General features: G+C 38.6%; 3 protein-coding genes across 5 annotated transcripts; 2 read left to right on the top strand and 1 right to left on the bottom strand.

Moving 5' to 3' along the window:
• The first annotated feature begins 23,118 nt into the window (after positions 1 to 23,118).
• LOC107789478 (serine/threonine-protein phosphatase BSL3-like) lies at positions 23,119 to 47,092 on the top strand. Of its 3 annotated transcripts, none has more exons than XR_012705023.1 (22): positions 23,119 to 24,202; positions 24,431 to 24,491; positions 24,585 to 24,663; positions 24,750 to 24,829; positions 24,944 to 25,038; positions 25,117 to 25,216; positions 30,517 to 30,586; positions 38,044 to 38,145; positions 38,228 to 38,309; positions 38,407 to 38,586; positions 39,591 to 39,846; positions 39,946 to 40,186; positions 40,266 to 40,436; positions 43,670 to 43,908; positions 44,803 to 44,887; positions 45,054 to 45,100; positions 45,173 to 45,372; positions 45,451 to 45,526; positions 46,047 to 46,182; positions 46,284 to 46,420; positions 46,503 to 46,566; positions 46,646 to 47,092. XR_012705023.1 is itself a non-coding variant. In XM_075244112.1 (22 exons), exons 1-22 carry the CDS (start codon positions 23,800 to 23,802, stop codon positions 46,657 to 46,659), a joined length of 2,970 nt encoding a protein of 989 aa, XP_075100213.1. In that variant the 5' UTR covers positions 23,119 to 23,799; the 3' UTR covers positions 46,660 to 47,092. The 3 variants fall into 3 exon arrangements, 2 of the variants coding, with proteins under 2 accessions (XP_075100213.1, XP_075100212.1); XM_075244112.1 differs by having other exon boundaries at positions 45,002 to 45,100; XM_075244111.1 differs by having other exon boundaries at positions 45,002 to 45,100; positions 46,503 to 46,719.
• A 9,022-nt stretch (positions 47,093 to 56,114) lies between these two features.
• LOC107782751 (glycosyltransferase BC10) lies at positions 56,115 to 58,895 on the top strand. Its single transcript, XM_016603687.2, has 2 exons — positions 56,115 to 57,464; positions 58,383 to 58,895. Exon 1 carries the CDS (start codon positions 56,375 to 56,377, stop codon positions 57,446 to 57,448), a length of 1,074 nt encoding a protein of 357 aa, XP_016459173.1. The 5' UTR covers positions 56,115 to 56,374; the 3' UTR covers positions 57,449 to 57,464; positions 58,383 to 58,895.
• Positions 58,896 to 59,982: 1,087 nt separating this feature from the next.
• LOC107782750 (uncharacterized) lies at positions 59,983 to 63,938 on the bottom strand. Its single transcript, XM_016603686.2, has 3 exons — positions 63,589 to 63,938; positions 60,878 to 62,096; positions 59,983 to 60,789 (listed from the first exon to the last, which is right to left on the bottom strand). Exons 1-2 carry the CDS (start codon positions 63,859 to 63,861, stop codon positions 60,903 to 60,905), a joined length of 1,467 nt encoding a protein of 488 aa, XP_016459172.1. The 5' UTR covers positions 63,862 to 63,938; the 3' UTR covers positions 59,983 to 60,789; positions 60,878 to 60,902.
• Positions 63,939 to 72,089: the final 8,151 nt, after the last annotated feature.

Here is a 72,089-nt window from a genome sequence, read left to right as displayed (position 1 = left end):
CTTCAGAAGGCGCATTGTATTTTGACTTACAGATGTTTAATTAGTATTGTGGTACTCACATGGTTGATAGATTGTTGATATTCAAATTATTGCTATGTGGCACGGAATAATTATGAAATATTTCCTTGTGGGATGATTGTGCATGAAGGATGTGTTAGTCATTCTAGTGATGGAGTTGGGATCAATTACGGTGATTCATGTACTCGATGAATTTGGAGAGTGGGAGTTCTCAGAAGCATATTGTTTCGGGTTGCGGCCTATTTGAGGTGAGTATTTTATTTAAACTCAGTGGAGGGGCTAGTTACGTTAATTATTTGTGATAGCTACGCGCTATAAGTGTGCATATATGTGAGGCTTGAGCCAATGTGCGGGCATCGGGGCAAGTATTTATACTCGAAAGAATGCTTAGGCTATGATATGCCTAGAGTTGATTGTTAAGCGTAAAGTTATAACATTTATCGTGTACTTAACTTTGTTAAGAACTATTTGGGCTACACTTGAGGTTACAAAGAGGCTAATTCCCTGAATAAACGGGGTAATTACTATTTCTGCATTAAATTGCCGATTTGAAGTGTGATAGTAGACTTTGCACATTCTTATACTATGGCGTGTTATTTATACCAGTCCATGAGCATGAGAATATTATTTCATTATTATATACAAGTGTACCTGTTTAATTACTCCTGTATGATATGCTGGGACTGGAGGCCTGTGACCATACCAGGTGATTCATATTATTGGCACGTGAGTTGTCTGTGTCGTGTGTGGAAATTTTATTTCTATGATAATTTATCTGATTCATTAATTTCCTTCCTCTACAATAGTGCACATGCGCCTACGGTTATCCTCTTCACGAAATTTGAGGAGTTGGTTGTAACATTGTGGTTGTGGTGGTTCTTGTTGAACTTGCAATATGTTTCACTTCCTTGAGACTTCTCCCATATTTGGGTACATTAATTGCACAGATGTTACTGGAGTTATATTGATGTGGAGTGTCTGTGGGATAGTTGCATTTAATAATGTAAGGTCATTGGACCTAGAATGGGTACTATCATGTTTGATTACAGTATATTTGGAAGGATAATATTGAAAGTCAGCTTAGCAAGTGATTATGGTTCTGGTTGGGGATAGAGAGCTCCATGACTTGTTGATCTGATAAGGGGTTATGAGATTCTGCATGTTTCTTTTATTATCTACAGTGTACGAAGGTGCTGGGATAAGGTTTTGTTCGATATGGGATTTAATGCTAGTACTTGGTTGGTTTGGAGTAGTTACTGTGATCCAGAATGGTGCTACGAGCGGGCGAGTTTGTAATATGCTGGGTGATTATATCCGTGATTATAGTTATAGCTCGATGCAATTTGTTCAGACTTATACAATATGTAAATGTAAGATTCGTGTCTTGAAAATAAATTCTGAAGGTTGGGAACATAATTCCAAGGTTTTTGGGCTAAGGTTAAATTAAGGATTTTCAGTTGTAATGTGTTATCAGGCCTATGTGGAATAGGGTGAAGTGGGATCACCCTGGGTACGTGCGTGGTAAGATGGAATAGTGATTTGATGGCTTGGAAACAACTCTTGGCACGTTCGAGGACGAACGTGTGTTTAAGTGGGGGAGAATATAACGACCCGACCGATCGTTTTGAGTATTACAATCCTGTTCCCCCATTTAATACTCAATTTATACCTTACAGTTGATTTATAACTTATCGGTTTAGTTGGTTCGGGTCCGGAAGGATTTCAGAGTAAAATGAGACACTTAGTCTTAAAATTAAAAACTTAAGTTGGAAAAATTGACTGGATTTTCAATTATATGTAAACGACCTCGGAATTAAATTATGATGATTCCAATATCTCAGTATGGTGATTTTGGACTTAGGAGCGTGTCCGAAAAATTATTTGGAGATCCGTAGTGGAATTAGCCTTGAAATGACGAAAGTCGAATTTTTGAAAAGTTTGACCGGGGGTGGACTTTTTGATATCGGGGTCGGAATTCTATTCTGAAAATTAGAATACCTATGTTATGTTATTTATCACTTTTGTGCAAAATTTGAGGTCAATCGGACGTGATTTGATAGGTTTCAACGTCATTTGTAGAGATTTGAAATTTCAAAGTTAATTAGGCTTGTATTGGGGTATGATTCATGGTTTTCACATTGTTCGGGGTAATTTGAAGGTTCGACTAAGTTCGTATGATATTTTGAGACTTGATGGTATGTTTGGTTGAGGTCCCGGGGGCCTCGGGTGAGTTTCGGGATGGTTTCAGATCATTTTTCCTTGTTTTGCAACTGCTGGATCTGGTGTTTGGTGTTGTTCTTCGCAAACGCGAAGGGTCTCACGCATTCGCGAAGAAGGATTTTGGACTGCTGGGATTTTCTCATCGCGAACACGATGAAGGAGACACGAACGCGAAGAAGGGGATGGGGAAGCCTACGCGAACGCGAGTGGGCAGACGCGAATGCGAACGCGAGCGGGCGGACGTGAATGCGAAGAGGAAAGGGAGTTGGGGGCCTGCCTGGCGTTAAGCCTCCGCGAACGCAACTCGTGTCTCGCGAACGCAAAGGGTGGAGGTCAGAAGGCATCGCGAACGCGATGAGAATATCGCGAATGCGAAGAAGGAATCTCGCGAAGAAGGAATCTTAGCAGTACATTTTTGTGCTTCACGAACGCGAAGCTATGGTCGCGAACGCGATGAAGGCATTTCTGGCAGAATTAAAAGTTTCAAAACGGGGGTTTTGAGTTCATAACACAAAAATTAAATTAGGAGCGCGGTAGAAGGCGATTTTTGGAGAGATTCTTGCATGGGTATTTGAGGTAAGTGATTCTTATCTAGTTTTGATTAATTTTCATGATTATGCCTTTGAATCCATCATTTAATGGGTGAATTAAGTTGAAACTTTTAGAAAAACCCTCTTAGTTTAATTTGAAGATTTGAGGGTCGAGTTAATATCGGAATTTGGTAAAATTAGTATGGCTAGACTCGTGGTTGAATGGGCTTTCGGATTTTGTAACTTTTGTCGGGTTCTGAGACGTGGGTCCCATGGGTGATTTTTGGGGTGTAATTTCGGATTTTGTGGAAAATATTAGTATTTTGATATGGAATTAATTCCTATAATTTTGTGGATTGAATCAAATTAATTATGGCAAGATTCGAGCCATTCGGAAGTTGATTCGCGCAGAATAGAATTTCTGGAACATTATTTAGCTTGCTCGACATTGAATTCGTCTTGTTCGAGGTAAGTAACTCTTCTAATCTTGGAGCTGAGGTATGAACCCTGGATATATGTATTATGTGAATTGTTGGGAGGTGACGCACATACTAGGTGACGGGCGTGTGGGCGTGCACCATAGAAATTATGACATAATTGGTTCTGTGAAATTTTGTAGTCAAATAATCTTGGCATTTTCTATGTAGTTTTATGTGTTAAAGAAATTGAGCTGAGAATCATATTAAAAATCATGTTGAGGCTATGTGCTAGTATTATTGGGGCCCACAGAGGTCATATTATTGTGAATTATTTGTTTAAATTGAAGATTTATATTTAGTCATATTCGTTTTATTACATATCATAGCTTAGTATCTGTTGCTATTTATTGATTCATCATATCATCATTTTGGGCTAGTTTCATGACATTCTAAGCCCGAGAGACTGGAGATATTGATGACTGAATGAGGCCGAGGGCCTGATTGTGAGGATAATTATGGGATCGGGCTCCACACCGCAGCATGACATATTGGCTTTATATACTTTATTATAGCACGTGAGTTGTCCGTGCGGATACAGATATTGATACTATAGCACGCGAGTTGTCCGTGCAGCACGTGAGTTGTCCATGCAGATTATAACGCTTGGGCTGAAGGAGCCCCTTCGGAGTCTGTACACACCCCAGTGACCACATGTACCTACTGAGTGTGAGTGCTGAGTGATTGGGAGGACTGAGTGACTATGAGGACTCAGTGACTGTGAGGATTGAGTGACTGGGATAACTGAGTAAAATGATACTCTGAGAGTATGCATATGACTTTATCACTTAGTTGCATCGCATTGACATGCACATTTGATATACAGGCATAAAGATGCATTTTTCTCATGTTGTACGGTATCACATTATTCATGACTTCTCACACATACTGGCCTATGGGCATAATGATGCATTTTTCACTAGCTATCTGGAAAGAAAATGAAACATCGTATTTACTGTGGCAAGGAGTTTTGCAAAAATTACTATTTTTAAACTTACTCATATTTTTGGTAAACGATTTGGATTTTCACTGATACACTGGAAAGGCAGAATTGTTTTCAGAAATCATGATGTAGCTGAGCATTTATTCTTTGAGTTACTTTTTTATTACTCGCTTTATGTTGTTATAAACTATTGTTGGTTATTGGAGTTGGACCCTAACCTTGGTAAAAGCTCGTCACTACTTTCAACCTAAGGTTAGGTTTGTTACTTATTGAGTACATGGGGTCGGTTGTACTCATACTACACTTCTGCACCCTGTGTGCAGATATTGGTTGTTGATGTTGATGTGTTCGTTGGGAGCTGGATCTGAAAATGTACCTGCATTCCGGTTGTAGCGGCCTCTTGTTCATGGTAGCCTTAGATTTATAACAATCTGTTCATGTACATTTCGAATAGATAATGTATTATTTCATATCAGTTTTGTAAATTATATTCGTAGAAGCTCATAATTTGTACTAGCAGTTCTTGGGGAATGTATAAGATTAAGATTTTTCTTTACTTAAGTTGCTTTAATAGTTGATAATTGGCTTATCTAACGGGTTGGGTTAGGTGCCATCACGGCTAGTTGGATTTTGGATCGTGACACATGCCAACAGATCCACTAATGCAAGATCAATGGAGGTGGTGCAATGACATGGTCATTGCTTGGTTGCTTAACTCTCTCAGCAAGGACATTGCAGAGAGTGTTATTTACTCCCAGACGGCTGAAGAGTCGTGGAATGAGCTAGAGCAGCGTTATGGACAAGCTGACGGGACTAAGTTGTTCCAGTTACAAAGAGAGCTAAACAACATCAACCAAGGAACTAATGATGTGGCAGGGTGTTTCACTAAGCTGAAGAGAATCTGGGATCAAATGAAGGTCCTAAATACTTTTATGACTTGCAACTGTGATTGAAAATGTGGTGCAAAGTCACACAACGACAAGATGAATGAGGACCAAAAGCTAATACAATTTCTGATGGGGTTGAATGATGTTTACAGTGGAGTAAGAAGTAATATCTTGATGATGAAACCACTCCCCACAACTGCACAAGCTTACTCAATCATCTTGCATGAGGAAACTCAAAGGGAGATACACTCGGGTAATCATGTCTCCACTGAATCTGATGCTTTATATTGAGTGGACAGAGATGAAATGGACAAAGGAGTAACATAGAGAACAAAGGAGGAAATCAGCTTTCTAACTCTGATCTGAGGAAAAATGAGTTGTACTGCAGATATTGCAAAAGACAGGACATATTAAAGAAAAATGCTACAAGTTGGTTGGTTATCCGGAACATTTCAAGATAAGCAAACAAAGGAAAGAGGGCTATGGAAACCATCAAGCTAATGCAGTAAATGCCGAAGAAGGAGATAGTGTAGGTACTGGAGAAAATGCAGTGCTAACTTGAGTCAAGGGTTTACCAAAGAACAATGTGAGAAATTAATCCAAATGTTCCGGACAGTGCAAGGATCCAGTGGATCAACCTCAAATTCTGAGCCTGGTGTTAGTGCTAACCTTGCTGGTACAGATTTTGTTCTACACATTTTTACCTCTTTATTTTCCAACCTTTTTCATAATACTTGAATTATTGACTCAGATGCAACACAACACATGGCATATGATAGGAACCTGCTTCATAACATAAAGAAACTTTCAAATCCCATCTTTGTTAATTTACCTAATTCATACAAAGTAAAGGTTACCATAGTAGGAAGTTTGTTCTTAAACTAAGATCTTGAGATCCATAATGTGCTTGTTGTCCCTATATTCAAACATAATTTATTGTCAGTATATTAACTATGCAAGCAAGTTAATTGTATTCTGATATTTATTAAGCATGGGTGTTTTATACATGTCCCTTCAATGAAGAGGCATCAGCTTTTTGGTGAAGCAACAACAGGTCTTTATATGCTGAAATATAACACTTCCCAAGCCCTTTCCAAGCTTCATGTTCAAGTTTCTCCAATTTCCAGTCAATTACCTAAGTGTAATGCCACAGAGTCTTGTCCTTTTTTGTTCAAGTCTGCTTGTTCTAAATCTTTAAGTCATGTTTGGAGTCTTTAAGTCCTGTTTGTCATGAAAATTTGAATGAAAGAACCAATGAAATTATTCCTATTTGCAATGTTTCTACTCTTGAAAGACTTTGGCACAATAGATTGGGACATCTACCTTATCATGCAATGAATAACATTACTGGAATTCTTATTACTTTCAGAGAACTTACAGATTTTCCTTGTGAAATTTTCCCCATGGCAAGACAATCTAAACTACCTTTTTCAACCAACACTATTAAATCCAAGAAGTGTTTTGACTTGATTCACATTGATACATGTGGACCTTACAATACTCCAACATATAAAAGAGAAAAGTATTTTCTTACTATAGTGGATGATCTTTCTAGAAGTACTTGGACTTATCTCCTTTACACAAAATCAAATGCCTTTCCTATTTTGAAGTCCTTTCTTGCCCTTATTGAAAGATAATTTTCAGCCAAAGTGAAAGTAATAAGATCAGATAATGCTCATGAATTAGGAACATGGAACATTCCTAAAGATTATTTTTGTTCTCAAAGAATAATTCATCAAACCACTTGCATTGCAACTCCACAACAGAATGGAGTGGTTGAATGCAAACATAGACACTTGCTTGAAACTTGTAGAGCTTTATTATTTTAGTCACATATCCCAAAGAAATTCTGGGGTGATTGTCTTCTTACTACAACACATTTGATTAATAGGTTTCCTTCTAAAGTTCTTCAAAACAGGTCTCCTTATCAAGTAGTCTTTGGAAAACAACCAAATTATTCTTATTTGAAGCCTTTTGGATATTTGTGTTTTATATCTACACTTTCTAGAAATAGGGATAAGCTAGATCCTAGGGCTTTACCAGGTGTATTTTTAGGTTATCCCTATGGTAAGAAGGGATACAAAGTTCATAGTTTGTAATCAAATCAAATATTCATTTTAAGAGATGTGAAATTCATTGAAAATATCTTCCCTTTTTCATATTCAAAACCTATATCACATTTGTTTCCTGCCTGTTTTCCTTCATCTACTGATTTAGCAGATCAGCCTCTGATAATTCAAGGAAAATCTACTTCACCTGAACCCTCATCACTCAACGACATTACATCTTAGTCACATGAACTACCAACCACTTTAAATCAATCCCCTGAAGTTTCTTATGATGTAAGTTTTAGTCCAAATCATTACTCCAGGTCTCCTGAACTTTTCCCTAGTCTTGATTACGTGTTATCTACAGCAGAAGAACCGGTTTTGCGCAGATCTGATAGAATACATAATGCACCTAAGTATTTATCAGATTACATATGTTACTCTGCTTACTCTGTGATTTTTCATAACCCCCATTTTTTTCCTATTCACTCATTTTCTTCTTTCTCTATTTTAACACAACAAAACAAAGATATAGTTAATTCTATATGTCAGATTATAGAGCCTACTTCTTACCAACGAGCAATGAAGCATCCGGGTTGGCAGGATGCCATGGAAAAAGAATTTGCAGCACTTGATTCCAATCACACCTGGGATGTGGTAAAGCTATCCCAAGAAAGAAAAGCGTTGATCTGCAAATGGGTGTACAAAGTTAAGTTAAAGTCATATGGATCCTTGGAAAGATGAAAAGGCTTGATTAGTTATAAGAGGAGATATACAACGAGAAAGAATTGATTATACCGAGACCTTTTCTCTAGTGGTAAAGATGACCACAATTCGATGTCTTTTAAGCATAGCAGTTAAGAGGAATTGGATTTTACACCAACTCGACGTCAATAATGCCTTTCTACATGGCGATCTGGACGAAGAGGTTTACATGAAATTTTCTCCTGGTCTGGCAGCTCCCCTTTCACACGTGTGTCGACTTCGGAAATCACTATATGGACTTAAACAGGCATCACGCCAATGGTATGCTAAGTTATATTCTGCTTTAGGGACTAGAGGATACACTTCATCTTTGAATGATTACTCTTTCTTTTTTAAGACTTCTGGGAATCTCATCACTATTTTGGCCATCTATGTCGACGACATCTTAATAACTGGGAACAATCAAGAAGATATTGATGAAACCAAATATTTTCTTGATACCGAATTTAGAATAAAAGACTTGGGAGAAGCTCACTACTTCTTGGGTTTGGAGCTTCTTCGAGAATCTGGAGGATTAATCATCACTCAACGAAAATTTGCTCTAGAACTTTTCGCTGAGTTCGATTGTTTAGAAGAACGACCAGCCTCAAGCACGTTGGATCCAACTATCAAAATTTCAGCTAATTGCGGCACTCCTTTGAAAGATCCTACAATATATCGGCGGCTCTTAGGAAAGTTGAATTTTTTGATGAATACCATACCAGATATCTCATTTGATGTTCAAACTCTAAGTCAACATATGCAATCCCCTTGCACTGGGCATTTTCAGGAAGCTCTATATACTCTAAGATATCTATGTGGAGACCCAGGACTTGGATTATTCATATCTCTGGATCCCTTTTTTCAGCTCTTGGCCTATTGCGATTCCGATAGGGCATCTTGGTCCGATATACAACGATCTGTAAGTGGATTTTTTATAAGTCTTGGAGGTTGTCCGGTGTCATGAAAATCAAAGAAACAACCGATAGTCGCCCTTTCTTCGGCAGAAGCATAATACTGTTCTATGTGTCGGCTTGTTGCGGAAATTAGTTGGATTGTCCGCCTTCTACAAGATCTTTCAACTCCTCCCTCCTTACCTGTGTCGCTTCACTGTGATAATCAATCCGCTATACATATAGCTAAAAATAATGTCTTTAATGAACTAACCAAGCATGTAGAGCTTGATTGCAACTTCGTTCGTGAGAAATTGCTAGATGGGTTGATTTCGCTATCCTTCGTTCCTTCTTCTTCTCAAATTGCAGATGTATTCACCAAAGCCCTATCTAGGCCTCTTCCTGATCAATTATAAGCAAGTTGGGAGTCCGATCTACTGGATCCCACTTGAGGGGGGTGTTGCCGGAAAGAAAATCGACGCAATAATTTCACGGTCTTTGGACAAAGTTGTTGGGAAATGTTAGTGCTATTTGTTCGAATGATGTGAAAAATATTTCACGGTCTTTGGATAAAGTTATTGGGAACTGTTAGTGCTATTTGTTCGAATAATGTGAAAAAGAAAGGTGCCTAAGTCTAAAGGTATCTTGGACATAAGTGAGACAGAGTGAACATCTTCTCTTTCATAACTAGAAATATTCTTTCTAATTCCTTGTATATAAATAGGTCATTGTACACAAACTATAAGATCAAGAAATCAATATACAAGATTTTGGAGATTCTCCATAATTTTTCTCACTGATCGACGGGATATAATGTTTGATATACTTATATTATTTCAGAAGTGTCTAACTATAGGACAATCCAGGAAAGTATGCTCATCCGAATTTTTACACATAGGGCAAGTAGCATCAATATTGATACCAATATATAGCTAAGATATGAAAATACACGAAGTCTTTACTAGCCATTTGTCTTCTTTTTTTAAAATGTTTTTCTTTCCCTTTTTCTTTTTCTTTTTGACTCTCTTCAGACAAAAGTGACTCTTACATTACCTTCGTCATCTGGATACATTTAAATAACGTCGAATTCTTGTTGCACATTGATATATCTTGTCTTGGTGCCTCCTTCCCTCTCACTGTTGTATTTTTATGCTATTTTTGTATTGGGAAAATATATTTTGTTCTCATTTTTACCTAAACACTTAAAATCATGATCTTATGACCTTTGAACTATTCTGAAGTAGAGTTATTATACTTTTATTGGCTAACATGACAAAGAAAGTATATACACTTAACTAAAGAGTGTAAAAAGATTAAATTGCATTTTGAATAGAAAATAATGTGAAAAAGGCGCATTGTGCACTTAAATTTGGATTTGTGGTCTCTTAAAATGATAATAATTCTATTTTACCCAAAGAATGATACGCTTATTGCAAAGTTAAAATGTATAATTAAAAAGGAGACAAGTTAGAAGAGTATTTATGTATTATTTATTTTTTAAAATTTATATGTACATACTTTGATTATTTCACCAAATGTTTTTTTTTTAAAAACTAAAATTTATCTTATAAGCTTAGAGAATGATTGGATAAACTTATAAATAAAAGATGCTCATAAGCTAACCGTGATTTCCAGCATTTGATACTTCATATACCACGTATGAGAACAATAGCATATGCTTGATTTTATGTAAGCGATGTCGCATTTAAAACGTTAATTACTATAACTAATAGTAGTAGATGTATAAAGAAAAATACAACATGATATGTGGCCGCTTAAAGGAAGGACACGTGAAACATAAGATGGAGATGGCCACCGAACATAGCTATTCCGCTTGTCACAGGAAGGAATAATGATCATAAAATGAGTATTAAATGCTTTGCGTCTGGTAACATTTAATATGAAATATTTCGCAGCATTAAGGATGATGGTCCATTACAAGGAATTTGGCATTTATGTCTAACGTTACATCTGCATCAATGGCCCTCATAATTGACATTAAAGAAGAGCATAATCCTAGAACTTCCTTCCCTAGACATAGCTATAAATAGAGAGCTCAGTGATCATTGTAAGGGGGAGTAATTTCCTAGCTAACTTATGTTACACTTTATACAACATTTTAATACAATTTGATCCTCTCGTTTTTGATCTTATCATTGTTGTGCCCGAAAACCTTGTTTCCGGACTCGATAGCTCTGCTGTTTCTTCTATATTCTAAGGCTAAGTATTTCATATTTCACGAGTTATTTCATTACTTTTTGGATCGAATTAATTCACTTATCTAGAAACCACGAACAAATTCAACTGTACCATTTTTCGGGTAAACAGTTTGGCGCCCACCGTGGGGCCTAGACAGTCATACAATTAAATTGATCCTTGCCTTTTTTACTAATAAGTTTGATTATTGTTGTCTTAGCAAAAATCACAAGCCGAGTGCGGCCCCGGAACTAATCCCGAAGCGGTTCAAAATGCCCGAAGTGCCGAAGTATGATGGAACTTCATAATCGCAGGAGCACATTACCACTTATACAAAAGCAATGAAAGGAAATGATTTGGCTCCTCACGAAATTGAGTACGTGTTGCTGAAGAAATTTGGTGAGACTCTCACGATGGGAGCTTTAACGTGGTATTCACTATTGCTAGAGCATTCCACAGATTCCTTGGAGGTGCTCGCGGATTCTTTCATCAAGGCTCATGCCGGTGCCTAAAGGTGCAGGCCCGAAAGACCGACATATTCAGGATCGCGCACGGAGAGTCCGAGTTATTATGGGAGTACGTCACCCGGTTCTAGAAGGAAAAGATGTTACTACCGGCGGTCCCGAATGAATGGGCAGCTGAAGCATTCACTAAAGGTTTAAATTTGAGAAGTTCGGACGCTTCCCGAAAGTTGAAGGAAAGTCTTTTCGAGTTCCAAGCGATGACTTGGGCGGATGTCCGCAACCGGTACGAGTCGCAACTAAGGACCAAAGATAATCAGGTTGGATTCCCATCATCGACCAAAGGACGAGAGAAGAACAGAGAAAAAATGAAAGATGATATTGACACAGATAGACGAACTTCGAGGGGCCGGTTTTTGCCCTACGAGCGGACAGAAGGCCGCGACAGGAGTTTTAGTACAATAAACAAGTTCACCGTTGATAGAAGGACAGATCGTGGCCGGAACAACAGATCACTGCAGGATAAAGAATCTGGAGGACGCGAGATCCTTCTTACCCAAAGTTATCATAATATAACTTCAATATCAGTGTAGTAGAGTTGGTGTCGGCCATGAGGAATATCAAAGAGGCATGATTCCCAAGACCTATGAAATCCAATCCTAGCTAGAGGGATCCCAATTTATGGTGTGAATACCATGGCACTAACGGCCACCGGACTGGGGACTGCCGACACCTCCGGGAAGAAGTGGCAACACTGTTAAAGAATGATCATCTCAGATAATTCTTGAGCGACCGAGCTAAAAATAATTATGGTCGGAGCAGAGGCGGTGGTGAAACCTCGAAAACATGAGAAGAACCTCCACGCCAATTGATCAACATGATCTTCAGAGGGAATGAAATTGACGGGGTGACCTTTTTGGCAGCAAAGAAGACAAAAGTATCGACAACTCATAGTAAAAGGCTCCGGGAAGACGATATCGCATTCACGGATGAAGATGCAGATGGATTACTGCTGCCGCACAATGACGCACTGGTAATTTCTTTAAATGTATTGGATTTTAAAATTAAACGTGTTTTAGTGGATCCAGGAAGTTTCGCTAATATTATGCAATGGAGAGTACTGGAGCAAGCTAAACTCACCGGAAGCATTATCCTGGTAACGAAACTCCTTGCTGGATTCAACCTCACAAGCATGACAACTCGAGGAGAAATTTTACTGCTCACAAACGTTGAGGTAGTAATGAAGACAACTCTCTTTGAAGTGGTAGATGGAGACATGAAATATAATATCATCTTGGGAAGACCATGGCTGCACGAGATGAAAGTTGTGCCTTCAACATATCACCAACTGTTAAAGTTTCTGACACCCGAGGGGATCAAAGAGATAAGGGGTGATCAACCGACAGCAAGGGGGATGAATGCAATTTCGGTTTCTAGTAGCAAAGGAAAGGAACATGCATCATACCAATTACCGAAACCGGCACCTGCCCCCGAGCCAGAGGAAGATAATCCGCGGACAAAAGAATCGGAACAACATCAGGTACCAAGGTATTTTTAAGTATCGGAAGAGACGGACGCGACGAAGTTCACGGCAGAAGAACTGGAGCATGTTGCATTGTTCAAAGAATTCCTAGAAAGGAAATTCCATTTGGGAATAGGACTGCACCCGGAGCACAAGTCTACTTTTATTGAATTCCTTAAAATTAGCGCCGATTGTTTCGCATGGTCGCACGAAGATATGACAGGCATCCCAACGAAGATAGTTGTACACAAGTTAAGCTTGGATCCCAACATACCTCCGGTAAGGCAAAAGAAACGCCCTATTGCTGAAGCAAAGAATAAATTCATCGAAGAAAAGGTAACTCGTTTACTTAATATTGGTTCAATCCGAGAGGTAAGATATCTGGACTGGCTAGCCAATGTAGTAGTAGTACCTAAGAAAAATAATAAATTTTGCATGTGCGTAGATTATAAGGATCTTAATCAGGCGTGCCCGAAAGACTCATTCCCATTACCAAATATCGATCAGATGATTGATGCTACGGTCGAGCACGAGTTAATGAGTTTCCTCGATGCTTATTCTGGGTACAATCAAATCAAGATGAACCCGGGAGATTAGGAAAAGACTTCGTTTATAACGAGTTTTGGTATATATTGTTACAATGTGATGCCTTCGAGATAAAAACGCCGGAGCCACTTATCAACGGCTCGTGAATAAGATATTTGAAAAACAAATAGTAAAGGCTATGGAAGTATACATAGATGATTTGCTCGTTAAGTCTTTGAATGCAGGTGACCACTTGAAGCATTTGCAAGAAACATTTGACATCCTGAGGGAGCATAATATGAAACTTAATCCCGAGAAGTGTGCGTTCGGGGTAAGTTCGGGTAAGTTCCTAGGATTCCTAGTATCACAAAGGGGAATTTAGGAAAATCCTGACAAAATCAAGGCCATAGAGGACATCCCGGATCAATTGTCTAATGTAAAAGAAGTCCAACGGCTCACATGGAGATTGGCAGCTTTGAGCAGGTTCATTTCCCGTTCATCGGAAAAATGCCATCGCTTCTTTGCACTATTCAAAAAGAAAAACAATTTTGAGTGGACATCGGAGTGTCATCAAGCCTTGAGGGAGTTGAAGAAATATTTGTCAAGCTCTCCGTTGCTCTCAAAACCAAAGGAAGGTGAAATGTTGCTACTCTACCTCGCGGTTTCAGAAGTTACGGTGAGTGCAGTTTTAGTCTGAGAGGACGAAGGTACGCAATCTCCTATTTATTATGTTAGCAAGATTATAATGGGAGCAGAAACTCGCTACCCACATCTGGAAAAGCTGGCCTTAGCTCTTGTAGTCGCCTCTCGGAATCTGAAGCCCAACTTCCAATACCACCCGAGCTGTGGTAACTACTTTCCCTTTGAGGAATTCCTCCATAAACCCGAGCTCTCGGGTAGATTGGCCAAATGGGTCGTCGAAATGAGCGAATTTGATATAGAGCATAAACCGAGGAAAACAATTAAGTCGCAAGTCTTGGCTGACTTCGTGGCCGACTTCAGTCCGGGACTATTGTCTCTGGAAGCTAAGAGGGCAATAATAGTGTCAGAATCAACATCGAAAGTTTGGACCTTATTTACGGACGGAGCTTCAAACGTAAAAGGGTCCGAGCTCAAAATAGTTTTAATCACGCCTTCTTGGGAAACCTTAAGGCAAGACATCAGAACGATTTCTTTTACTAATAATGAAGCAAAGTACAAAGCTTTGATTGCAGAGCTCGAATTGGACCGAGGACTTGACTCCAAAGTCATCGAAATCAAATGTGATTCGCAGTTAGTGGTAAATCAGGTATACAGAATTTTTGACACCAAAGATGAACATATGCAACAATACACAGTAAAGGTTCAGGCTCTATTGGCACGATTATGGGAGTGGTCAATAACTCATATCCCGGGGGAAGATAATGCAGAGGCAGATGCATTGGCAAAGTTGGGCTCATCAATAGAAATCCAAGGATCAGAATTAGGGACGGTAGTACAACTAATGAACTCAGCCTTGGACACAGATAGTTACTATGAGGTGAATTCGACTAGTTTGTTCTGGGAATGGAGAAACTAAATAATCGATTATCTCGAGCATGGAAAGTTGCCCGAAGACCCCAAAGCATCAAGAGCGTTGCGCGCCAAAGCTGCACGTTATAGCTTCAAGAAAGGCCAATTGTATAGAAAATCCTTTCAAGGCCTGTTGGCCCGGTGCTTAGGAGTATCAGAATCTAACTATGTCATGAGAGAAGTCCATGAAGGGATATGCGGCAACCACTCGGGTGCAGATTCTTTGGTGGTGAAATTAGTTCGGCCAAGATATTACTGGCCCCGTATGGAACAAGATGCCAAAGACTTCGTACGAAAATATGATAAGTGCCAACGCTACGCACCACTAGTACATCAACTGGCAGAACCCCTACATTCGGTTCTGTCCCAGTGGCCATTCATGAAATGGGGGATGGACATCGTCGGACCACTACTACCGGCTCCAGGAAAGGTCAGGTTTCTTTTAATTTTGACTAACTATTTTTCTAAATGGGTGGAAGCAGGTCCTTATCAGAGATTGTAAAACGCGAAGTGGTCGACTTCCTGTGAAAAAATATAATTTGCAGGTTTAGAATACCAAAAGAGATTGCATGCGACAATGGCTCGCAGTTTATCGGCGCAAAAGTTACAAAGTTCCTTGAAGGCTTGAAGATAAAGAAGATTACCTCTTCACCCTATCATCTGAGTGCAAATGGTCAAGCGGAGTCAATAAACAAAGTGATTATTCAAAACCTCAAGAAAAGGTTGGAAACGGCAAAAGGCAACTGGCCCGAAGAATTACCTAGGGTTCTATGGGCCTACCGAATAACGGCCAAGTCAAGCACGGGAGAGACTCTTTTTTCCCTTGTATACGGTGCAAAAGATTTGATACCGGTGGAAGTGGGGGAACCAACCTTAAGGTGTTTCGAGGCGAGTGAAGGATCGAACAACGAAGCAATGCTAATCAACTTGGAGCTGCTTGAGGAACGCAGGGACTTGGCGCACGTTTCAAAGTAGGAGACTTGGTCTTGAGGAAAGTTTCCACTCGGGGACGATTAGATAATCTTTGCTTCGATAGCTAATTCCCACCGGGAAGTTAAGTTTGCTACCGAAAATAGGTTACCCGATCGTTCACGAGCACAAACTACTAGAGGGCTGTTAGGTATTCTTTCGCTCAATAGCATGGGTTCCTAAGGGGAAACAAGATATGTTGCCGAGTGAAGGATTACCTAGCAATTCATTGGTGGAATCTTCGAAGATACAAGACTTTCAGTGTTCCAATTCACATTTTTCGCATTCGAACACTAGGGGGGGAATGATATGAGAATACGGCAACACTGAATGCCACGTCAACTAGGGAACAAAAATCCGGAAACAGAATACATCATCGGGATCGGGGACTGTGCAGTGCGCAATCAGCCCCGTAGAAACAAGTTGTACAAGATAAGCCACAAGTCATGGCAATTTCTTTATAGCCACAAGTCATGACAATTTCTTTTCTGCATAGCAAAATGCTTGTGTGCTTTTGAAAATAGAAGGAATTAAATGAAATGAAATCATTTTATTTTTTTCTTGTTTCTTGTCTGAACGATGATTAATTTTACCATTTGAAAGTTAAACAAGTACTTCAAATGTTTGTGCCGTAATGAACATGAGACGTCCTCTTCAAGAGCACCGTAAACATAAGAGGCCCCTCTCTTATAAAAACCCTCACGTTAGAGGGTTGGTTCCGGAAGAATCAATGCACGGAATCCATAATGCCATCGGGGGAAAATACACCCAAACCTGAATACAAAAAAGACGCAGAAAGCAAACTTGCGCGAATACTTATTGAAACCCTCATGTAAAAGGGATAATTCTCGGAACCAAAATGCTTCGAAGATACTTGAGCATAATAAAGCACGAACAAAACAACATGCACAGAAAATATGTGCATTTGAGATTACACATAATAAAGCGCGAACAAAACAATATGTGCAGAATACTTAAGCAAGTACGAAAGTTAAAGATTTGCATGAATATCCAAAAAGCAAAATAGGACTCAAATGATACTTGAGCAAAAAATATGTTTTTATTTACAAGGGCACGTCTGAGTGATAAAGGTACAAAATAGAAAAACAAAGAAAAAGCTAAGTTGCAGCGTCTCCGGAATCAGAAGGAAGAGAAGTATCTGCATCCCCGGGAGTTGGTTCCACCGATGGCTCAACATTTTTCCCAGCTTGGTCTTCGGCATCATCACCTTTCGATCCCTCTTCAGTTTCTGAAAACTCGAAACCGGAATCAGAAGAACCTGGAGCGTCAGACTGCACCAGGAGTCCCTTTTTTTGTAGCCAACTCAAGCTATCGGGCCTTAACAATTTTGGAATCAATGTCAATGATACCAGTCTGGGCCTCTTCTAAGGTTTTTCTCCTCATGCTATACATGGAAGAAGTTTTTTCAACAATGAGGGAAGCTGCTCGGCGCTTGAGTTCTTCTTTGAGTTGAGAAATTTCGGCTGAAAGGTTTTCCCAGGCGGACCTAGCACATTTGAGACTGACATCGAGCTCACAAACAGTTGAACTATAGAGCCTATTATGCTCGATAGTTTTCCTGTACTTCTCCTCCAACTGGGAATGTTTCGCTACCATAACAGCAAACTCTTCACTTTTATTATTTAAGGCTACCTCTAAGTTAATCACTCTTTCAGCAGAGGCAACCTCACGATCATTTGTAGCAAGAACGACGTTCTGGACTTCTGCCCATTTAGCCTTGGCTCCATCAAATCTAACCCTCAGCGGCCCAATTTCTTGGCTAAGGGCCACCATTTCTTGCCTGCAAATGGGCCTTAAAAATAACGACCTCGGTAGCCTTGGTTTCCAGTTCCGAGAGGCGGAGAACAGTCTGGTCCCGTTCAGCCAAAAGCTGATCCCATTCAAAAGTAAGTTCCTCCTTCTCACGAATCAGCCTTTGGAGGCCCTCGGAAGCAAGAAATTTGGCCTACAAAACAGGAAGAGGTAAAACTTAGAGTACATTTGTTCAAAAGTAGAAGAAATATCAGAAGAAGAAAGGAACGTACTGTTGCGGCATTATGCATAACATTGTTCAACAAACATTCTCCCAAGAATGTATGAATCTTCTCCCAGTCTTTTTCTGAAGCCAAAGGCTTCAGATAGTTAGCAAGCTCCACCGGCCTCGAAAGCAAGTTGCACCCGGTGGAGACCGAAAGGGTAATACTCCTCCTCCTTTGTGGATCTTCAGAAGGGGCAGCATAATTTTGCCCCAAATTCCCATGAATTGGGACTGGGGAGAAGGGTTACCTTCTTCATGGTTAGGTGCATCCGATGGAGATGATGTAGCAACTGCTGTTGGAAGAGTGGATGAAGATGGGAATGATATAGCAGTTGTTGATGATGGTGAATGTGGAGATAAAGCTGATGGAGTGGAAGAGTGAGAAACAACTACATCAAATGCACTGCTGGTTGTTTGATGCTCGCCAACCAAAGACAGCACGGACCCGGTACTCTGTCTTGCAGTACCGAGCACAATAATTGGGGCCCGAGAACGGGAGTTGGCATTATCTACCAAATCAAATTCTCCTCAAAGTGCCGAGACATCATCCTCGGTTGGTATGACAGTGTCAACAGGTTAAGCATCTTGTTGAGATGATGAGGATCAACGCCTTCTATGTAAAGAAGCTCCCTCATCATTAGCTTTTTCATCACCATCGATCATCACGATGTCTAGGGCTGTTCATTTTGAACAGATATCCAAAATTCGAATCGATCCGCACAATTTCGGATTTTGGATTTCGGATATTTGGATTGGATTTCGGATTGTGTTTATTAAAATTTCGGATATTCGGATCGGATTCGGATTGGTATAATTGTAATCCGATCCGATCCGAAATCCGAAATTATTAGGGCATGTATAAATATTAAACTTTAATTTCGGATAGTCAGTATTTTATTTACATCTTCCTCCAAGTTATTACCTTTACAATTGCTGGATTTGGCTATATTGGCACCATACTACTCTCATAATTGCATAAACATAAATTTTTCTTATTGTATTGCCTCTTTTACAAAGAAAATATACATATGAGTTTGCAACTTTGAGGCATAATAATCCGATCCGAAATCCGAAAATTTGATCCGATCCAAACTTTAAAATTCGATCCGATATTAATTCGGATCGGATTCGGATTGCATTTTGTAGAATCCAAAATCTGAAATCTGAATCTAAAATGTGTTAAATCCGATCCGATCTGATCCATGCACAACCCTAACAGTGTCTATGACCGGCCCGGAAGGAGGACCGGTCATCATCGCCACCAGAGATGACTCGGGGGCATCAACCTTAGCTTTGCCCTCTTATTCTTTTCCCCGGCCACAAAGGAACGTCTTCGTTTTGGTTGCTTGTTCTCTGGCCGGGGACTCCGTAAAGAAATATTTGCGCCCGAAGCAGGCCCGAAGACGCATGTTCGAGTAAGTGCCTCTTGAAGCAGCCTCGCCGCATTAGCAGGGTCATCTAAAATATCCTCCTTAGGGACATCAACTGAACCCACATGTAGACCTAATTTCGTGAGCAGGTCAGAAGGGTTCGACCAAGTTCTTCATATACAAAAAGTAGAAATGAGGTAAATTAAAGTTACCGTAATTTTTGACCTTCCACCCGTATTTAATGGACAGTTCTTTCCACAAATGGGTTTTGGGCATTGTGATGTCCAAGATCTTCTGAACCTACCAGTGGGATCCATCGAGTCGCTGTAACAAGCGAAGATTGAAGGATAAATACAAGCATGGAAGAATATTCAGTAAGAAAAGATGTATTAAAGAGAACTTACAGGAGCGGTTCCAAGCAACCGGAAAGGATGATGCTGTTGTTGGAATAATGTCACTGGTGGCAATTGCAACGAACCGTTCAATTCACCCACAGTCGTTGTCGTCATCCATGCTAGACAACAAAGCATGGCGGCCATACTTGCATAGGTTTATTATTCCCCCCCGGAAGATTTTTGGGGAATAGAGATTCATCATATGAGCTAGGGTTAGCTCCTCTCCAGTTTCTAGGCACACGCGTCGAAGGCAGGCAACCGCCCTCCATACTAAAGGACTTACCTGTGCCAAACACACTTGGTAGAGAAGGCAAAACTCCGTAATTACGAAATCAAGCTCTCCACTCAAAGAAAACGCACCCAAAGTAAAGGGATACGTGAAAAAATATGTAAACCCTTCCCTGAGAAGGGTCACTCGCTCCGATAGGTCAGGGGCAATGATGTCCAACTCATGACAGCGGCAGTCCTCCTTCACAGCATGAATACTGGAAGGGCGAATATAAGAAGGGTACTTACTAACAGCCCATGTGCGAGAGTTAGTAGTAGGAAGTTTTTCTTCAAAATCCTTCGAAGAACTAAGCCTTCTTGGGATGATGGAACCCACCGTTGGAAGAACGGAATCCTCAGTTTTGTTCTTTCCCTTTGAAGAACTAGCACGTTTTGAAGAGGAAGCCATTGGAATAAAAGGAAGAAAAATTTCTGGTTCAAATAAGATCAACGAAAAGTTGGGAAATAAAGGTGCAAATTAGAAGTTTGAGAGATTATGAAGTACATAAGAGAAGAGTGATGCGTATAACTAAAATTTTGGTGGCTAAATTCATGGCCATGATTACCTCGATAATCGGCAAAAGGCGTGCTAAATCATAGGAAGACACGTGTTCGGGGCATTAAATACGGAGAGACATGCGTCTAGTCAACCGTCAGTGGCCTTCAAAATGAATTATAGTAATTTCTGCCAAAAGAGTATTTCTACCAACTTTCCGGTAATACAAAGTTATGTCACCGGAAAGTAGGGGGACTATATGTATAGAAAAAAATACGACATGACACGTGACCACTTAAAGGAATGACACGTGAAATATAAGATGGAGATGGCCACAGAACGTAGCTATTCCGCTTGTCACCGGAAGGAATAATGATCATAAAAGAAGTATTAAATGCTTTGTGCCCGGTAACATTTAATATAGAATATTTTGCAGTATTAATGATGATGACCCGTTACAAGAAATTTGGCATTTTATGCCTAACGTTGCATCTTCATCAATGGCCCTCATAACTGACATTAAATAAGGGTATGATCCTAGGACTTCCTTCCCTAGACATAGCTATAAAATAGAGAGCTTAGTGATCATTGTAAGGGAGAGAAATTTTCTTGTTCCCAGACTCATTAACTCTGCTATTTTATCTACATTCTAAGGCTAAGTATTTTATATTTCATAAGTTATTTCATTACTTTTTAGATCAAATTAATTCACTTGTCTAGAAACCACGAACAAATTCAACTGTGCTATTTTTCGGGTAAACAGTACTAAGCCTTCTTGTGATGATGGAACCCACCGTTGGAGGAACGGAATCCTCGGTTTTGTTCTTGCCCTTTGAAGAACTAGCACGTTTTGAAGAGGAAGCCATTGGAATATAAGGAAGGAAAATTTTTGGTTCGAAGAAGATCAGAGAAAAATTGGGAAATAAATGTGCAAATTAGAAGTTTGAGAGATTATGAAGTACATAAGAAAATGGTGATGCGTATAACTAAAATTTTGGCGGCTAAATTCATGGCCATGATTACTTCGATAATCGGTAAAAGGCAAGCTAAATCATAGGAAGACGCGTGTTTGGAGCATTAAATACGGAGAGACATGCGTCTAATCAACCGCCAGTGGCCTTCAAAAGGAATTATAGTAATTCCCGCTAAAAGAGTATTTCTACCAACTTTCCGATAACACAAAGTTATGTCACAATAAAGTATGAGGACTATCTGTATAGGAAAAAATACGATATGACACGTGGCCGCTTTAAGGAATGACACGTGGAACACAAGATGGAGATGGCCACCGAACATAGCTATTCCGCTTGTCACCGGAAGGAATAATAATCATAAAGGGAGTATTAAATGCTTTGCGCTCGGTAACATTTAATATGGAATATTTCGCAACATTAAGGATGATGGCCCGTTACAAGGAATTTGACATTTATGTCTAACGTTACATCTGCATCATTGACCCTCATAATTGACATTAAAGAAGGCATTATACTAGGACTTACTTCCCTAGACATAACTATAAATAGAGAGCCCAGTGATCATTGTAAGGGGAGTAATTTTCTGGCTAACTTATGTTACACTCTATACATCATTTTAATACAATTTGATTCTCTCGCTTTTGATCTTATCATTGTTGTGCCAGAAAACCTTGTTCCCGGACTCATTAGCTCTATTGTTTCATCTACATTCTAAAACTAAGTATTTCATATTTCATGAGTTATTTAATTACTTTTTGGATCAAATTAATTCACTTGTCAAGAAACCACGAACAAATTCAACTGTACCGTTTTTCGGGTAAACAGTGGCGTACGCAAAATGTTATGTAAGCCGTGTTATATTTATAGAGTTGATACTATATCGAAGATCATCCGTAAGCTGACTCAGATCTCCTCCGTGTTATATATATATATATATATATATATATATATATATATATATATATATCTATCTCTCTCTCTCTCTCTCTCTATATATATATATATATATATTGAACCTATAATTTTAAAAGTATAATGTCTTAGTATTAATAACTTTAAATGAGAAGAGTAAAACTATCAAACTTACATCCAAAAGTTGCAAATTACAAAACAAAAGAGCAATATTTTTGAGAATTATGATTCGATCTGTTTATGTTATATTAGAATAATTACATATCAAGAGTGTGATCGCATTAGCTATGATTAAACAATATTTGCTTACTGTTTATTTAATTTTAAGCATATACGGGTTCGATTCCCACAAGTCACACCACAGTCTCTTACTTTAAAAAAAAAAAAAAAAAAAAGGCTTCAAAGATGCATAAAACGCTTAGGTGGTTTCGAACCAGCTTTGTCAAGCGGTGTCACTTGAATTGTATTTATTTGATTAAAATATTATTTTCATGTTAATTTAATAAAATTTGCATCCGCCCCGCCCCTATGTGAGAATTATTAAACGAATAAAAAGCAGAATAAAGCGATGAAAAAGAAGGAAAAAAAAGAATAATAATAAGAAAAATAAAACTCAATAATTTAATAATGACTCTTAACCAATCATGAACATTATCTTTAGCCAAAGCCCCCTCTCATCCCATATGTATTTGTCAGGTTGAATCACTTTCATACATCTCCACACGCGCCGATCCTGCGCGTCTCATAAAATCCTTCTTGTTCACGAGGGAATCCCTCCCGTTGAAATCGGAACCGGTTATCACCGTTAAAGCTGTTGTACCACATGATGTAATATCTTGTACGATCTGCAAAAAAAAAGTGTAAATCTCGCATCAGGACTTGTACCCTGAGAGGTAAAAATAAAGTCCACTGTAGTCAGATTTCTTCATAGCCATTTGACAGATGAGAGAGACAGAGGTACTTTATGTGCAGAAAAATACGTATAAATTTATAGATACAGATAGATATATCTAAATGTGCGCCTGTACATACATTTAAATATTCGTAGAGAGAGAGAGAGAGAACGAGTGATCGAGGATTGGACAGAGAAGAGAGTTTTAGTGTGAAAAACTGTTCGGATTGGTATTCCTCGACCGCCTTGAAGTTTCTTCAGAAAGAAGAAGAGAGAAGAAAAACCTAGAATTTCCTCTCTTTTGGTCTGTAATTTTCTCGTAAATTTTGGATGTGTTTGAATCAGAGGATTTGAAATTGTGATTTTCGACATTTGGGGTTTGAATTGGATTGGATATGTTGATCCAAAATGCGCATGGTTGAGAATTTGAGCTCCGATAAGCTTAAGAATCTAGGGTTTGGAGGTGGGGGATATGGATGTGGATTCAACGATGTCGCCGGAATCCGATCACGATCAGAATAACGGCGCGTCGTCGGAGCAGCTAAACGGCCAGTCATCGACTGGAGGATCTCCGCCGGAGACTCCTCAGGATCAGCAGCATCCGGCAAATTCTCAGCAGCAGCAGCAGGACAGTACTCCGGTGGCGGGGCCGAGGTGTGCTCCAGCGTACTCGGTGGTGCACGCTGTTCTAGAGAAGAAGGAGGATGGTCCAGGGCCGAGGTGTGGGCATACCTTAACGGCTGTACCGGCGGTTGGAGAGGAGGGTAGCGCCAATTACATTGGTCCTAGGCTTATTCTCTTTGGTGGTGCAACTGCGCTTGAAGGGAATTCTGCTGCTTCAGGGACTCCTTCTTCTGCTGGAAGTGCTGGAATTCGTATGTTTCCTTGAAGTCTCCAAATTATCCGACTTGTACCCTTTTTGTCTGAGCAATTTTTGGACTTGACTAGGATATGATCTTTCCAGTTATGTAGACTAAATGAAACGAGTAAAGTGACTTTTACTGGTCTCAGAAAACCTCTGAATACAATGTTTATGCGTTAAAAAAAAAACAGAATTTGATTTTTGTAGAATAATCAATTGATAGAAGAGATCTTAATTGCAGGTTTAGCAGGTGCTACAGCTGATGTGCACTGCTATGATGTTTTGACAAATAAATGGTCTAGGTAAGTGCCTATTGGTGTCACTGATAAGCTACTTTCAGTTTTGTGGTTTACTGAGATTGGATAAAGTATGTCTCTGTTTCTTAATAATCACAGGATGACTCCTATAGGAGAGCCACCCACGCCAAGGGCTGCTCATGTTGCTACAGCCGTTGGAACCATGGTTGTTATTCAGGTTGGTATAAACTTATAGTACTTTGTCTGAATCGTGCATGATCATCTACTTCAGCTAGTTAAGATGCTCTATCTTATCCATCCCAGGGTGGAATTGGTCCAGCTGGTTTGTCAGCTGAGGATCTTCATGTTCTGGACCTTACACAACAGCGCCCGCGATGGCACAGGTTAGCATTTAGCAGTTCAAGTAATGACTTAGTTTCAATGAACGTGGTGCATGCTGGTGAGGTGTGAAATTTGGAAGTGCTGATCAACTACTGAAATAATTCTGACATTTTCAGGGTTGTGGTCCAAGGACCTGGTCCAGGGCCACGTTATGGCCACGTCATGGCTTTGGTAGGGCAAAGATATCTCATGGCTATTGGTGGAAATGATGGTCAGTCTCGTTAAAAGGCCCTCCCCATCTTTTAAGCATATAAAGTTTAAGAAATAAAAAGTTGATCCATTATTTCAGGAAAACGACCTCTAGCGGATGTTTGGGCCTTGGATACAGCTGCCAAGCCATATGAATGGCGCAAATTGGAACCTGAGGGTGAAGGTCCACCTCCTTGCATGTAAATTTCATGATCTCTTTCTTGAAGATGTGTATTTTAGTTCCTAAATGTACATGACTTTCATATTTTCTTGTTACTTTTGACTGTATTCAATTTGCTTTTCTGAACTTTATGTTCTTTATTACATGGTGAAGAACCTAAAGTTTTGTTTGTACATATCAATCAAAGAAGTAGCATGTGGTAAACAGTGGCAGTCTTCAGTGACTGTTTGGTTATGATTTATTGCTTAGAAGAATGAACCTGATCCCTTGACAAGGGAGGGATGGCCAACAGGTAACTCTCTCCTCCAACCACAAGGTTGGAATTTCAAGTCACCAAGGAATCAAAGTGGGAAAGAGTTATTGTTAGGCTCCTACAGGGTTTGGTTGTGGGGTTATCCATATAAGAAAATGCACCTGATCTTTTGTACGCTATTCATAAAAGAAAATGCCTCATGGTCATTTCTGACTTACTTACGTGGTGATGATTTTGTTATCTATTCCCAAGTTCCAAGTCCAATAATCCAGCTTCTTTTTTTGTCTTAAGGGAGGGGGTGTCTTCATTTCTTTGGCTTATAAAAGTATGTGTTTACTTATTAGAATTATGATGGATTATTGACATCTAAAAAGCTGGCCAGTTTCCGAGTGGTGTGTGCATTTGACGGCAGATAATTTAAGGAAATGAAATTGCATCATAGTTCGTTGGTTTTGCTTGTGTATAAAGTAGGCATGAAGTGAACCATTTTCTGGTGCACTTTTGCGATAGAGTTATTAGCTTTGTTCCTTTTCATTTTCAACAATATGTGAACGCTACCTGAAACAGTTGCAAAGTCCTCGAGTGGTTGGAGGATGAAGAAGCTGGATACCAGAAATAAAGAGCTGTTGAAGGTCACTCCTCATTTTCTTTTCTTGTTAATTTGAACGGAAAGAAAAACGATACTTAAGTGTGTAGAAAATCCTTTGAGGAGAGCTAAGAGCTCCCTTTTGCTTAATATATGCTTTTGGTGTTATAAGATATTCCATAATGTATTTGATATAAACCATACTTATCAAATACTGGAGGAAAAGAAACAACAGATGTTTTGAAGTTACTAGCAGCTCCATTCAAGTAGTTAAAATGAGTTGTATTTTAGATCTGCACTTTTGGTGTAAAGAGTCTTCTGTAGTAGATGCTGAATCTATATTTTTGGAAGCCTTGTAAAATACACAAGGGCTGTAGCTTGTAAATTCTGTTGCCAGTACATTTTGTACTGACGAATACAATGTTATCATTCTAAAAAAAAAAAAAAAAAAAAAATCTTTGTGTGGGACATGCTATTGGGAAATTGCTTAGATCTTTTTACTTTTAAAAAGAAGTATTGAGCTTGTTATAGTTGCAAGTGCAATATTAGAGAAGATCATTTGAGATGGTTTGGTCATGTCCTACGTCGACCTTTAGATGCACATGAAGAAAGTTGTTTCAAAGACGTAGAATCTCTTGAATTTGTGCAGACTTGGAGAAAAATAGGTTATAATGAAAGAAAATGATCCATATATGTGATAACAAATTTTTGTTGGGATTGAGGCTCAGTCATATTGGTAAACTCACTTTAGGTTCAATATTATTTTGGACTCTTTTAATAATGTTGGAAATTTGTTACCTGTAGAAATTTAGAGCTTTCTAGTGTTAGAGAGCATAATTTTTTTTATAATTTGAATAGAACGAGTCGAAATGAAGAGATTTGGATAGTAATAATTCATATAGCGAGCTCAACTAGCTTCATTGTGAGACTGAGTTGCTATATTGGTTAATTATTCCAACTGTTAATTTACTCGGAAGTATTTTCCATGAAATTTAAATTTAGCTTTTAACGTAGCATGTGATGTGTGGATTAGGCGCATGTCACGGGTTCAAGCCCTGGCGCAGACAAAAGCGAGGTATTTAAATGGAGAATGTTAGGGGCCATTATCCACCGAGTCTCAAATTGTGTGCCACTAGCCATCGTGGATTTCTTGGCTATAAAACACGAGTTATCAATTCCGATTTACTGGTGCGCAACACAAACTTCTTTTCCGTATTAGTGTTGACATGAGATAACTATGTTGTGGGATTTGTTCACTACACTCAAAAGAATCAAGAGGCGTTACTACGTATTGTAAATAAAGCACATGGACTACTTAATAAAGACTTGCGAGGAAAATGACATTCCTTTTCTAGTATTGTCTTTAGAGTAGAGAAATAGTCATTAAGTTTAAGAAATAGTTCCTTTAAATCAAGATTTTAAAGTTGAAAAGTTGTTATACATTTTAAGTCACATGCTTTTTACCATATCCTTGATCCTCTGTCAACATTTTGTTCACTTCCTTGTATTCGACGCTTTCGAACGTTTGACACATCAAAATATAAATTTACTTCCAACACTCGAAACGTTTGGTGTATCAAACCATTAGAGATATGATGGTAGGATGGAAGTTCAAATGGATGAGTCGAATAAGGAGATCGCTCATGTGGATAATATGGTAAGAAGAGAACCACAGAGCGTTTGAAGGAGTTGAAAATACTGTCATACAACTTAGTGGAATCTTCTTATTTTTTTTGAGTAAGGTAACAATATATTCATCAGCACCAAGTTGGTACTGGTATCCAAAAAAAGAATGTACAAATTACAGAGGGCCTTGTATCTTAGAAAGAATATAAGAAATCTACAAGTAATTCTGCATCCTCTATATTGTTCTCTTTACACCAGAATTGAAAAGACAAAAAACAATTCAGCTTAATTCTTTGTATGGAACTAATTCTATCCTCAACACATCTACAATTCCTTTCTGTCCACACCGTCCACCATATACATGCTGGCACCATTCTCCACCATAGCTTCTGACTCTTCCTTGTTTCAATATAATTCCAGCACCACAAAAGGTCCTTGGTATTCTTTGTCATTACCCATCGTATTCCTGCCAGGGAAAGGAATAACTGCCACAGAGTATCAGTTACTTTGCAATGTAGAAAGAGATGGCTAGTGGTTTCTTCCTCCTTCTGACACAAGAAACATCTGGAAGTCATAGGAATCCCCCTTAACCGCAAAACTTCATGAGTGAGACAAGCTTTCCTGGCCACCAGCCAAGAAAAACATGTGACCTTAAAAGAGGCTTTAATCTTCCATATGTATTTCCATGGCCAACTAGATAATTGAGCACCTTCTGACAAAAAAGAATATGCAGAACTGACTGAAAACCTTCTCGTGTTTCCTTCATTCCATATCACTGTATCCTCAACATTCCTGGTACCATGAAAAATTCCCAGAACCTTCAGCATTTCAGCCACCCTACCGATTTCCCAATCATTTAGGATCCTTCTGAAAGAAAAATTCCAACCCTGTAAATTCCATGCACCTTCTATTATAGATTGAGGTGTAGTTGTTAGGCAAAATAGTTCTGGGAAAAAATCTTTCAAAGGACCATGCCCTAACCAAGTATCACTCCAAAATAATATTCTTCTTCCATTACCAACTGTGAATCCAATGTTTAAAGCATACTCCTCCCAAAGCTTCCTAACTGCCTTCCATATGCTTGTTCCATAGGGAGAGTTGACTGGAGGGGTGATCCATTGCCCTTGCTGCCCATATTTGTGGCTAATCACTCTCTTCCATAAGGCACACTCTTCTGTGTTAAATCTCCATAGCCATTTCCACAATAAACTTTTATTATGCAGTCTGAAATTTCTGACCCCCAAACCTCATTCTTTCTTGCTGGACATGACAGATTTCCATCTAACTAGATGAAAACATCTAGTCTCCTTGCAACCTTGCCACAAAAAATTCCTTTTGTGAGAATCCAATCTTTTTTCCACCTTAGTAGGCAGTGGAAAAAGAGACATAACATAAGTTGGCAAAACATCCAAAATGTTGTTAATCAATATGATCCTGCCTCCCTCAAAGATAGATATTGAGCCTTCCATTTTGCTAGTCTCTTCTCACATTTATCAATCACACCATTCCATATTTCCATAGCCTTATTTTTTGCCCCCAGGGCCAAAACCAAATATACAGTAGGAAGTTTCCCAATGTCACAACCCAATGACCATAGCCTTAGTGGAATCTTCTTATTTTTGTTTTTCATTTTTAACAGATTGGAGTGCACGTGATTTTGATGACTGATGCTCTTGGCAGAGAATTTGTTATTTGCATAAGTTTTTATTTGCAGCTCGTGTGCAGGAAAAATAAATAAATTATTGACTTGATAAATCACACTCAAAAAATCTGATGTTTTCGGAAGTGGTGGTGGTTGTTATTGTGCTTAAACCTTGTTCAGAAAACCATACTGTATGGACTATTTCAGTAAAGACATATACGACATTGACGTCAAAGAAGAGAGATTTGCTGAACTATTGGTATCAGCATTTCCGTGGATAAGTCCTTATTTTTGAAGAGGTAGATATCATGGAAATGTTGCCCTGGTATGATTTTAGGAAACTAAAACTTGAAATTCCACAAACTATTGCTACCATTTGATGGTTGAGTGGCTCAATTTTGCACCTCGCTGGCATGTTCTTGGTTTCAAATCAGTTTCACTTGCTGATGGAGTTGCCATCTCTCTAGAATAGCATATTTTCTTGCACCTACTTTTCGGATTTCATACATGATAAGGGGAGCTCCTTTTCTGAGGTTTTAATAGTGAAGTAAAATTACGAATTCTCGATGTCATAAGAAAACAAGTTTATTCCTTCTGGTGATGTTTCTTATGAGTTTTTCGATGACCTAGAAGAAAATAAAGAATTCAACGAAACAAAGAAGATATACCTTGGCTTGTCTTCTAGGGAGTTTGGTTGAGGCATAGGATAACAATATGGCCATTCCAGGTTCAAAATCCGCAACTACACTCAGTGTGAGCCCATCTGCTGTAGTCATTATTGGCAGGTCTTTGTTACGTGTGCTTATATTGCAGGTTGTCTTGGTTGATTAGTTTAGGTGCATGCTCGATGGCCTGGACACACCAAACATAAACGTGACAAAGGCTCAAGCAGTGGGATGTACATTTTTTTCTTATCTGAAGATGGTTATTTGATGAACAGTTGTGACAGTTTGAGCATATGTTGGTCTCTTATTTTTTCAAAACTTCTACATTTTTTTTAGCAAAGTCTCTTTCGACTGTACTGTTTGTTGAACCAAAGCTGTCGGAGTGCATTTTACACATTTGCATCTTCATCTATTCTGAATTTTGTTTGTGTATTCTCACTAGTTTCCTCTGGTGATGTCCAACTGAAGATAAATTCTTGTGAATCTAATCTGGTCCAAGTGTCCAGTAAGGTAATGAAGTCCTAATTTGCTCTTGTTACTTGGCTAGGTACGCAACTGCAAGTGCGCGATCTGACGGTCTTCTTCTGCTTTGTGGAGGGAGGGATGCCAATAGCGTGGTAAGTGAAGCATGCTTTCTGATGCAATAAGAAAAAATGATGGATTTTATACTGATTTACTTGTTCCCTTGGTTTTTATCATTAGCAGTTTTACTTGCACTTAGAAGTTAGAAGGATATCTCGCAGAAAGATTGTTCTCTTTCTTGAACCAATCATGCTTTCTTTGTCTCAGCCTTATCTCCTTCTCTCTCCTTCTCTGACTCCTCTTCTATTTCAATTTCCTCACATAGAGTCAGTCTCTTATTTTATTATGTGAATCACCTCTTCTAAAAAGTTTTGCTGCTAGGGAAGGGACTCTTTTATTCATTTACTTGTCTTTTCTGCATCCTCATATGTGAGACAAACTACCTCATCGGCCAAGTGCATGCAAACTGCTTTTCTTATGATAGGTTGCATTGAGAGTTGAATTTGAAAAAATTGCTTAGACAAGGACACCTTTGTTTACTTAATTATGTCTGTAACCATTTTATGTGAACATCCTCTGTTTCTCTGCCCCAAATTTTGCGCATCTGTTTGGAGGTGCTTCCCTTTTCCCATTTCATGTACCTACTTAGTGGTTAATCGCTTTAATGGATAAAACTTGAGTGGAGCTCTTTATCTTTCCCATTTTTGTTGAATATACTCCTTTACTATTTCTATGGAGAACGGTGTGTTTCTTATTCCCTCACTTTTTTGTCATGTCCTCTCACCTTCCTTTCTAGCTTTGCCTTACGTCTCATGATTGCACTCTGCAGATCTCTCTAATCTCTAGCCTGCTCCTTCTTGATCCCTACCTTGGTTGTACTCCATTGTGTTGCCACCTTGCTCTCCCTGATCTACCCATCTGCCCAACGCCCCAACCTCTGCTGGGAAACCGTTTTCCCAGTGCCAGCCTTCCCCTCCCCTTCTCTGGTACTAACACAATCCTCATTCCCATGATCCCTGCAACCTTCTGCTCGGTGATACTCCATTAATCTGCAGCCACTCTATTTTGCCGCTTTGACTTATGTGCGGTAGAACCTAGCCTTACATTTGGGGAAAAGTTCATTGCCAAAAAAAAATGATCCCCACCCAAGAACCTAGTGAAAGAAGAACAAGATTTGATCGATTCACAATTGGCTGTATGTGCAGTAAAATCTTAAGAACATAGTAAAAAGAAATTGTCAGGGTACGAAACTTTGTTTCCCACAATGCCTGCTCAACTAAATGTTTGATTGTGTTATAGCCTTTAATGTTGCGGAAGATGCGACTTCTTCTCATACTTTGAGATATCCATTGGTGGATTTGTTTATTGAAGAGAAAGCTGATTTTCATCTAGAGCATTGTTTCTGTTTTATTAGTTGTAAGTATTTTTGTTGATTCGGTTGTCTCTTTCTGGTTTACAAAAGGCATATGAGTGCAAAGCTAGTTAAGAAAGGGGAGAGAGGACCAAAAAGAGGTTATGTGACCCATAAAATAAGGGGAAGTGTGCTAGTAACTAGAGGCGTGTAAAGTCCTACCATAGTCCCTAAATGCTTTGCCAACAACTTATGATCGAAATCTCATATTATTTTGACCTTTAGTTTTATTTGTTTTGTGAGAAGGCACGGGAGAAAATATGTTATTGATATATTGAATGAATGAATAATACTACACAAGAGGTCCTTATTTATAGCTATACTATACAAGGACATACTACTCCTCTACCGATGTGGGACAATACTACACTATATACATGCTGTAAATTAACACTCCCCCCCAAGCCGGTGCATACAAATCATATGTACCGAGCTTGTTACATATATAACTAATACGAGGACCAGTGAGAGACTTGGTGAAGATATCTGCAAGTTGATCATTTGACCTCACAAACTTTGTAGCAATCTCTCCTGAAAGTATCTTTTCTCTGACGAAGTGACAATCAATCTCAATGTGTTTAGTTCTCTCATGGAACACCGGATCTGATGCAATATGAAGGGCAGCTTGATTATCGCACACAAGTTCTATCCGACTGATTTCACCAAATTTCAACTCCTTGAGCAATTGTTTGGTCCAGACTAGCTCACATGTTGCCATAGCCATTGCTCGATATTCTGCTTCTGCACTAGACCGAGCAACTACATTCTGTTTCTTGCTCTTCCAGGACACCAAATTTCCTCCTACTAAAACACAATATCCAGATGTAGAACGTCTATCAGAAGGTGATCCTGCCCAATCAGCATCTGAGTATCCAATGATCTGCTCATGACCTTGATCCTCAAAGAGTAACCCTTTGCCTGGAGCCGATTTTATATATCGAATAATGCGGACAACTGCATCCCAATGACTATCACAGGGAGAATTCATAAACTGACTTACCACACTCACAGGATAGGAAATGTCGGGTCTAGTCACTGTGAGATAATTTAATTTTCCAACCAGCCGCCTATAGCTTGCAGGATCGCTAAGCGGCTCCCCTTGTCCTGGCATAAGTTTAGAATTCGGATCCATCGGAGTGTCAACAGGTCTGCAACCTATCATCCCCGTCTCCTCAAGAATGTCTAAAGCATATTTTCTTTGAGAAATAACAATACCTGAGCTAGACTGGGCAACCTCAATACCCAGAAAGTACTTCAATCTGCCTAGATGCTTAGTTTGGAAGTGCTGGAAGAGATGCTGTTTCAGGTTGGTAATACCATCCTGATCATTGCCAGTAATAACAATATCATCAACATAGACTACCAGACAAATACAGAGACTTGAAGCAGAGTGCCGATAAAACACAGAGTGATCAGCTTCACTACGAATCATGCCAAACTCCTGGATAACCGTGCTGAACTTACCAAACCAGGCTCGAGGAGACTGCTTTAGACCATAAAGTGACCGACGCAAGCGACATACAAGGCCACGAGACTCCCCCTGAGCAACAAAACCAGGTGGTTGCTCCATATAAACCTCATCCTCAAGATCACCGTGAAGAAAGGCATTTTTAATGTCCAGCTGATAGAGGGGCCAATGACGAACCGCAGCCATGGATAGAAAAAGGCGGACTGAAGCCACTTTAGCCACGGGAGAGAAGGTATCACTGTAATCGAGCTCAAATATCTGAGTATATCCTTTGGCAACAAGACGGGCCTTAAGTCGATCAATCTGTCCATCGGGACCAACTTTGACTGCATAAACCCAACGACAACCAACAGTAGATTTACCTGAGGGAAGAGGAACAAGCTCCCAAGCACCACTTATATGTAAAGCAGACATCTCGTCATTCATAGCCTGGCGCCATCCTGGATGAGACAACGCTTCACCTGTAGACTTAGGGATGGAAACTGAGGACAAAGAAGATATAAAAGTATAATGGGGAGATGACAGACGGTGATAGCTCAAACCGACATAATGAGGATTAGGGTTAAGTGTGGTCCTTATACCTTTCCGAAGTGCAATCGGTGTACTAGGAGCAGGGTTCGCAGCAGGAGCAGGGTCAGGTGCAGGACGAGAACCAGTTGGGCCTGATGGAGGACGCAAACGACGATGATAAGTCAAGAGTGGTGTTCCTGTGGCCGGGGAACTAGGGGGAACAACACTAGACTCCTCAACGGTTGGTATGGATGAAAACTCTGTGGTCGAAGGTGGAGGAGGAGCTATAGTAAACTCCTCAAAGGTCGGTATAGGTAAGACCTCAGATATATCATGGTGGTCAGCAGAGGTAAAGAAAGGTTTAGACTCAAAAAATGTGACGTCAGCTGACATAAGGTACCTACGAAGATCTGGAGAATAACAACGATATCCCTTCTGAATACGAGAATAACCAAGGTAGACACACTTGAGAGCACGGGGAGCTAACTTATCTTTCCCAGGGGCTAAGTTATGAACAAAACACGTGCTCCCAAAGACACGAGGTGGAAGAGAGTATAAGGGTGACTGGGGAAACAATACTGAATGCGGAATCTGATTCTTGATGGGAGATGAAAGCATCCGATTAATCAAATAACAAGCTGTGAGAACTGCATCGCCCCAAAAACGCAACGGAACACGAGATTCAATTAGAAGTGTGCGAGCAGTCTCAATAAGGTGCCTATTCTTTCTCTCAGCAACCCCATTTTGCTGAGGGGTATAAGGACAAGATGTCTGATGAATAATTCCCTAAGAAGTCATAAATTGCTGAAATTGAGAAGATAAATATTCTAAGGCATTATCACTGCGAAAAATGCGAATAGAAACACCAAATTGGTTTTTGATTTCAGCACAGAAACTCTGGAATATAGAAAATAACTCAGAACGATCTTTCATTAAGAAAAGCCAAGTACATCTTGAATAATCATCAATGAAACTGACAAAGTAACGAAATCCCAAAGATGAACTGACTCTACTTGGACCCCATATATCAGAATGAACTAAGGAGAAGACAGACTCTGCATGACTCTCAACACTACGCGAAAAGGAGGCTCGGGTATGTTTCACAAGTTGACACCACTCACAATCTAATGTAGACAAACTAGATAAACTAGGCACCATCTTCTGAAGTTTGGATAAACTCGGATGTCCTAAACGTCTGTGGATTAGATCTGGAGGATCTGTAACTAGATATGTTGTGGAAGGACTGAGTAAGTTAAGGTAGTAAAGGCCTTCTGATTCACGTCCTGTACCAATTGTCTGTCCCGTACTGCGGTCCTGCATAATAAAAGAATCGTCAATAAAGTATATACCACAATGGAGGGCACGAGTCAAACGACTAACAGATGCAAGACTAAAAGGACAGCCAGGGACATAAAGAACGGAATCTAGGGTGATAGAAGACAAGGATTAGCTTGTCCAACTCCTTTTGCCTTAGTTTGACATCCATTGGCTAAAGTAACAGTGGGAAGAGACTGTGAATATATAATATTTGACAAAAGTGATATATTACCAGAGATGTGATCAGAAGCGCCGGAGTCCATGACCCATGGGCCAAGAGTGCTAGACTGGGAAACACAAGCAAAAGAATTACCAGAAACAGAAGTATCAGAAACAGAAGTATCAGTCTGAGCAACTGAGGCTACTTGTGGAGATGTCTGCTTACTTGCTCGATACTGAAGGAGCTCATTATATTCTTCTTTAGATAAAAAAAATCCTTGGTTACCTGGAGTCTCGGTTTGAGCAATGTAAGCATTTTTGGGTGGACGACCATGTAAGGAATAACACATTTCACGAGTGTGTCCAAGTTTGTGACAATAAGAACACTTGGGTCTAGATCTTCCAAAACGATCTCCTCCTCGTCTATGCTCCATAGTTTGAGATGCCCGAACATCCATTGTCTGGGATGCAAGAACAGAGGAATCAAGTTTCTGTGATGAGCTCATTGGTGGACTTGGTGCTGCAGCAAGGCGGAGTAATCGAGAGAATAATTCATCAACTGTCGGGATAGACGGACTAGCCAAAATCTGGTCGCGTACTGAATCAAGATCATTAGGAAGTCCAGCGAGGGTAAGAACGAGAAACATCTTCTGTCGCTGCTCTTGTTGTTTTTCCACACTAGCCGAAACTGGCATCAACTTCTCAAATTCCTCCATGACTGCCTGTACTTGACCCAAGTAAGTAGACATATCCAATTCCTGCTTCTTTAAGTTTGTCATCCGTGATATCACATCATAGAAGCGAGATATGTCATTAGTATATAAGGTGCGTGCCTTTGCCCAAACCAAATAACATGTCTGGAATGGACGAAACAAGGGCATCAACTTGGAATCAATAGATCGCCACAAGATGCTACATAGCTGAGCATCGATTTTTGCCCAAAGTGCTATTGCCTTTTCATCTCCATCGCTAGACTGTTTGATTAGATGATCTTGAAATACCTTGACCTCTACACCATAACTCGACAGATGAAGCCCAAGCTAAGTAGTTTGAACCTCCCATTAAAGGTTCCGAGGTAATAATAGCACTAGAATTTCCAGAACTCATGTTTCTAGACCCAAAAGCATCAAATCCCAAAGACATTGTTGCAAATTATTACCAAATAGGAGAAAGAATCAACTGTAATCCATTGAAACAGTGTATGGAAACACAGAAACAGAATACTGAAAACTGTAGCTGCCGGAATCTAATGTAGCTGTCGGAATAGTACTGTAGCTACCGAAAAAAAAACTCAAAGTTGTCGGAATGAAATAAAAACAGTAGGGGTAGGATCGGAATTACCAGGCGACCCAACTGTTCTGAAGGAAGATTTTCAAAAAATGGCCGGAAGTGGTCGTACGCGCCGGCGCGTGAGCTCACGCGCGTGAGATTCTGGTGGCGCGTGAGGCTGCTTCTGCCGGAGTTGTTCACTGGGGTTTGGTCGCCGGACAGTGACGACTCTTGTGGTAGTGTTGGATTTTGCACAACACTGACAGAAATGAAGCAGATAGAAAACAACCTTAAAAAATATTGATTTCTCTTTCCCGGAATCGCTGGAATTTATGCACAGCGATAAGTCTCTCACAATTGCTCTGATACCATGTGAGAAGGCACGGGAGAAAATATGTTATTGATATATTGAATGAATGAATAATACTACACAAGAGGTCCTTATTTATAGCTATACTATACAAGGACATACTACTCCTCTACCGATGTGGGACAATACTACACTATATACATGCTGTAAATTAACATGTTTTTCAGTAGGTTATGACATTTGCCTCCTCAAACTACATTTCTAAAGACATTTCCTCTAACTTAAGTAACGCAAAGCCCTTTTTTCGCTATAAAATAAAGGACATAAGAGTAAAAAGAGAGATTTCTATGATTTGTATTTTCTGTAGTTTGTGTCGAGTGTTGTAATTTGATGTGATATCTTGTTAACATATCCTGTCTGTTAGATACTTCCTACTATTGTTTCTGTACTCTTTCCCTATGTCACTTAAAAATAACAGACTTATCAACTATCTTTTCTGGATTTTTATGCCCAAGAAACTGTCAGTGAAAATGATGCTGTGTTGAGCTTCATCCACTTAAATACTGCAATAATAATTTGAGTGGTGGAGCGGATTTGTGATTTGAGATTAATGAACAGTGGATGTCTGGGGCTTGAGGTTAAGGAAGTATATGCAGCATGATATGATGGTACTTCAGAAAACTGTGTTTTCAACTTCCACCATGTGATGGGTTTAGTTGGATACCTCAAAGGTTATGGGGATTATAGTGCAATCATGCAGGGCAGAAAATTTTTTGTACCGACTATATGAGTACGTATATGGGGTTGCATAAGTGTCCAGTGAAGTGTCTGGTTTTTGATATTCTTAGTGTATTCTTTAGAGCCATAAAGTATCCACACCTATACTACACCTGTTCGACATGGGTTCGTCAAAACAGATGTGAAGATCCATGTAACATAAGTGATGAACTTGAGAGTTCTGTTTTTTGTTTGGTCTTTCATCTTCTTTTGGTCTAATTGATAATTGGATGGGGCCCTGAGCTTTTAAACTGTTACTTCCTCGTATGCTCTTGCGCTCATTGGTTGATGTACTTGTACTTACTTTTCCCACTGCTTTGTTGATCCACAGCCTCTGGCCAGTGCATATGGACTTGCCAAGCATAGAGATGGGCGCTGGGAATGGGCCATTGCTCCTGGTGTGTCGCCATCCTCTAGATATCAACATGCTGCTGTACGTGTTTGTTTCATTCCTTTTATTAACTGCATACTTTCACATGGATACAGTATTTATCAATTACGTTCTGATATTATAGGTTTTTGTTAATGCTCGGCTCCATGTATCTGGAGGGGCACTTGGTGGTGGACGCATGGTGGAGGATTCATCTAGTATAGCCGGTATTTTTTACTTTTAGTCGATACATAGTGGATATAACACTTTTTGCACTGTTATGCTCATCCCTCACTATCATGGTTCTTTGCCCCCTTCTGGCAGTACTTGATACTGCAGCAGGAGTGTGGTGTGACACGAAGTCTGTTGTCACTAGTCCTAGAACTGGCAGATACAGTGCAGATGCAGCTGGGGGAGATGCTGCAGTTGAATTGACCAGACGTTGTAGACATGCGGCTGCTGCTGTTGGTGACTTGATATTTATTTATGGTGGTCTGCGTGGTGGTAAGACTATAAGATAGACATCAATCAATGTTTTTATATTTGCTTTCAAGTTTGATTTCAGATGACAATCATTCTTTTTCTTGGAATAGTAAAAAAGAAATTGTGAAGCAACTAAAAGTATCTTCTATCTTCTTTCTTCGACTCCAGGGGTGGTGCAGGATGTGCTATGGTTTAGGCATTCATAAGTGGTCTTCACTAGCTAAATCCCGTTCTCTAGTGTGCATATAGCCTGCTAGATTAAAGGTTTTCATGACACACACTAATGCTGGTTCCTGTGTCTTTCATCAATGTAACGCTTATCGTGCCACTGGTGCATAGCAATTTATCTGACTCAGTAATTTGATATCACTGAAAAATACTCACATTGTCACTGTTCAAGTACTGTATTATTATTATACCTTTCTTGGCCTTTTGGCTAAGATCAAGTGCTGAATTAATAGAGGGCATATTTCCAGTCTGGTGTAAAAGGATTTCATTCAAGAGTTTTAGAACTGGTCCACTTTAGCTGTAATGATGTGGTGCAACTCATACTGTTAAGTCATGTTTGCACCTAGATGAACAACTTTCCCCATTCAAAAAATTAACTGCAGTGAGGCCAGACAAGTGAGGGTAGCTCAATTGGCAAAGGTTGAGGGACTTGTGTCTTAGGTCATAGGTTCGAGCCTTGCGCCAAGAACTAACTCTGGTATTTAAATGGAGAAGGTTCCCGAGTTCCGGACACTGCGGTTGGCCTATAGGCTTGGCTCAAAACGGATTTTTCGGTCATAAAATAAGAGAGGGTCGCTCAAGTGGAAAGCACCCTCCACTTTCAACATTTACGGTGTGGGTTCAAGTCACCATGTTACTCTGTCAGATGTGAAAATCATACTTAGCCTCAAATGTATCTGTTGCATGTTTCCAACTGTAAGGAAAATAAGTAGTGTAATGAAAATACCTTGGGAGAAGTTATTCAGATCACTTCCTGGTTTCTGCAACAAGTTTAGTGCTGCTATGTTTTGTCGCAGGGGTATTGCTAGACGACTTGCTTGTCGCCGAAGACTTTGCCGCTGCTGAAACAACTAGTGCAGCTTCACATGCAGCTGCTGCTGCTGCTGGGAGGATAGCAGGAAGGTATGGGTTTGGTGATGAAAGAACAAGGCAAACAGACCCTGAGGTAGTTAATGATGGCTCAGTTGTACTGGGAACTCCTGTTGCTCCCCCTGTAAATGGTGATATGTATTCTGATATAAGCACTGAAAATGCGACGCTTCAAGGATCTCGGTGAGTTTGCAGTTGCATAGGAACAACAGCATCTGCTATCTGTTTTATGATAATTGTATGATTAGTTTCTAAAGATCTATCTTGTGTTTTGTTTTGCAGGAGACTCATCAAAGGTGTTGAATATCTAGTGGAGGCTTCTGCCGCAGAAGCTGAGGCTATTACTGCTACCCTAGCGGCTGCAAAAGCTCGACAACAAGGTAATGGAGAAGTTGAACTTCCAGACAGGGATCGTGGAGCAGAGGCAACGCCAAGTGGAAAACAGGCGCCTACTTTGATCAAGCCCGATTCTGTCTTATCAAATAATTCTGTCCCAGCTGGAGTCCGGCTACATCACCGTGCCGTCAGTGTTCAAGTCCTTAATGCTATGCTAGTCTTAGTGCTCATAAGGTTGACTAATGATGTGCCTTAATGCATTGAAGGTGGTTGTAGCTGCAGAGACTGGTGGAGCTCTTGGTGGCATGGTACGACAGCTTTCGATTGATCAGTTTGAAAACGAAGGCAGGCGAGTTAGTTATGGAACCCCAGAAAATGCAACAGCAGCAAGAAAACTATTGGATCGTCAAATGTCCATCAACAGTGTTCCCAAAAAGGTAAATGATTTGTCTCTATACGCATCGCCTGATTACATTCCACAATGTGGCTTACCATTATTTGTCTGATGTGTTATTCAGGGAAGTAAAAAGGGTAAACTGCTTGCAGTTAAAGCATAACTTTTGCTACATAAGTTGCTGTGTTGATTAGATCCATATTTGGCTCTTGCCTCTTTTTCTTTGGGTGTAGTTGCTTGAAGGACCATGTGTAACATCAAAATGGCCCGGTTGGTAGCACAAAAGTAACCCCCCCACCCACCCCCCCCCCCCCCAAAAAAAAAAAACACACACACACACACACACAAAAAGTGGGACATGACTATTAGCTCCGGTGACTGTTGTACTGCTTAAAATGGAGGAATGGCTGTTGTACTGCTCCATTTATAATTGCAATAACTATCGGGGTATCAAGCTGCTTAGCCATACTATGAAAGTCTGGGAGAGAGTGGTAGAGCTAAGGGTGAGGAGGAGTGTGTCTATTTCCGAGAACCAGTTCAGGTTTTTGCCGGGGCGCTCAACTACAAAAGCCATCGACCTTGTTAGGAGATTGATGGAGCAGTATATGGAGAGAAAGGACTTGCATATGGTGTTCATCGACTTAGAAAAGGCATATGATAAAGTTCCGAGGGAGGTTTTGTGGAGATGTTTGAAGGCTAGAGGTGTACCTAGTGCCTAGTTAGGTTGATTAAGGACATGTATGATGGAGCAAAGACCCGAGTGAGGACAGTGGGTGGGGACTCAGACCATTTTCCGGTTATAATAGGGTTGCATCAGGGGTCGGCACTCAGCTCTTTTTATTTGCTCTGGCAATGGACGTACTGACGCGCCACATCCAAGGGGAGGTGCCGTGGTGCATGCTATTTGCAGATGATATTGTATTGATTGACGATACGCGAGACGGTGTGAACGCGCAATTAGAGGTGTGGAAGCGGACCCTGGAGTCTAAAGGTTTCAAGTTGAGCAAGACCAAGATAGAATACTTGGAGTGTAAGTTCAGTGGCGAGACTCAAGGCGGGGAAGGGGAGGTGAGGCTGGACTCGCAGGTCATCCCAAGGAGAGGAAGTTTTAAGTACCTTGGGTCTATTATTCAGGGGGATGGGGAGATTGATGAAGATGTCACACGTCGTATTGGGGCGGGATGGATGAAATGGAGACTCGCTTCCGGTGTTTTGTGTAACAAGAAGGTGCCACCGAAACTTAAAGGTAAGTTCTACAGAGTGGTGGTCAGGCCAATGATATTGTATGGGGCTGAATGTTGGCTAGTTAAGATCGCTCATGTCCAGAAGATGAAGGTAGCAGAGATAAGGATGTTGAGATGGATGTCCGGGCACACCAGGTTACATAGGATCAGAAATGAGGTTATTCACGACAAGGTGGGTGTGGCCCCTGTTGAGGACAAGATGCGGGAAGCGCGGCTTAGGTGGTTTGGTACTTTGGTTATGTGAGAAGGAGGAGCACAGACGTTCCGGTGAGGAGGTGTGAGAGGTTGACATTGGAAGGATTACAGAGAGGTAGAGGTAGACCAAAGAAGAGGTGGGGAGAGGTGATTAGGCAAGACATGGCGTAGCTTCAGCTGACCGAGGACATGACCCTTGATAGGAAGGTATGGAGGTCGAGAATTAGGGTAGTAGAGTAGGTAGTCTAGAGTGTTTATAACAGTAGTATTGGCACGTTGTCTCGCTTTCTGTTTGTAGTAGTGTTTTTATGACTAGCCGTTGTGTCCTTTCATTGTTGATCACCTTACTATCTTATTGTTTTTATTCTGCTTTTATATGGCTTTTTGGCACTGTTCCTTGTCTATATTTTCATTAATGTGGTGCTTATGCTTTCCTGAGCCGAGGCTCTATTGGAAACACCCTCTCTATCCTCACAAGGTAGGGGTAAGGTCTGTGTACACACTATCCTATTCAGACCCCACGTTATGGGATAATACTGGGTATGTTGTTGTAGTTTGTTTTCCCGGGAGAAATGGAGCTACCAAATAGAGGTCAGAGTTTAAAATGAAAATGCATATGGTGGAATGCATTATGATGTTCTTTAAAGCAAAATTTGAACTAATGTCAGACTGCTCATGTCTTACTCCTATCATTTTAATTTCTTCTTAAAGAATGTAATTGTATTTTGCCTCTAGTGAAAAGCAGTGTTCTACCAATTCCCTGCCTCAAGTTAACAATTACTTTAGTCTCTAGTGGGATTGGAATTTGAAAATGTGATAGATCATAATGTACGCGTCTTATCTTTGAGTTGGAGAGCAGAAAAATGGAGAGGAGTGTCTTGAAGATACCACCTGATAAGCTACTTTTCTTTCATCTTTCAAGACCGTCAAACCTCTTTTCTTCAAAAGAATCGAAACACATCAAAATTGTACCTTCCAGACTTAATAATAGAAGGGCCGGGCAGAAATATGCTAGGTTAGCTAGGTCTTCAACCATATCTTTTCATCGAAGAATGTGAGACCGCTCACCATTACTAATTGTATTGTCAGCTCTTTTCATTGATTGAAGGTTTCATTTTTTTCGTTAGATCTCCCAGCCAACAACCTAACCCTAGGTTTGCGATGACCTTGGTTGCATCTAAATTCCTATTCAATGTTTCATTTGGGATGGAAAGAAAAAGATTTGCTGATCTCGAAGTGAGGATGCTTCCTTCAGCATGAGCTGACCCTTTCAGAACAGTTTAAGAATGGGCGCAACTATTAGAGCCAGAATTCATCCAGGTTCTATTAATCATGAAGGGAGGAAAGAAAAAAAATCCAAAAGGAAATTTTAGAAGCAGCAAAGTGTAATTTTTGTTGCTTCATCTAGGAAATTTGGTTCCAAACATAGAAGTGAGTAGAACTCTAGGTCTCTAAGAAGTTGAATGAAGAACTGGAGACCGGAGAGTAAAAGTGTGTAACAGTACTTTGAAGGGAAGAAAGAGGGAGAATAATTTTTTTATTTCCTTATTTGTGTCTTGTGGCCTGTTAGGGTGAGTTCAGATATTTTTTTTGGGGGGGTGAGGGGGTTTTGGGGGGGGGGGGGGGGCACGAGGTGGGGGGGATGCATACAATTGGACTGTCTTCCTTGATTCAATCAGGGTAATGAGTCCATAACCATTCTGAATCTCGAACAAAGACTTACCTGCTCTGTAGAAAATGTAACTGCCATCATCTTTATAACTTAAGCTGTTATATTCGTATAAAGACAAATAACTGCATTTGTTAGTTATATCATTTCTTTTCCTTACTGTCTCAGGTGATTGCCCATCTTTTGAAGCCTCGCGGCTGGAAGCCGCCTGTTCGGCGGCAATTTTTCTTGGACTGCAATGAGATGGCTGATCTTTGTGACACTGCCGAAAGGATATTTGCGAGTGAACCTAGCGTTTTACAGCTTAGGGCTCCTATTAAGATATTTGGTGACCTGCATGGGCAATTTGGGGATCTTATGCGGCTTTTCGATGAGTATGGTTCCCCATCGACTGCTGGGGATATATCGTAAGTGCCTTGACTCAATCTAGCTTCTAGCTGTTTTATTTTCTGTCCAAGCCATTTGACTGCATAAATTCCTTGGATTGCAGTATTTTTTCGATTTACCCTCTTTTTGTTTTGAATGAATATTTTGATTGAAACTTGCGGGCGTCGCAGTTTGCTTGTTGTTGTAACTGTCTGGTGTCTCGGTACGGCTATCAGAATTCTGATACTGATTTTATGGAAAACGGTCATATTTACCCCTCTGCTTTTGAGAGTTGTTCATATCTACCCTCCATTTGAGTATTCGACTGTGTATAGCCCTACCGTTACACATTTGAACACAAATATCACTCAGCCGTTAAGAGACCCGAACCCATCATTAAAATCAACAAGTGGAGGGCAAATACACATTTTAAAACACCCAGTTCATTTGCCCAAACCCATTATCCGACCCATCCAAAAATCTGTTTTAATTCGTAATATTTGCAAGGTCCGAATTATGCCCAATTGCTCAAATTAGGAATAATAATCGTATTCCTCATCTTGGCTGTGTTAGCCATATACTTTGCTTTTGTGCTATGGAACCATTTGATTGTAAAATCCTGTTGTCTTCAATTAAAGGGAAAAGATGAGACCAATAAACACTCTTGGTAAAAGTTATGTAGCATAACCAAATATCCCATGTAGCAGATTATGTAGCCTTTATACATCAAAACTTATATTCTAAGCGACACTTTACTTGGTCTCAGGTGAGGCTGTCACAATATTCTCTTGGTGTCTATTTGCTGTCTCTCATGTCATTCTGACTCCTGCAGACTTGTACCATTTTTTGGATTGATCTATCACTTAGATCAGTTTGATGTGTCAAGAAAGATTTGTTCTTCTAGTTTGATACTAATTTTGGTAAGTGAATACCAGGTATATTGACTACCTCTTCTTAGGAGATTATGTTGACAGGGGCCAGCACAGTTTGGAAACGATAACTCTTCTTCTTGCTTTAAAGGTACCTCTTGTGTATAATTCTTCTTGCTTTAGAGGTACTCTTATACCTGGTTGTTTGTATGCTTTCAACTTCTTAGTTATCTGTGATTTTGATGATCATAAATTGATGCTTTAGGTTGAGTATCCCCTCAATGTACATCTAATTCGTGGGAACCATGAAGCTGCAGATATTAATGCGCTTTTCGGCTTTCGAATTGAGTGCATCGAACGGATGGTATGTTATGATTTACTGGGTGAAGCTTGTCCTTCCTGTCAAGCTAGATACTGATGTCCATTTATGCAACAGGGTGAGCGAGATGGAATTTGGGCATGGCATCGATTTAATAGATTGTTCAACTGGCTTCCTCTGGCAGCATTAATCGAGAAAAAGATAATCTGTATGCATGGTGGTATTGGAAGGTCAATTAATCATGTTGAACAAATAGAAAATATCCAGCGTCCTATCACTATGGATGCTGGCTCAATTGTTCTTATGGATTTATTGTGGTTAGTCTCTCTCTTCTCTTGTGCTTCCTTCATTGACTTTACATACTCATATTTTCTCACATCAGTGTGTGTTTCTAGGTCTGACCCAACAGAAAATGATAGCGTTGAAGGATTAAGACCAAATGCAAGAGGTCCAGGGTTGGTCACTTTTGGGGTGAGTAATTTTCATTCCGTATCAATTTCAGTGAGTTAATTTTCTCTTGATCTTGTTTTGGGGTAGTGGAATCTTTTGTTTTCGTTCAACTATTGTCTCTTATTTTGGGAAGCTGCAACATTCTTATTAGTTAACTGGAGTTACTTAAGAGGGCCCATTGCAGAAAGATATGATATTTCAAACATAAAAGTTGAGATTGCTCCATCTCTGCCCTCTTTTTCCACTTTGACATTCTATGGGCTGTCATTTTCTTGAGTTTGTTTTGTGCAAATTGCAGCATTTCCATCTTTGTAACTTGGATGTTTTTAATTTCTATGTCCAAGCTCTTTTCATTCAAGACAACTGAACTCACAAGTCCTTGAAGTCACTTATCTGTTTGCTGAACTGGAGTTTTAGTACTTCAGTTAATGTGGTGCTTGAATATTAGATATCACTGCTATTCTGTCTCAGGGGTCTTTAGTGTGATGTAGTTTCTCTAGCATTTCCTGTCGCACTAATGTAAACACTTGCATACATGCAGCCTGATCGTGTGATGGAATTCTGCAACAACAATGATCTTCAACTGATAGTCCGAGCACATGAATGTGTGATGGATGGATTTGAACGATTTGCTCAGGGACATTTAATTACACTTTTCTCAGCCACTAATTACTGTGGTATGATGTTACAAATTTTGGATGTTTGGAAGTTTTCTACTTTATTTATATGGTTTTATCTTTATGCAAAATATTAATGTTCTTTTTTTTTCTTTCTACAGGTACTGCTAATAATGCTGGTGCTATCTTGGTATTGGGTAGAGATCTTGTTGTAGTTCCAAAACTTATTCACCCGCTGCCGCCAGCAACATCTCCTGAAACTTCACCAGAGCGGCATATAGAGGACACTTGGATGCAGGTTTGTTATTTCCAGATCTTCTTCGACCCAAATATTCTTTGGTTTGATGTGTGTCTAATCACTCTTACAATTGTTGGGATAGGAGCTAAATGCTAACAGACCACCTACACCAACTAGAGGACGTCCTCAAGTTGCCAACGATCGAGGTTCTCTCGCTTGGATTTAGAATATAGTTCGATTATTTTGCTATACTTCCAGGCTCATGCTTACATGTAGGATTTCCAGTGATATGTACATAGCACGACACCATTCAGAGAGTTCCATGGAAATGCTTATCCTCTTGAAAAGTTGAAGGCTTGAGGCACCTTAGGGATTCTTCCACAGAAAAGATGCTTTCAGAGGATCAGATTTAGATATTGGAGGTTGCAGGCGCATGGTCTATTCATCATGATGCAGAGCAGTTCGGGGTTTCTGATAGTTGCCCTTTGTACATTGAGCCACAAGCAGGTAGAAGGATTTTATCATGATGCAGAGCCAGTTCCTGCTGGGTTTTTATTGTATTTTATTCCTTTTTAAGAGCCAGTTCCAGGTGGGTAGTGCTGGGTTTTTATTGTATTTTGTTCCTTGTTAATCCTACATATTTTTTTCCTCGTTTAGGGTGTATCATTTTTGTCTACAGTAGAAGAGGACTTGAGTCGTCCCCCACATATGATTGCTGTCGTAATTCATGTATCATAGAGGTGGTTACTTTGTGTAATTGTATTGGTGCCTTGTAAAATGTTGCTTCCACGTGAACAAGAAAAAGATACGAAAAAATAGCTGGTCATCTACTATTTATGTTTTTTATTTTCGTCTTCCTTTGAAGAAATTTAGAAACTCAGTTGGAAGCATAAGCTCCTTGTTTATTGCATACAGCGCCTTTAGATGTTTAGTATTCTCTCAATGCATCAAAAGAGGCAGAGAATTGCGTTGAGCTTTCGCCATTGACTACGTCTTTGGGTTTCTTCGAAAACAGTTTACTTTTATCAGTACTATGTTAGACTATTCTTTCATTCTACTTTACAAACTATCGTCAGGAGCAGTATCTTGTTGAGATGTGGAGATTGTGTTGTAATGGGTTATTTGAATAAGGTGTAGTCCACCTTCACCTTTGATTTGGGTGTTGACGTCTTGAGGTGTATAGGCGACCTTTTTAGAGTTAACAAGAATTCGATTGAATTTAACTTTTAACAATTTTTCTCTTTCTCATACCTCTTCTATTATGCACAAGAACCAATTTCTCTTGTCCAACGGCCATTTGAAGTCTACATCTTCAACTCTCATATATTCTTGCAAACTTCAACATGTTTGACTACTGACGAAAGATTAACAGAATGATAGAGAAGTAATTTAGGGGAAAGCGAATATGGCTTCTTCAGTATATGCACATTACCTTAATAAATGTATATTAGTTTCAGATTTTGCATACTTAGAGTCATTTACGCAATTGGAGCTAGAGAATACTGAAAATACATCAGATGTAATTCAGTCAGTCTTTCCATGTCATTCTCTAAGAGGTGAATTTCCCCTGCTCTCTCGCTCTCTCTCTCTCTCAACAGCTACATTTCTTGAACAGCTACTACCTACATAACCCCTCTCCCTCTTTTCAAGGAAGTGCATCTCAGACCCTATGTAGTTTTGTCCTTTTTTTAACAGTTCCTGACAGGTGCTTTTGTGGCTCTTCCCTCCAGCCCTGAAGTGAGCTCATTTTAACGTGGACTCTCTCTCTCTCTCTCTCTCTCTCTCTAGATTTCACTTTAGGAAGTCTGATGATCAAATAAGGTAACCAGTGCAGAACAGAATACCAAAAGCTGGCATCTTTCCGGGCAGGTCCACACTTGAATGCCAATAATAATTTGCTGCTCAATAATTAGTATCTCAAAGGATACATCTTTACACGAGTGTGAAGCTTACCCTCAAGAAGCCAGTTCCTAAGCTTGGATGAGATTCACATAACTGTGAGAGGAATAAAATACTATCAAGTACATGTGTTAATCTCGTTTAACTGGTCTTTAAACATAAGATTTGTTGGGATCTTTTGTCTTTGAGCTTTGGAGGCCGAATCTCTCATTTCTTAACCTGCAAAAAAGCATGATGAAACTTGTTCAATCATTTTTACTTCAATTATAAGATGCTTGCCACCCACACCCTATTCTTTACCATTACAATCAATGATGTTGCCCAAGATCATCACTCAAATTCAAAGTGGCTTTGTTAAAGGAAGAGCCATAACTAAAAACATTCTCTTAGCACAGAAGCTCATCAATGATGTTGGCAAACTTAGGAAAGGAGTTAATGTGGTGATTAAATTGGATATGGCTAAAGCCTATGACAAAGTCTCTTGGCTCTTCTTATGTTTTATGCCGAGGAAATTGGGATTTGCCGAAGAATGGATTGAACTAATTATAGATTCATTTCTAACAATTGGTATTCCAACGTTATGAATGGTGGTAGACATGGCTTTTTCAAATCAGGAAAATGTCCCAGACAATAACAATAATAAGATAATAACAGAACCGAAGTAGAAGCATCATCGGGTAGTAATAAAAATCTAAGAGTAAGGAAATAACCTTCTACCTTAATCTTTAACATCCATACTTTCCTATCAAGAGTTAGTCCAAAATAATCACGTTGAATTTGAATTAATTGAGACTTAAAAAAGTAAATATCTCACATTAGGAGGAGAATTAAAAAACTAAAACTGATATCATCCTTTACGTCAGCTGACCGGCAAAAAAAGAGCCCGGAACCAAAATGTGATTCTTTTGGACTTAAAGAATCAAAATCTATGAAAAAAAACTGGTGACCATAATATATATAACGCCCTTTTATAAGACGCTATAGCTTAACGGCCGTTTGCCCAGTTAAGTATAGCGCCCTAATATACGACGATATATATATAAAGCCCTAACATACCGCACTATATATATTATGTAGGCCGACCAATAATTCTTCTGGGCTTAACTGACATAACAATAATTCAACTGGGTATAACGCCCATATTTAAGGCTCTATATCTCAAATAATTATTCCCCCAGACTGGTTTTTGCCTTATTTAAAGAGGTTAAGGATTTTGTAAAAAACCATTCATAAATATTTTCAAGTCTTCTAAAATATTTCTTCGTTAAGTTATTTTGCATTTTGTCATAATGTCTGAAGAGCGAAGAATTAGGGTTTCATTATATTTTTTTTGGGGGGGAGGGGGGAGGGGTTAGGTTGTGGTGGCGAATAACTTAGTAATCTATAGTTTATCTCCGCAGTGTCATGTTAAGTTGCCACTTACAATGAAGTATGATACATTAGTATCGTTGTTATGTAAAAAATGAGTGTGAGCAAACGTTTGGTGAATATTAAAGTAACCGAAAGATATCCATATTTTGTCACTCCGCAAGGGGTTACTTGTTATGCTGAGTTTAACATCGAGGACGCTGAAACTCTGAGAGATTTTTTGAGGACTCCAGATGAATACCGAGAATTTCTTGTGATAAAAATGTTGGAAATGTACGTCAAGGCTGAAAACGTTCGCAATAATGAGGTTGCGCAAAGTAGGGATATCCCTCAATCATCGGGCGGTTATTTTGGAGCAGTTTTAGCCGAACAGGTTCCGGGTGAAAGAGTTTGACATGATCTAAACTTATCTCCACGGGCGAATGAGGATCAAGAAAATAATTTCTCACCTAGTTTACATAATCCACAAGCCGATTGGTAAACTTTAATTTTTCTTTGTGTTAAGATGCTTATTTTTATGTATTGAATTTGTATTAACACTCATATATCCACAAGGGGTACCGGCCATATATGAATTTTACAAGTTATGAACCAATGCCCACTTGGAATATTATGCCTAGTTTTGGTGTGTTGGATCATGGTGGTCCATCCGGGAGTAATCATCAACAAGATAATGTCCATCATAGGATATCAACACATTATGATTTGTAAGTGAAGTGATAAAGCTATAAGTTTGGATCAATTTGAGTAACTCATTATTTTGTTGGTTGTGCACTGAAAATGAGCAACTTGAAGGTCCCGTCCTTACTCAATTGCACGAAGACAACATATTTAATCGGGATCTGGCAGATGCGCAGAGTCAGGAAGAGAATAGTGATTATGACAACAATGCCGATGAGTATGGAGATGACACACCCTTCCCCGATTAGGGTAATGATGAGGAGGAAGAGAATGTTGAACCTGATTTGACGAGGGAGCATGCTCTACCTCCCGGTAGACAAAGAGTGTACGAGTCCCACGTGTCGTTTCATTCAAGGGAGATTCCCTACCTTGATCATTTGCCAAGTATGTCAGATGTGGATGCCCTCACAAGGGATATTGACGAAATTTGGACAACAATGTGGGATAAATCTAGAGCAACGGCGATGTCAAATAGCATGCTTTTTCCTGATAAAATGTGCCTAAGCAGGGCAATGCGAATGTACAGCATAAAAGAGTGTACAGCGTAAAAGAGTCATCTCCAGATATATACAAGGTTATTTGCTGTAGATGGTTTACGGGTTGTAATTGGATGATGCGTACGAGGAAGAAGAAAACAAATATGTGGGTCGTGGGTAAATACATTGGCACCCACAATTATGAAATGGACACATTCAGTTGGAATCATTTTAACTTGAATGTTGACTTGATTTCTCTTATCTTGATTCCACACATTAAAGCGTCCATAAGGTATAAGATCAAAGAGTGTATAACATCTGTCCACCAGGAATATGTGTGTACCATTACCAAAAGAAAGGTATTTCTCGGGTGCAAACGTGCGTTTGAAATTATTTATGGTAGATGGGATAAGTCCTTTGCATCTCTACCCAGGTACATGGCCGCATTGCAACACTTTAACCCTGGGACTGTTGTTGAATGGAAGCTTGAGCGGAGTCCGGGAATACCAGAACATATATTCAGATATGCGTTCTAGGCATTTAAACCAGCAATTGATGGTTTTGTGCATTATCGACCAGTAATATCCATAGACAACACTCATGTCTATGGAAAGTATGATATTAAGTTGTTGATCGTCGTTGCAGTAGATGCTAATGGAAGTATATTTCCCCTAGATTTTGCTATTTGTGCCAATGAAAGACAAGAGACGTGGACACTATTTTTGAACCACTTGAAGGAGCACGTTGTCAGACAACGTTCACGTATTTGTCTAATATCTGATCGGCATGGCGATATTTTAAGTTCTGTACAGAATTTGTCTACCTGGCAGGAACCGTATGCCTACCACCATTACTATGTGAGACACCTGAAGGCCAATTTCGAGAAGGCACATCCCAACAAGGATTTGCATGATTTAATGTGGATGGCTGCAACATATCACCAAGAGTGTAAATTCAAGAGTCGCATGGAATCGATCAGGTAGGAAGACGAAGAAGCCTATCATTCGTTGATGCGATATGAGCTTGACAAATGGACTTTGCATGCGGATGGTGGCAGAAGATGGGGAATTCTGACTACAAATATGTTATAATCTTTCAATGGGTTATTGAAGTCTGCTCGTAGATTGCCTGTCAATGCCATGGTGCGGATGTCATTCAAGGAGATGGCGGAGAGGTTTGTTGAAAGGGCTAGAGGTGCATCGTCATTGATGGAAATGGGTGTTGAATTTATGCCAATACCAATGAAAAGATTTGAGAAATACAGAAAGCGGGTACATTAGCATTCATTTTTGTAATATTGCAACGAGCGAAATATTTTTGAAGTTCGCACCACTATCCATCACAACTGGGGGAATAATACACACATCGTCAATGAATCCAGAAGGTTATGCTCCTGTGTAAAATGGTCCATCTATCACGTGTCGTGCTCACATGCCATGAAGTGCTTTCACCATACAGGTTTCGCGGCAACACGGTATGTTGATAAAGAATATAGTGTTGCTGCATACGTAAACACCTATAGTGGACAGTTGCAGCCAGTGGGTGCTGAGCATTATTAGCCGCCAGAACCATTTAAAATGGTGTGTAACAAGGAGTATTTGCGTCAACGACAGGTGCAAAAAAGAACGCGTATACGGAACCAAATAGATATTGGTGATATCGTTTATGCCCGTAAATGTGGCATATGTTCACAAACAAAACACGACCGTCGCAAATGTCCTTCAGCTGGTTTGGGTAGCGGTGGTAATAGAGCTCCTGGTGGAAGTTCATCCAATGTGCCCAATTATCAAGAGTAAACGTAGTATTTTGTTTTCAGTAATTTGTTGTAATAAGTGTATGTGCATGTTCATCTTGCAGAATGTATGAAATAAAATTATGTTTCCATTGGTGTTAAGTCTTATTGATATTTAGCATTAATACTTCAATACAACAATTTAACATACACCCCAAGAAAAAGAATTGTCATTCACCATTATCGTCGTTGTCTGGCACTATTTCATTGTCACTGTCTTCATCTTCTTCGTCAACATCGTGTACGCATCCTTCAGGACCGAGGGCATCGTAATCTAGACAGACCCCAATTGACACATATTTCTCGTATTTCATCGCTACCATTAATAAGATCACTTGCTTGATTTCTACAATAATATGGGACTCCAACGTACGTTGTGGTAGAAACTTAGGTAGTCCCTCTCACTTGACAACTGTTGGGGAAACAGGATAATCATCGTCTCTACGCAATTTTTTATTTTCTAATAAATCCCAGTATTGATCCTCCGTTCCTCCCAGGAAGTTAAGATCATCCATTGCATGATGAACATCTAATGCCTTTTCCATCTCTAGAATCTCCTTCATCAAATGCCGAATCACTTCTGGTTCATCTTTGTATGTGTTTGTTAGGAAGGTTGCAGACAGTGCTTGTGGAACAACAAGCCCATGCCAGTGACATAGTACTTCATAATCACATCGTTTTTAATAAGGGGAACCCACTGTAGTTTTTCTCCCCAAATCTGCATACCTTCAGGCTTTGTAGAATGCGCTTCGCCCTCAATAATGTGCATGCAACTTTGAGATCAGTGCGTATATTAATAGGCTTATTTTTCAAGGGACGCAGAACACCATACCACTTGTCATCAACTAAGTCAGTATAGCAACCTAGCATATTTTTTTCAAGGTAGGGATCGATAGTGTTAAGACGTGTCCATAGTGATCTGTTGAACTACCTTCACCCTTCTGCCTCTTTTTGAATCACTTATTAAATGTTAGTGGTATTTTTTTAAATGGATGTTGTAAACAAAGAAATATTTTAGAAGACTTGAAAATATTTATGAATGGATTTTTACAAAATCCTTAACCTCTTTAAATAAGGCAAAAACCAGTCTGGGGTACAATTATTTGAGGTATAGCGCCTTAAATATGGGCGCTATACCCAGTTGAATTATTGTTAAAAAGTTTTACATTCCTCTACACTATTTCAAACTTTATTACCCTCCCTACTCAAGTTTTGATCTAATTACATAATATATACAAAATTACCAATTATGTACATTTTTAGGCATTTAATGATAATAATTAAATTCTAAAATCACTCTAACGTCTATATCCCACTCCCTCACGTTTTTCTCTCCACACACCCCCTTTGAAGAAGACGTTAGAGTATTTTTTAAATTGGACTAGTCAAACACAATTTTTATTTACAGCTACTCTGTTAATTTGATTCTTGGGCTAGGCAGCACATGGAATGGTTTCATTAGTGGAAATTTTGATACCATCATCTTTTGATTCATTTGTAAAGCTTGAGATGTTTAGCTTGTCGGCTGTGACGATCCCTGGAGGGAAATAATTTTGGAATTTTTACATTCCTATACACTTTTCTTCAAAAATTCCTCTATATTTTTTTTACTCTTCTTCAAAAATCAATCTCCATTTTTATAGATTCAAGCTCTAAATACTCTACCACACACCTCCATTAACGCCTGTTGCTTGCTTAACTTTCAATGAAGAAGAAAACATTTTCGAAGATCATCCCTAATTCCAGTAAGAGAGCAGCAATTCCACTATTGACAACCATTAAAAAGTTTTGAAGCTTTGAATTCGAATTTGGGTTTTTAAAAATCATTATTTGCTTGGATTGGGTGTTGTTGCAAACATTGGGAATAATCTTTTGAGTTTATATCTCAATTTGGAGGGTATTTTGGTGAAAATTAGACTTGATTTTGGCTGAATTTCAGATTGAAACTCGAAGAAGAAAAAGAGGAAGACATGACATACATTATACTTACGAAATTGTAGTAAAGTTGTAGTAAAATTATAGAAAAATTATATTATGTTGTTTATATATATTTTTTTATTTAAATATTGTATGAAAGTTGAACAATATTGTATAAAAATTGTATATAAGTTGTATGATATTGTAGTTGTATATAACTAGGTAGAAATAATGTATGAAAGTTGTAGATAAGTTGTAAATTATTTGTATAATATATAATTAGTTGTATGAAATTTATTTTTATTATGTATAAATCAGATACAAAATATACAAAAGACATATTATATAAAATTTATATAAAAATCGTATTTAAGTTGTATGATATTATAGTTGTATATAACTAGGTAGAAATAATGTATGAAAGTGTAGATAAGTTGTATAATGTATACTTAGTTGTATGAAATTTATTTTTACTATGTATAAATGAGATACAAAATATACAAAAGACATATTGTATAAAAATTATATTTAAGTGATATGATATTATAGTTGTATATAACTGGATAGAAATAATGTATGAAAGTTGCAATTATATATCAATTGATAGATGCTCTGTAATGGTTGAAAGTAATGCGTCGTAACTTGACTCCGAGTTTATCACAATTTTGTCGACATTAAAATTAACATATCGACCACTATAATCCCATCCATATGAACATATAGCAAAGGAAATGCAAGAATTTAATTATAAGAGAAGATGGTGTAACGGTAACTTTGAATTTTCCTTGAGCATTCTCCAGTAGATTTTATTCCTTTGTATAATTAAGGGCATGGTAGTTGCCGGTTAGAATAATAATTCATAATATTCATCTTTATTAATTAAAGGACAAGATTTAAGGGTAAAGTGGGTTATCTTAAAATAGTACTTGAACTTTCTGCAATAGGTTTGTCCTTGGTGAAGGGCAGGGTAGTTGGAAAGAATTCCTAATTCATTATCATTCAATTTAGTGATTACCTTTACTAGTACATCTATTTGACACTTTAAAGAGTACATAAGTAAGATAAAAAAGAAGAGTAAGAAAGAGGATTTTGAACAAAGTTTGTTAGAGTAGCAGATTTATTTGGAAAATTATTTATTATTCAAAGCACTCCGTTTACTCGAGATATGGGGAGAAAGAGAGAATCTAGAGAGAAGAGGGGAGAAAGGAGAGAAAAAAGTAAAATAATGTAACTAAATCCTTTGGTTGAAGGCACAAATAATGGATTGAGAGCCTTTTAAAGTGAATTATATATATTTTGTAACTAAAATGTGTTTAGGTCGGATAAATACTAATACATGGATATTTTTCGTAATAAAATTTTAAATAGTATATAAGAATGAAAAAATCCCTTATTGTTATGTTAGTTAAGCCCAGAAAAACTACTAGCGACCATAATATATATAGCGCGGTATATTTGAACTTAAATGGGCGCAAGGTATAGCGCCCTTATTTACCGCGCTATAGTATAGCGCGATAAATAAATCACCTTATAAAATGACGATATATATATATATATATATATATATATATATATATATATATATATATTTATATATTATGAAAAATAGTTTTTTTTCCCCAGATTTTGGTTGTGTGAGTCCGGATGAACAGGATTACGGGCTCACCAAAAAAAGGGGGTCCCTATTCTACGCATCACCTAACCCCCTCACAACTACTCCATTCACAACCAATTTCACCATTCATCTGCTCCATTCTCTCTCTCTTCTCAATCTTCACTTCCACTCTTCTTCTATCCTTCAAACCCTAATCTCAAACCTCACTTCTACTCTTCAATGGAATTTTCACTTTAAATTTTGTCCATCACTCATTTTTCCCAACGATGTTGAATTTATACATCCTTATCCCATCTCTTACACTTCTCATCTCTATCCCAATTATCTTTCTCTTAGCCCCAACTATCCTCCCTCCCCACCAACTCCCCATTTCTCCCTCCGACGAACTCGACGATCTTTCTCTTTTTCACAAAGCCATCGCCGCCGATTCTACTTTCCTTAGAAAGCCCTCTCATAAACGCCCCTCCAACAAATTCCGTCTAGGTTCCGCCTCCATCCGCCGCCCCAAAATCGCCTTTATGTTCCTAACAAATTCCGATTTACACTTCGAATCCTTATGGCACAAATTCTTCAATGCTTCCGATCCGCATCTGTATAATATCTACATACACGCTGACCCTACAGTGAAAATCACACCTCCAACGGGTGTTTTTACTGATAGATTTATACATTCGAAGAGAACTCAACGCTCATCGCCGACGCTAATTTCCTCCACGCGCCGCCTTCTTGCTCACGCGCTGCTCGATGACCCAGATAATGCTTATTTTGCTCTTATTTCACAGCATTGTATCCCTTTACACTCTTTTAATTACTTTTACAATTTTCTATTAGATACCCAAAAATTATCCCAAAAAATGGAGTACCCTAGTTATATAGAGATTCTTAATGAATCTACTTCGCTATTGGATAGATATAATGCTAGAGGGGAAAATGTGATGGAACCAGAAGTGAGTTTTGATGAATTCCGGGTCGGGTCACAGTTTTTTGTGATTACAAGAAAGCATTCTTTAATGGTGATTAAGGATGTTAAATTATGGAGGAAATTCAAGAAGACTTGTGTAAAAATCGAGTCTTGTTATCCAGAGGAGCATTATTTTCCTACGTTGTTATCAATGGAGGATCCAAATGGGTGTACGAAGTATACATTGACTCGGGTGAATTGGACCGACTCGGTTGATGGGCATCCACGTACTTATCACCCGGTTGAAGTTTCGCCCAAGCTGATTTATAAGCTCAGGGAGTCAAATTCGACGCATTCCTATATGTTTGCCAGGAAGTTCTCGCCCGATTGCTTGAAACCCTTGATGAAAATGGCGGATTCTGTCATTTTTAAGGACTGAATTTGTGTTCTTCATGGTAAGTTCTCTTTGTTCTTTTTGGGCTTTTTTAGTTGAGTTTTGCTGAGTTCATTCGGTAGATTTGGTGATTTGAGATGGAGGTTTTTTAGTGTTTTATAAATTACTAGTAATATTACTAGAGTTGGCTTAACATACTCGAAGTTTTGACAATCTGGGTGGTGAATTCTCTTCAAGGTGTTTTTTTTCTTTCTTTTATGGTGATGGGACATTCTTAGAATCTAACTAGGTTAGATATTTTGAATAACTGAGCATATTTAGTTGAGTTGGAGCCTTTCAGATGTGAAGAAGATAGTTGTGTTTTCACGAATTTTATGTACACTTTTTCTAAAACTAGTTTAACAGTCCTAATGTTGTCTAGAAAATACTACAGTACTTAGTAACTTCGAACTTTAATAACCATTTCAGTCAATCCAACTCTTCTAGATAGTAGTAAAAGCCTTGAAAATGTTACTCTTTCTTTGTTTGTGGCATACTCACCTTTACCTTCTAAGTCTTGAATTTACAACCAAAAGAAAGAGTACCCAGTTGAATGGTTTTATTAGATTTTGACTGTTTAAGACACAAGTTGAGGTCTTCTTTTTTCTCTTTTGGACGGCGAAAAATCTCCAAGGGACAAAGGAAGAACAAGAAGGAAATTTTATCTCATGTAAAGAAGATAGTAGTTAAATGATGGCATCTGTAGTTTATATGTGGATATGGATTGGGAAAATTAGGCCAGATGTCTCAATCATCATTATTAAAGAAATTCTGGTCAATTTTCTTATTTCAGGGGTTGTGTTTTGGTATAAAAGCTAAAACCTACGTGTTAATGAAGCTAAGTATATGATAAATACTTTGGTAATATGGTTATTGGTGAGTTTGGATCTGATGTTATATGAACTGAACCATGTTCTGTTTTATTTATTTTTGTTTACAGCTGATGATGAAGAGGAGAAATCTAATGCAAATTGTGATGTGAAGATAAAGGATGCCATCTTGGAGTACCACGTGGGAACGAGGTCTTGAAGGGTTTGTCAAAAAGAATGCCCTCAGCCTAAAGTAACCCCCAAAGGACTCCAACTCAAAGCTTTCAAAGAAAGCAAGTAATAGTCAAAATGTACTTTTGAGGTGTAATTTGGTAAAGTTTCTTTTTTCTGTTAGGTATATGGTTTCCCACTGCCCGACTAAAATCAGATTTGTGCCTGAAAGATTTACTGAGATGTATAAAGCGAGCTCCCTATCAAGAGATCTTTTATTCCCGGGTAAAATTTCTAGTTATAGCTCGTGGGACCTATTTGCTCTCCCCTATGTTTGGTGTGTTCCACTTGTACATAGATGCAAATAATATTTGGGTGAATTATTGGAGGGTTGTTTGTGAATGTTGTATTATGGATTTATTTAGCCATAAGCAAATCAAGAAAGGGCTAAATATATGTTGCTTTCCACTTCTTGTGAGAATGAGCATTGGGTCATAATTCTAGTTTTCCCCTCTTTTTCTTTTCCTCCTTTCGCTCTCAGCATTTTATTTACTTTTCTTGTAGGTTATTCCAATGTATAAAAGATTTCTTTTTCTAGTTCGTAATTTATGGCAATACTTCCCCTATTGTTATAGTAACACATAGTAGCAAACTACAACCATGTAGTGTCACTTAACAAATATCAAATAGGGTAATCACTGAAGTAGATCCATGCCATTTGTAATCTCTCTTGGAGTATAATTTAATGACCCCAGTCTAAATCACTAAAGTCAAGAAACTTAACAAGTTTGCTTGAATATGATGCTAATTTGCAACAGCAGAACTTCCCCAGTATCCTTTTTTTTCCCTCGACAATGAAGCTTCCAATTTTCAAGTTTAACTTCAAACATATTTTTTCTTCTAATTTCAATCAAATTATGTCTAAACACCAATTAAAATTAAACGACATTTTGGGTTGCTTTTGTTGCAGTTCTACTGGGGTGTGTCAGTCTAACTCAGGGTAAAATGGTTTTACCTAAGTTCCATAGGATTTAGTTGCTCTAGGCGTATGATGCCATCCTTGTACATGACTTGACTTTATGAGCAATAGAACAGTCAACCAGTTTTGGTGAATGTGTGTTTTTTGTTAATGCTTTTTGTTAAATGTCTGATAAGCAGAATATTTTCCTGTTGATGTAAAGTTAGTAGTGAGACTTACTGCAATTGTTAATCCACACCATCTCCAAAGCATTCCTTTCAGTTGGCAATATTATGAGAGCAACTAGAAAGATGGGGTGGATACACAATTATAGGTCTTGACTTTTAATAAATCTAATGTAGTTCCTAGCTACATGGTACACGTGTAGAGCAAGTTTAAGAGTATCAAAATTTATGACTTCCATTTTGCTTGACACAGAAATTAGCAGCAGATTATAGGAGTTATTTTATGAGCAAAAGGTGGAGGCAGTGTTGGTGGCATAAAAGGACTGAACAAAGTCTGCACTGCAGTAATGAGTCTAATGACCATTGAATCAAGAATGTTGTGCTTTACACCAACAGCAAAATTCATTGAAATGCACCAACAAAATACATTAAAATGCACCAGCAAATTAAATCGTAACACCAGAAAATATAGATTGAAATGCACCAGCAGCATACATTTTAAACGCACCAGGAAAATACATATAAACCATCTACAAAGTAAATGTCAGAAGATTTCGTTCGATAGATCCCTTAAATACATTTTACTAGGCAAAATGAATCCAAAATGATCTCTAGTTGCAAGATCTTCTCTTCAAAGCAGTCAAAGAAACCAACAGCTTTCTCCATCAGCAAAAATCAGCAGCAGATTAAACATCTATGGGGCAAAATGCTAAAGTTACCAGCCCTATCTGAAAATTCTGTTAGATTTAGGATTTCACACCAAATGCGTCACCTTTTCACATACATTAAGGACTATATCTGTAGGGAGTATTCAAGGACCAAAAGTAAAGCAACCCCCAAACATTAAGGACTATTTTGATCATTTTCTTCTTTTCTAAAGGAAGATGCACTCTGAAATGAATACTGTCTACCTTCTTAATTTTTCCTTTACTGGATATCTGGAATGTGCTTTTCAGCTTTTTGGTTCATGAAGATCCTAATCTTGCTTAGAATTGGGAAAGACAGATGAGTACTAGGTAATCAATGTTCAAAATTAAAGGACAATTTCCCGCTGTTATTTTTCTTTTTCTGCATCCGAAGACTATGCCGATTCGAGGAAAGAAAAAAATTTCTGCAGTTGCCCTTGTCTATTGGAGGAGACTTTCCTTTGTCCTCATATTGAGAGGATTGCAAAATCTCATCCTGATGCTGAACGGACAAGAAATATTCAAAAACTGCTGAGACCTGCAAGTTAAAGAACAATAAAACCAGTGCTTGACAACAACGGCCAATGTCTAACAATGGTGATAATTAAAAAGAAGCTGCAGCTTACCTGGTGCAGTTCTGGGAGTGCAAGATTATATCTGGCAACCCCGTGGCTCCTCGTTGTTGCTTTCTAGTTTACTCTTTTCTTCTACATTTTCTAGAATATTTTCTGATAAATTACTTTTCTGTGGCCTATCACTTTTGCTGCCACGTGCAAGCGAATGGTTTGGTACATAAACAATTTCCTTTTTGCTCCATTTCTCAAGTGGTCTACCCAATCTTCTTCTCCCCAAATCCTGTTCCTGCTGCCTCTTCAACTGTTGCTTTTCCACTTGGTCATTTTGCTGTTGTAGGTCTTCACCAGTAACTTTACTCACCTCTGTGTTACCATCCTGGATTGACATGTCGTTGATCTTTTGTTCCACTTTTGGCATTTCTGTTCCTGACAATTCTGTTTTACGCGGCCTTCCCCTTTTCCTGCCACGTCTATGTGCATGCTTTGGAACATAAACGACTTCTTTTTTGCTCCATTTCTTACGCGGCCTGCACAAATTTCTCCTACTTCTTTCTTGTAACAGCTCCCTGTTCAACTTTTGTTTCTCTTCTGCTGGAAGTTTTTCATTGACTTGTTCTTCAATTAGTTCCATAAAACTTTCATCTTCCTGCCTGTGAGCCTGAATATCGACCAGTAACTCGGTTTTCGCTGCTGGACGATGCTGATTATCTTTGCTCTCTGTTCGCTCTAAAGGATTTTCTACTTCCATTGCCTCTGGTTCTTCTCTGATACTTAACCTCCCTTCTGCCGCCAAATCACGTACCTCAATCTGAACTTCTTTCAATGAGTCTTTCCAGCATGGCCTATTCCTTCCCTTCCTTAGCGCTTGTTTACACTCCCTTCTACGTGGCCTAAGCCTTTTCTTAATTGATTCCTTCTTCTGCTTCCTTTTCCTTCCCTTTTTCTTTGGCCTAGGACTAGTGTCAGAACTTGAGATAGAGCCAGAGCTGCAGCTAGAACTAAGGCTAAAAGTGGAGAAAGAATCAGAACTAGTGCAAGCACTGGGGCTAGAATAGGGAATAATAATATCGGCAACTGCATCATGAAGCCTGTAGCGACCACAGGGAGTCGCTACAATTTCACCCTTTTCACAGAGGTTTCTTAGATGGTGCCCAAGTATAGTAACATGAGCCCGTGGCAAGTCACCCCACTCTCTCAAAATATACTCCGATATTGCCTTTTCATAAGAACCGCCTTCTTCATTCAACTGCTCAATTGCTCTCTGAATCATCTGTAAAAGAAACCGAGAACCTTAATATCCGTTAAGCCTGTTATGAAAACTTTTCAAGACGCACTTGCGAGGAACAATACTTTGTCTTACAGTTCCATCGTACAAGTACAAATTATCATAAAAAAATGATTAGGTATATTCATATTTACATGCTCATAACCAGTCATAATAAAATTTGAAATTTTAGAAAAGCTATGCGCTGCTCCCTTTGAACTGCAGATGTTTCCTCAAATCAACTTGTCTCCTCTTTACTAACCGAGGCAATCAGAGTATCAATATCTTTAGCAAAAGCAGAAATACCATAAAGTGTAACACTAATAGAACCAAGCAAATGCTCCTCTAAGGGTTGGCCTGCGATCACAAGCAAAAATCTGGAAAATAGTGGAGAAATTATAATGTTCCTCTGTTGCTGACATTGTTTAGAATAATACAGCACACACACACACACACACACACACACACACCCCCCCACCTGCTGAGAACTTTTTAACCACTATTAAAGCATATCATTATGTTTTCTCCTATGACAACTTTAGCTAACAGTTCAGAGGATTTTCAGCAAAACGTTATAAATCATGCACAATGTTAAGAGTAATTTAGCAAATACTCTGGCACCAAATGTCAGAAAATGTTATTCTTTCTATGCCGGCCTATTTGTTCTAAATTCTTGGGCTGCTTCTTTCTTCCTTTTATTTTCCTTCAGTTGGATGTTCAGGACCAATTCTGCAGGAATGTAACTCATCAGGAGATGAACATCAAGCATGAAATTACTGTTTGAGCCGAAGCTTGCAGTTTAAATATGATTAACTATTCCTGAAATCATAGCCCATAGGTGCATGTCACGGGTTCCAAACTTGCCACAAACAAAAGCCTGGTGTTTAAGTGGAGGGCCCAATATACTTCTAGCTTCGAATCAAGGATTTCTCAATTATATAAAAAAGAGGACATCAAAAAAACATATCTCAATTTAAAAAATCTGCGAAATAACATTCATTTTCCCCTAGACATGCATCTACCTATGGGCAGAGGCGGATGTAGCTTAGTGGCTACGGGTTCAACAGAACCCGTAACTTTCGACGCGGAGTAAAAATTTGTATGTAAAAATTCATTAAAATTGCAAAAATAATAGATATGAACCCATAACTTTGAAAATATAATGAGTCTAATGTTAAAAATCTTAAAATTGAACCCATAGGATTTAAATTCTGGATCCCCTCTGCCTATAGGAGAATAAAGAACTTATATTTCAAACATAGACAATGCTACTCAAAGTATAGAGCATAGAAAAAACAGAATACACTTTTTAGATTTCTTTTTAAGAATGGGTACTAAACAAATACTCTGACAATATAAAAATATAAAATGTAGTAACAAATTTCGAAGAATGCCCTACAAAAGATAAGACACTGAGAACATGGCTTAAACCATAAATTAGAAAGAATAGATACATTTTCATAAACATGCAAAAAGAATTAAATATAGAGTGAGTTACCCAAGAGTAAGCGGGGTGATCGGGAGGATGAAAATGAGGGAAGAACTGATGAAGTTTCTGTTCAATGAGTGATCTTTGAGTAAAGGAGAGTGATTTGGTAGGAACAGAGGCAACAGCAAATTTCAAGACCAAAGCTTTGAAATTTTCCATTGCATGCATGTACTTCTTCTGGTCGTCATTGTGTTTGTGGCTGGCTCTGGCTGAGGAGGATGGCAGTTCTTGGGTTTTTTGCGGTGGCGTTTCAGCCGCAGACGGTGGACTTAGGTGGTCCATTTGGATTTTGCACACTAATGACAAAGCACAGAACTGATCACTATATTGGAGTAGGGTACTACTACCAATTACCAAACTCCAAGAATGTCCCCGTATTTTTTGACCTACACGTGCCTCTGTAAAATAGACGTGTTGACAATTTTTTCAGGTTATAAAATTAAATAAATTAATTAAGCCAAAAAGATGCACTTATCTTGAATAGCCCTACACTTCCTCATTTCTTGGCACTTAACGATATCTAATCTTAATAATTCAAATCTTTAGATAGATATTAAGTAGGCGTTTGGACATAAGAATTGTAAAATTCGAAAATTACAATTCGAAAAATAGTAAAAAAAAATTTTAAGTGAAAATAATATTTGAAATTTAGAGTTGTGTTTGGATATAAATTTTAGTTTGGGTTGTTTTTGAAGTTTTGTGAGTGATTTGAGTGAAAATTTTGAAAAACAGCTTTTTACAGTTTTTCAAATTTTCAAAAATTTTCAAAATGCATATTCTAAGTGAAAATTAAAAATTTTATGAACAAACGTTGATTTCGGAAAAAAACGATTTTTTTTTTTAGAAAAATCTTCAACCAAATTGTATGTCCAAACGGGCCCTAAGTGTGTTTGATTTTAAAATCTGAATCTTAATTATTCAGATCTTAATCATTATGCGTGTTTATTTTTTTTATTTCACAACTACTTAACATGTCTGAATAGGTCGGTATGATTAAGATGTATAACAAAGATTTAATTTCATTTAGATGCTATCATCTACATTCTTTATTAATTATCACTTACCACCTACCATTATCAACTATCACCCTGCCACCCACCACCACTATACTCAACCACTACTACCACCATCGTACTCAATCATAGCCGCTACCATTATCGACAACCACCAACCACCATCCCCATTAGCCCCACCACCATTATTCTCAACCACAACTACAACCACAAATTCATCCACCTCAATTATCACAACTAACCACCCCATCATCATCAACTACCATAGTCGGCACTGCGCACCACCTTTCTCAATCACAACCACAACCACTACCACCCACCATTATTAATTACTAGTTTTAGTGTACTTGCGTTGCACGTGAACCTTACGTCAATTAATGAAAAAATAGAAAAATATATAAATAACGAACAAATGTTTGAAAAACAACAATTTTGGTTAAAATAAATGCAAATATTTGTTTAAATGATAAAAAAAACTATTTTATTAACATACGTAGCAGCTAAACTCAATATCTTCTGAACATGATGATGAATTAAATTAAATTAGAATTAGTAATACATGACATATAATTTTTTTTTGAAATTACCGTAAAAAAATCAATAGATAACTTTCAACTTAATTCTAATTTATGAAGATAAGGTTTTCATTTTTTAAGAATAAAAATAGATAAGATATTAATATGTCATGATTCTGAACTAAATGTTTTATTTAGAAAAATGAAGTTAAGATATTTTTCACAAACTATTTGGTTTTTTCAAGTATTACAAAAGAGATTGATAAAAATTAGAAACATGCTCTACTTTTTTAATCCTTCTTTTTTCAATTGTGATTCTTAGTTTTTCTTTAATTTTTGGTATTTATAGATCTTTTTTCTATATGGTGATGCATATTTCTTTTTGGTAACTTAAGAACATAAAAATCTTATATGCCATCCCTAGTTTTGAGTATTATAATTCTGTTTTCCCATTTACTGCTCAAATTGTGAATTACATTTGTTATTTGGCTTGTCGGGGTAATTGGTTTGGGTCCGGTGAGGTTTTGAAATGATTTGGAGCACTTAGTTCCAAGGTTTAGAATTTAAGTTGAAAAGGTTGACCGGATGTTGACTTATGTATAACGACCCCAGAGAAATTTTTGCTAAGAAAATTAAGGTTTGGTAGTGCCGGCCCGGACTTTTTGGGTTGAACAATACACCGATGTGTAAAGAAAAACTTTTATCGGAAAAGAGTCATTTCTGCGACCACTATGCGGTCGCAGAATCACTATGCAGACCAAATAATGGTCGCAAAGTGGATCAGTAGAGGGGCAAGATTTGAGAAAACTCTGCGGTGCACTATGCGACCGCAAACCTATTTTGCGGTGCATTATGCGATCACAGAACAAGTATGCAGACAACATAATGACTGCAGATCGGTTCAGTAACGCCTAGCTTTGGAGGCCAAATTATGCGGCCGTTATGCGGACCGCATACCTGTTATGCGATTGCATATGCGACTGCATAACTGCGTCGGAGCTTCCATTCTTTCTAATTTTTGACCCGACCCAATTTCAATTTATAACCCTTGAAGCTCATTTTTGAGCCAAAATCTAATATTTTAGAGAGAGGTGAGAGCATTTTAGAGAGAGAAAGTGAAGAATTAGTCATTTATCCATCAATTCTTGTTCAAGGTTTGAAGATTTCACAAAGATCTTGCTAGGGCTTCAAAGAGGTAAGAATTTCTTTTCTCAATTTTTCAATTTCGGGTTTGGAGTAAAAATGGATGATTTATAGTATGATTCTTGGGTGTAAGAGTATTATGTATACATACCAATAAGGTTGTGCAAAGATGTTTAAGTTCAAATGGGCAAAGATTGGGTTGAAAATGGTAAAAAATCTTCTTAGACTTTAATTGAAGATTTGAGGTTCGAGTTGATGTCGGATTTTGGTGAAATTTATATGGTTGGACTCGTGGTTGGATGGGCGTTCATATTCTGTAACTTTTGTTGGGTTCCAAGACGTGGGCCCCACTGACGATTTTTGAGTTAATTTCGGAATTTTCGTTTAAATGTTGATTTCGTTAATTAGATGAGTCTATTATTGTTTTATTTATAATATGTAATTGCTTTTGGCTAGATTTGGGCAATTCAGAGCCGGATACTCGTGGAAAAGGCATTGTGACCGATTGATTGAGCTTGGTTCGAGGTAAGTGGCTTGCTTAACCTTTCGTGGGGGAAATCCCCTTAAGATTTGGAACTATTGTGCTATGTGAGCGCCGTGTACGTGAGGTGACGAGTACGTACACGGGCTAGTTATGGTAAAACCCGATTTTCTTGCCGAGCATCAACATGTTTTCCTGTTATTTTGAGTTATACCATTTTAATGAATACTAATCTATTTTCATTCTTAATTGAGTTATTCCAATATGTGTAGCTATCATGTTTCGTCTAATACAACATGTCTACGTATCTTAATTGTTTATGTGAATTATGTGCAGCATGCTTAGTGAATTTTCCTGCTTCTTCCCTGACTGGTACTTAGGCTAAATTGTAAGAATTTCGTGATGTAGTTGTATTTCTATCACTCGCGTTGCATATTTATTTTGGGACTATGGAACGGTATTCCGGGAGATTCCCCTGCATATTTACTTTGGGACTACGGAACGGTATTCTGGGAGATTTTCCTGCACATTTACTTTGGGACTACGGAACGGTATTCCGGGAGATTTTCCTGCACATTTACTTTGGGACTACGGAACGGTATTCCGAGAGATCCCCCTGCACATTTACGTTTGGGACTACGAGACGGTATCTCGGGAGATCCTCTCTTGTGTTTTTTTATTTTTGTGTACTGAGCTGTTACCTTCCATGATTCCATTGTTGTTAAATTTTAGCCTTTATTTTATTGCGGTATTACACTCTATATTATTTTATTATATATATTTACCAGTAGGGCCCTGACTGACCTCGTCACTACTCGATCGAGGTTAGGCTTGGCACTTATTGGGTACCGATTGTAGTGTACTCATGCTACTCTCTGCACATATTTTTTGTGTGCAGATTTAGGTGCACCTTATCAGCTGCACTATCAGTGAGCCGGGACAGCTTTGGAGATTTTAAGGTATATCTGTCGCGTCCGCAGACCTCGGAATCCCCTTCTACTCTTTCTCATGTCCATTATCTTCTGTATTTTCCTTGTTAGTGTGATAATCCAAAATGTCATCTTTAAATTTAATGATTAATTATGTGATCTAAGCACTATTTATCATTACTCGACTTGTGTGTGCAGTTCGTAAAAATTTTCCGGAAAGTTTTCAGATGAAAAATGGATTAAACTGTGAATTAGATGTTTAAAATATAACTAAGTTGACTTTGGTCAACATTTTGAGCAAACGGACTCGGATCAGTATTTTGACAGTTCCGACAGGTCCGTATCGTGAATTGAAACTTGGGCGTATGCCCGAAATCAAATTTTGAGGTCCCTAGCCCGAGATATGGAATTTTGATGAAAAATTTAAAGTTTAAGTTCAAATAGTGACCGGATATCGAATTATATGCAAATGACCCCGGAATAGAATTTTGATAATTTCAATAGCTCTGTATGGTAATTTTGGACTTAGGAGCGTGATCATAATTTTATTTGGAAGTCCGTAGTGGAATTAGGCTTGAAATGCCGAAAGTTAAATTTTTGGGAAGTTTGACCGAGGGGTTGACTTTTTAATATCGGGGTCAAAATCCGATTCTGAAAATTTTTATAGCTCCGTTATATTATTTAGGATTTGCGTGCAAAATTTGAGGTCAATTGGACTGGATTTGATAGGTTCCGATATTGTTTGTAGAAATTGAAAGTTTAAAGTTCATAGATTTTGATTTGAGGTGCGATTAGTCGTTTTGATGTTGTTTGATGTGGTTTGAAGCCTCGACTAAGTTTGTATTGTATTTTGGGATATGTTGGAATAATTGGTTAAGGTCCCGAAGGTCTCGGGTGGAATTCGGAAGGTAAACGGAATGGATTTCGGACAAAAAAGGCTGCTGGAATTTCGCCAGAAAATTCTGGTACATAGAGCCAGATTTGGAAGCTTATATCGCACAATCTATAAGGAATCAGAAAACTTTCAAAACATTAAAGTTGTAACCCGTTGATTCTAGTTTTCAGAAAGTTAAACCATTCATCATTTGGACATTTGTACAGAAAGTTATGATGGATTGAATGAAGGCTGGTAGAGCAGTTTTGCCAGAAATTTCGCCAGAAATCTCTGATGTGTGGAGCCGATTTTGGAAGCTTATATCTTGAAATTCATAAGGAATCGGAACATTTTCAAAACATGAAAGTTGTAGTCGTTTGATTCTAATTTCCAGAAAGTTACACCATTCATTATTTGGACATTTATATATAAAGTTATGATCGATTGAAGAAAGGTTGGTAAAGCGGTTTCTGGTAGACTTTTAGTGACAAAAAATGGACTTTTAGTGACAGATTGGCAGAAACTTAAGGACCAAAAATAGTCATTTCATTCATTTCGTTTTGGATTTTTGGAGCACGGTTCTTGGGCGATTTTCACAGGAAAACATTGGGGTAAGTGTTCCTTATCCTATATTGATTATATTTTATGATTCCATACTCATTTACATCATGAATCCGTGAATTTATGGAAGAAAAATTAAGATTTTTGTAAAATCTTCCAAAAACAAAAATTTAAGATTTGGAGGTCGAGTTGTTATCGGAATTTGGTAAAATTGGTATGGGTGGACTCATAATTGAATGGGTTGTCGAATTTTGTAAGTTTCGCCGGATTCCGAGATGTGGCCCCACGGGCAAATTTTGAGCTAATTTCGGATTTTATTGAAAAAATATAATATTTTCTTATGAAATTGATTACTATAATTTTTGTTGACTGTATCGAATTAATTATGACTAGATACGAGTCGATCGGAGTCGAAATAATCGAGGAAAAAGCATAATACTTGGTTAAATTGGAGCAAGTCGAGGTAAGTGACTTATCTAACCTTGTGTGGGGGAAATTTCCCCTAGAATTGATATTAATGTGATTATTGAAATGTGCTGAAAGTCGTGTACATGAGGTGACGAGTGTGTACACGGGCTAAATGTGAAAGATTATATTTTTAAATTGTGTAGATCATTGTTGCTCATTTATTAAATTATTTTATCTTGTTATATTCTTCATCATTGATCTGTGATATATATTTTAAATTTATTTGCCTTTTTTCTGCTAATTGTTTTACCTGTTTAATTGAAACTTGGTTTCTTTTATACTGTGCATTATTTGAAGGTTGATTTTTTAAAAATTAAATATTATTAATATGAAGTATTTGATATTTTTTTATTTGGATATTGAAGTAACGTATTAAAAATTAGAAATATTATATTTCCTGAATTATTTATTCTTGAATATTTTCGTAAGATTTTTTTTGGATTATTCTGGCATGAGTCGTGAGCTCTTTATTATTGAAAAATATTGTTGTTGAATTGTTTTGTGGAAAAATTGAAATATTGGGCACTTGAGGTGCAAATTGTGATATTGATACGCATGCGGTGGTATAAAATTTGGGTGTTGAAACGCATACAGTGAGATAAGGGTAGCTTGATACGTATGGCTAGTATGGGTTACTACTAGAAGTCATGCAGTGTGATAAGTGTGGCTAAAACGCAGGATGCTATTTTGAAAAAAATATTTTCTTTAAATAAATTGTGAATGCTCCCACGGTGGTATAAGAAAATGAGATATTGTGAATTTGTTTATGATTTGGGACTACGAGGCGGTACCTCGGGAGTGCCCTTGTTGATATTGATTTATGGCCGTAGTTGCCTTTGATTATTGTTGTGATTTTCTTAAAGTTGAAAAGAATTCTGTTTTTGTTTCCACGAGGTATTTATTTGCCATTATTTGATGTAATTAAATGTGACATACTACTTGATTCATTTCCATTGTCATTTTATCTTATAATATTGTTTAAACATTTTACCATGCCATTATTTATTCTCCAGTAGGGCCTGACCTGACCTCGTCACTACTCTACCGAGGTTAGGCTTGGCACTTACTGGGTACCGCTGTGGTGTACTCATACTACGCTTCTGCACATCTTTTTGTGCAGATCCAGGTACATCTTATCAGACCACGCATCAGTAAACTAGCTGTACGAGGAGACTTCGAGGTATATGTGCCAGCGTCCGCAGGCTCCGGAGTCCCCTTCTATCTTACTATGTTGTCTTCCTTATTTGCTTTAGACTCTAATGTATAGAGACATAGAGAATAAATTCTTAGAAACTTGTGACTTATTTCTACCAGGTTTTGGGAGTTGAAATTGTTTGAATTGTAGTTTAATTATTTCAGATATTTATTATTATTCCACATTGATTGGCTTACCTAGTCTTAGAGACTAGGTGCCATCACGATATCCTATAGAGGGAATTTGGGGTCGTGACAAGTTGGTATCAGAGCTCTAGGTTCATCGGTCTTATGAGTCACAAGCAGGTTTAGTAGAGTCTTGTGGATCGGTACGGAGACGTCTGTACTTATCTTCGGGAGGCTATGGAACTGTTAGGAAAATATTCACTTCTTTGATTCCTTATCGTGCGGCATTGATTTAGCTTGAAACATATATCTCATATTCCTTTATATCCACTCGTGTATGACATTGCGCACTCGGTATCAGTTGTGCGTCGACGGTTCGTGGTGCCGTAGATGGACTATGAGGGAGCTAGAGATGCTGAAACATTGCCTCAACGTGTGGTTCCGACTAAAGATGCGGGCGTATTGAGAGATCACCTAGTGAATCATGCGGGGGTGCAACAGACGTTGGCGTCTGGTTGATTTATACAAGCTGTGAAGGTTATTATTGTAGATCATCAAACGTTGTGACCTATGACTTCGCTCCGAGTGGGGGGAGTACACTACCAATGGGTGGATTGCGGGGTCATGTATTATATCAGTTTTGGCCTGAAATATATATATATATATATGTGGTACTGAAAGGTTTCCTAAAATTTACACATGTTTAAGACCTGAGATTTTGTAGAGGATAAGGTTGGGACTTGCGGTATGTACGCCTCCTTAATAATCCTATACTTCAGTACCAAAGGAGTTATAGAAACAACTCTAAATTTACAGAAGGTCTACTTAGCGTGGACGTTACGGTTGCGAATTTTGGGGTGCTTTGGAAGAAGTGCAGTTGTTGACGAGATTCTGGACTATGTGGTTCGTGCCAAGATTTGTCTGTATGGAGCTCTACTTTTGTGATCATTGTGTATAAATAGGGGTAAGGGTTACCCTAAAGAAGAATCGAAGAGTATGTTAAGAAATGGGTCAGCTCAACAGTGTTGAGTCAGCATAACAAAAGAAGAAATTTGACTTGGGAGAGATAATTCTCCACCGGTGTTCGTGGAAAGCCTATGAAGAGGGCAGACCAGTCAATGTAACACCGCCCACTTGGCTCAGTTCTCAGAAATGCTTTTGAAAGAGTTTGTTTCCCGACCTCTCCGTAATGCGTGGCGCATAGGG

This window comes from Nicotiana tabacum, chromosome 22 (assembly GCF_000715075.1).
Source record: "Nicotiana tabacum cultivar K326 chromosome 22, ASM71507v2, whole genome shotgun sequence".
Classification (NCBI taxonomy): domain Eukaryota; kingdom Viridiplantae; phylum Streptophyta; class Magnoliopsida; order Solanales; family Solanaceae; genus Nicotiana; species Nicotiana tabacum.
The sequence above is the reverse complement of the archived record's forward strand: the minus strand, read 5'-3'. Positions and strand labels throughout refer to the sequence as shown.

Excerpts from the sequence above, each read along its gene's own strand:
- LOC107782751 (XM_016603687.2), top strand. The coding sequence starts at position 56,375 with ATGTTGAATTTATACATCCTTATCCCATCTCTTACACTTCTCATCTCT.
- LOC107782750 (XM_016603686.2), bottom strand. The coding sequence starts at position 63,861 with ATGGACCACCTAAGTCCACCGTCTGCGGCTGAAACGCCACCGCAAAAA. Across the intron at positions 62,097-63,588 it reads ATCACCCCGCTTACTCTTGG|ATGATTCAGAGAGCAATTGA; the intron begins GTAACTCACTCT and ends TTTCTTTTACAG.
- LOC107789478 (XM_075244111.1), top strand. The coding sequence starts at position 23,800 with ATGGATGTGGATTCAACGATGTCGCCGGAATCCGATCACGATCAGAAT. Across the intron at positions 45,527-46,046 it reads CAGGGTTGGTCACTTTTGGG|CCTGATCGTGTGATGGAATT; the intron begins GTGAGTAATTTT and ends GCATACATGCAG. Across the intron at positions 46,421-46,502 it reads TAGAGGACACTTGGATGCAG|GAGCTAAATGCTAACAGACC; the intron begins GTTTGTTATTTC and ends TTGTTGGGATAG.